The sequence below is a fragment of the Geotrypetes seraphini genome, chromosome 2, assembly GCF_902459505.1.
Source record: "Geotrypetes seraphini chromosome 2, aGeoSer1.1, whole genome shotgun sequence".
NCBI classification, from domain to species: domain Eukaryota; kingdom Metazoa; phylum Chordata; class Amphibia; order Gymnophiona; family Dermophiidae; genus Geotrypetes; species Geotrypetes seraphini.
This window is the reverse complement of record NC_047085.1, coordinates 502755237-502818490: the sequence shown is the minus strand read 5'-3', so window position 1 is coordinate 502818490 and position 63254 is coordinate 502755237. Positions and strand designations below refer to the sequence as shown.

Genomic DNA, 63254 nt, shown 5'->3' with positions numbered 1-63254 from the left:
CGTTCTTCGGAAACGCACCCACCCACAGGCCCTCTCGCTCTTCAGAAACGCACCCACCCACAGGCTCACTCGTTCTTCGGAAACACACCCACTCAGAGGCACTCTCGCTCTTCGGAAACACACCCACTCAGAGGCACTCTCGCTCTTCGGAAACACACCCACCCACAGGCACTCTCGCTCTTCAGAAATACAACCACCCATAGGCACTCTCACTCTTCAGGTGTGCATACACGCACATATAGGCAGTCTCACTCTTATTCCTAGACATATACACATGCATTTATGTGCTCATTCTTCAGACATACACTCACATGCATGCACTCTTACTTGTGACATAAGAATAGCTATACTGGGTCAGACCAATGGCCATGTAGCCCAGTATAGCTAGAGAGGGGAGACATGATCGAGACGTTCAAATATGTCACAGGCCGTATCGAGGTGGAAGAGGATCTCTTTTTCCTTAAAGGACCTACGGCAACAAGAGGGCATCCATTGAAAATCGGGTGGGAAATTTCATGGCGACACCAGAAAATATTTCTTCACCGAAAGGGTGGTTGACCGCTGGAATAATCTTCCACAACAGGTAATTGAGGCCAGCAGCGTGCCAGATTTTAAGAAAAGATGGGATTGGCATGTGGGGTCTCTTCATGGAGGTAGTTAGGGGGTGGGCCATTAGTGTGGGTAGACTAGATGGGCCGTGGCCCTTTTCTGCCGTCATTTTCTATGTTTCTATCCTGTTTCCACAGTGGCCAGTTCAGGTCACAAGTACCTCTGACAGGAACCCACATCGTAGTAACATTCCATGCTGCTGATCCTAAAGCAAGCCGTGGCTTCCCACACTGTCTGTCTCAATAGCAGATCATTGACACGTGCATGCCTCCTCTCATTCCTGTTGAATTCTCTCATTCTTCAAAACACATGTGTGCACTTTCTCATTTTTCATATGCACTTACGTATACATGCATTCTCGTCAGGAGGCATTGGGGGCACTAAAGACATAGGAAGGGGCACTAAGGACGTGAAGGAGGTACTGGGCACTAAGGACAAAGGAAGGAGGCACTGGGGGTACTAAGGACATGGGAAGGAGGCACTGGGGGCACTAAAGACAGGAAGGGGCACTAAGGACACAGAATGGGGCACTAAGGACATGGGAAGGAGGCACTGGGGGCACTAAAGACATAGGAAGGGGCACTAAGGACATGGGAAGGGGGCACTAAGGACATAGGAAGGAAGGAGGGAGGGAATAGAAAGGGACAATTGTTGAGCCTGGGTGCAGAAAGAAAGGATGCACAGTCAGAAGGAAACGCAACCAGAGACTCATGAAATCACCAGACAGCAAAGGTAGGATAAATGATTTTATTTTCAATTTAGTGATCAAAATGTGTCAGTTTTGAGAATTTATATCTGCTGTCTATATTTTGCACTATATTTGTCTATTTTTCTATAGTTACTGAGGTGACATTGCATATTTTAAAGTCATCTGCCTTGACATCTTTGATCCCCCCCCCCCAAAATATAAATGATAATTAACATTTTCTCTGCATATAGTGAGCTTTGTAGTTTTTTAAAAAAAAATTTCTGGTTACCATTATGAATTGATAAGATATTATGTGTACATGAAAAATGAATGGAAGAAATTGGGGGCGGGATTGGGGTGGGGCTAGGGCGGGACTGACAATTAATAGATGTTCTCTTTTGATGAAAAAAAAAAATGGTCACGTTAACTATACAAGACACATTTTCATCAGAGGGACAGTATGCACCATGCAGGTGATGTGAGCAAAAGGTTCTCACAGAGAGACAACATACATTCTATATTGTCAGACTTACCAAGGGAGAGGGAAGAGAATTCATGTCTATTATGCAGTCCAACACTGCAGTTTCTAATTCCTTCTATTCCAGACAGGGGGGGAGGAAACAGAGCTCACAAGGGTGTTGCCCTTCTCCTCCACTTTGGAGTGGGGGGAAAAGGGCAACGCTGGCCTATCAGTATTAGAGAGAGGGTCCTTCTCATGTTTTGATATATTGTTCTGCATTTTAAAGTAAGATAATTTTTAATGTACTGTACCTTTAAATAAATGTATTTAGGGCAAATCTGGGATTGTTATTTATTCATTTTTTTGAAAAAACTGAAATAGGACGTGGATCATGAAGGTAAACAAGAAAACGAGGCACTGGAGAGAGTTCCAAGATTCTGGCCAGTTTGTTGCTGGGTCTCCGAAGGAGGAAGAAGAGATCCGGACTTTGTCCCTCACAACCCCTCCCCCCAGGTTACAAAAATGGGAAGATGGCAACTGTTGGCTCGTTAGCCTCACATAAGTAGAGGAGGGTGATTTAACTGTGGCTGTACTAAAGAAAAGGATAGTGGGTATCTTGAATCCAGCAGGTCACAGCATGAGAGTTAACATGGTTTTTACCAGGGCTTGAACAGATCAGTTGTTTTGACTGAGTAGCCAAAGGCTTAGACTAGGGGCAAACATAAGAACATAAGAAGTTGCCTCCGCTTAGGCAGACCAGAGGTCCATCTCGCCCAGCGGTCTGCTCCCGCAGCGGCCCATCAGGCCCATTGCCTAAGCAGTGGTCCTTGACTATTTCTATAACCTATCTCTACTCCTATCCCTACATCCTATGTCAACTCTTATCTGTACCCCTCAATCCCTTTGTCCTCTAGGAACCTATCCAAACCTTCTTTGAAGCCCTGTAACGTGCTCCTGCCAATCACAGCCTCCGGAAGCGCGTTCCATGTATCCACCACCCTCTGGGTGAAAAAGTACTTCCTAGCATTTGTTCTAAATTTGTCCCCTTTCAATTTCTCCGAGTGCCCCCTTGTACTTGTGGTTCCCCATAGCATATGATGTTCTTGGATTTGAGTTAAATTTTTGCCACTGGTCCATAAATGAGGTTCATAAAAGCGGTGGCCGTTTGGAGATGAAGTGTTAATCAGAGTAAATATTGTGTTCTTTTCTCCCTTCCTCTCATTCTCCCACCTGTTTGGTTTTATTAAGACATGGAATAATCACCTTTCAATAATGGTATAACAAAACAGTTTATATACATTTAAAAGGAAAAATGGGGGAATAAAGTACATTTTATGGATGAAAAGGAGAAAAAAAGTGGTGCAGGCTGTAAGCCGAAGATCTGAATCCCCTGGGAGTGGATTTACTCCTCTACAAAGGTTTGGAAGAAGGGATGCATTTTCAGACTGGCCTTAAAGAAGGATCTTGAGGTCTTACTTTTTAGGTCACAAAGTAAGGCTTTCCAAAACAGAAGGGTCAGAAACAAAAGAATAGTGCCCCACGAGTCCACAAGCAAAAACAAAACCAGAGAAAGTGGGATGCGTAAAACCACAGGAGTCTCACTCAGTCTTTATTCTCAAGGATCTGTAATAACATCAAAAAGTATTCTTGACGTGGCCGTGTTTCGGCTAGTCAGCCTTCATCAGGAGTTGAGAGAACCCTTAATATTCTGTACAACGTGGGGAACAGATGGTAAGACACGTATACAAATTTCTAAGTAGAATCAAATGGTCACGTAACCAATCTCAGTTCTGAGCCAAGTACATCCCAACCACATTGCCAAAAGCAAAGCCTATCAAAAACTGCAACATTTCAATTTTTGCTTTAATGTGAGACACAAAAAGCCACCTCCTGCCTTGCATAAATAAATATCACTTTCGTTTCTGGACGTCAAGAACGGCACACACTGAAGGCAGACTTGAAAAGACCAGGCTTTTCCTATCTGTGCCTCCTCATTCAGTTTGAAATGTGAACTAGAGAATGACACGGAGACAGAGCCTGTGGGGAGGGGGAAAAGAACAGGAATAAACTTCATCCCTGTGCCATTCTCTAAAAATCTTGTGAGTAGTATCAATATGTAAAATCCTAACACATCTTAGACAACTGGCAACTGAATTCAATGATTAAAAACAAAAGTACAGAAGCTGCTTTTGTATTTCAATGAACTACTGGTAAATGACATCATTTGTGTCTTGTCTACCATCTGTAACGTCCTTCCATTGTATGCCCAGCTGCTCAAGCATTTTACTGTTACTGCAAGAGATTCATCTATTGTTGCTGGCATTAGGGAACATTTCTAACATTTAACGGACACTTATTTTCCTGCTTATCCACTACACAGTTTAGGTTTTGTTCTACACCCATGTCCGAAAGACAATCCAATTACTTTCCCAGGTGATGTAAAACCATAGGCAACTGAATTTTTGGGATGGTTGTACCAAAACCAGATAGAAATGGAAGGCTCTGTTTGTGATCTATATCAGTTGTACATAATATTGTCCCTTTTTAATACTTTAATAAAAAGATTTAAATATAAAATCATAAGTTTTTGAGGCTTGGGTAAATGAGGATAGAGTCCACGGGGACGTGGTGGGGACGGGAGCTTTCAGGGGCAGGGACAGAGATGGAGCTTGCGTGGACAAGTTGGGGATTGGGTGGGGACGTGGACAAACTTTGTCCCAAGTCATTCTCAAGTGTGAACCACGTGGGCCCCTGTAGTCTTAGGCCCAGTGGGCTCAGATATCAGATTGAAGAGGGACTGACCTGAATGAGATGATTTCCCTAATCATTAGTTAGTCTAGGATGAAAGAGAATGCGTCGTGGGGTCAGCTGGTAACTGGCATTGCAGAGAGGGAAGAAAGAATGGGTTTTCTACACATCAGTCACACTTGAGTTTTGCCACTGGATTGACAATGTAAGGGATTGGGTAAAAAGATAGATATGACAAAGTGGGGATATTTCTAAAAAAAAATCTCTTATTGGAATCCTTTTCCACTGGGCTGTTATGTCCTAATACCTGCAAATCAAGGACAGTCAAAATCTGTCCCCAATTCTTCTGCTATTCGGTTTTAGGCCCACAGGTTGAACTCTCATGGTGGAAGTGGGAGACACCTGCAGTATCTGTGAGATTGTAATCAGGCATCGCATGCCATTCTACCCTTCATGGTAGGAGGGAGAGTGGTTTTGGATCAAACTGGTAGGGTGGAGTGAGGAGAGAGGCAGATATGGGACTGGATAAAAGAATGGAGAGCTGGAAGTTGGGCCACAGAGGGGCATGGTAGGGGAAGAGAGGGGATAGCTACGACAGGAACAGGAGAGAAAAACCAAGTGCACAATATAGCTGAGGAACACTTCTCCAGAGCTGGTACTTCCTTCCAGTATGAGCTGTCCTGGGCATAAATAAATACTAAAACCAAATATTATACTAATCACAGCTATAGAATAAAATAAAATATATTTAATATGAAGTGCTCAGACCAATACCCTATGATTCAGTGATCTCACCAAACTGGGGTATGTTAGGGACCATCATATCACTTCATTGTCCCTATGCCACCCTCCACCATTCTTCTGATACAACAAAAGTAGTTGAACAAGTAAGTAAAAGTCACTTATCTTTAGGGTGGATTAAGTGGGATGGTTGGCAGGATCTTAAACCTCCAGCTGCGTTGAAGTTAAAGTGCTATGTGCTTAAAAGTGCACACCCTTTGCCAACGTGAAAACTAAAATGTGCTGTTACTGTGCCTGGCCCCCCTTTTTTTTCTTTTTTGAAGTGCTCAGACCAATACCCTATGATTCAGTGATCTCACCAAACTGGGGTATGTTAGGAACTATCATATCACTTCATTGTCCCTATGCCACACTCCACCATTCTTATGATTCTGTGTAATCATAAATAAATACTGCAATTTTTAGTATCATCTTGTCTCCAGAAAAGAGAGAGTGCCACCTGATTAATATAACATAAGTCACAGTGGGGACATCCGTTGAGATAAGAATCCAGGAGCACACTGAGTAGGGATAGCAACCTCCACTCCTCAAGGGCCATGACACGGGTTGATCTTTCAGGACTGCGAAGACTTGCAAATTATCAGGTGCTTAGACCAAATCTTCACAGACCTGCCACATAAATAATTGGCTGGGATTTTGAAAAACAAAACTAGTTGCAGAATTGCAGGGCTATAGTTTGCCACACACAGCCCAGGGATACTGATGCCTAAAGTTTAAGTTTAATTTATTTAATATGCAGCCTTTATGAATAGTCTAAGCAGTTTACAGCCTTAAGCAAAATATGGGGGGGGACAAAGAAATAACATAACAGTAGATGAGAGGACAAAAATACAGGAAGCAAATCTACAAGAGGGGAAAAGCTACAATGAATTACAACTGCAACAAATGGGGGGGGGGGGGGGGATGACCCTTTATAAGGGGAAAGAAAGGAAGAAGTAATATGCCTTGAGGTGAGACTTAACATTTATTAAAAGAGCAAATAAGGAAAATATGTTTCAGATATGTGAGCAAAAATATAAAGAGATTATGTTCTTACCTTGATAATATCTTTTCCAGTAGATAGGTGTGTCATGGACAAGCGGATTATCTCGCTATGGCGTTAAACCACTAGCGCAGCTTGATAAAAGGAGCCCTTAATTATTTCAGATCTTAAACCATTATTTCAGAAACAATTTGCTGATTTGGATGTCAATGCTAGGGAAATTAGATTGTTTCAAAATCTGTTTGACTGTGATGTTGCTGATGTCCCAAGTCAAATTCAAATGGAAATTATTGAACTTCAGGCAAATTAACATATTAAAGTTAAATACAAGGAAGGGAACCTGATGAATTTTTATAGATTTTTGAACTCTAAGCAGTTTCCAAATTTGAAGAAATTTGCTTGCAAATTTATCTCTATTTTTTGTATCTTTGCAAACAAACATTTTCCCGAATGAAATATATCAAATCAAAATATAGGGCAAATTTATCTGATGAATGTAGGGATGGAGATCAGATAAGTTCTGATCCAGGGCATCAGAACACAGGCAAGGTCAGCACACAGGCAGTTCTGAACCAGGCCAGGTCGGCACACTGACCTAGGCCCTGTGTACGGATCTAGGCCTTGTGTTTGGATCTCTGAATCTGAAGCCTTGTGTTTGGATCTGAGGCCCTGTTTCTCATTCCCTCTCCCTCCTGCCATGTACACATTGTAAGCAAGGACAAGGTTTGCACCTCCTGACAGAATGCTGAGGCATTCCTCCTCCCTTCCTGTCACATATTAACCCGACACACATTTACCCTTATTCCTTATCTTGTTTAAGCATCCCTTATATGGGCAACAATCAGACTTTGCCGGAGCAGGCCTTGACTTAAGGCTAATCAAGAAAGCTTAAGGAGTATGCATTTTAACCTTTGGACTGTCACATGCTATAGTAAGATTTGAGATATATCAGAAATGTACACATTGGGAATCACTTTATTGTAACTGTTATTATGTATTCATATGTCACGTGAGATAGTAACTTTGAGAATCACATTAAATATGTAAACAATGAATTGCCTTGGTCTAATCCTCACTGTAAATGCATTATGACATTATAACCTTGTAGAGCATTAGCTAAGTAATTAATGGAGCTATGATTCTCAATAAAAGGGGAAGAGACCATCCATTTAGGTCGCCTCATCCCACTCTGAACCTTGTGTGTGCAGCATCATTCCTACATTTGAAGTTGCTACTTGTAATTAGCATTCAAAATTTGAACCTCAGTTTAATAAGATTTTAAAAACACAAAAACAGTTTTATCATTCACATTAATGGTTTTATTATAATTTGTGATGAAAATTTGCTGGTAGTGTTCGTCATTAATATACGATAATTTAATCTTATACTCTGTAATTGGTTTATAAAATTTTCTGCTTTCAATAAAACTCATATCTAGAGTTATTTATCTTTTTTTTTTTTTACTACGGCCCGCTGAAAAGTGCTGAACTACTCAATGTGGCCCTCGTGGTGAAAAGTTTGGAGACCCCTGATCTAAACAGACAAACAGAATGCCAGGGTGGGGGACACAGGGGGGATGGTTAATCTGTTGGCTAGGGTGGTGAGCAGTGGGGAATAATGTTATGGATTGAAGAATATATAAAAAAGGTGGGTTTTCAGTCTGCTTTCAAACAAGAGAAGGGGCATAACTGATAAACTCAGTTAGTTTATTCCAATCATATGGGGCAACTAGATAGATGAAATGAACAAAATCTTAAATTGGCAGTGGAGGAGGAGAGTACAGATAAAAGCAACTTATCTGAGGAATGGAGTTCTCAGGGAGGCACATAAGGAGAAATAAGAGAGGAGAGATACTGAGGGGTTGCAGAATGAACACACTTGTAGGTTAGTAATAGGAGTCTGAACTATATGCAAAGGTGGATAGGGAACCAGTGAAGTGATTTGAGAGGGGTAACGTGAGTGTATCGAGGTTGGCAGAAGATAAGTCATGCAGCAGAGTTTTGCACAGATTGCATGGGGCAGCGGGAGACCTGTTAGAAGTAAATTGCAATAGTGTAAGCGTGAGATTAAAAGGGTCTGTAGAGGCTCGGAGAGGAAGGGGTGAATTTTGAAGGTGTAAAAATAGAAGTGACAGGTTTTTGCAGTCTGTTGGATGTGCGTAGAAAATGAGAGGGCTATGAGCAGAGGAGATGGGAACGATATTGTACCACACAAAACTCTTGATAGGATCACATGGGATATATTGTTTTATATTAGCTACAAATAGCCTGCTTAACTGAAGGATAAAGCAGCATTTGAAGGGAAGAAATCATGGGAGGAAATCATGTTCTGCCTTTTCTTACAATTCAAAAGTGTTATAATTAGCAAAAGTTCATAGAAGTCATATTTTAAAATACTACAAAAGTGAACTCTATTCTTTTGTCTAACCAGAGAATTACAGTGGCATAACACTATGTACTCTATTTTTTCTTTCCTATGCTGGTGTTGTAATGAATAAAAAGGCACTTTCACTGGTAACAGTTTGTGCATATTTGATTTAATATCTATAGCATTGATTACAGAAATTGGCTCATAAGCCTTACTTTCTGAAGCCTTCCTCTCTCTTTTTTTGGTAATATAAAGAAATAAAATAAAACATGAAGGAGATAACGTGATACATTTTTTTTAATGCATTATGTTTTATTTCTTTATATTACCTTTATGTTCAAATGTTTTTTATTATTCCAATGAAAACAGACAAATATCAGTTGTATACATGTCCAAATAACAACAGTGCAAACTCACACCCTACCCACCCTCCCCTCCCATCCCTCCCCCCCCCAACAGAGTCCAATGCTGCTAGCAAAACAAAGAGGTAAAGAGAGTCTTAACAATTCAAGAGTCTACTGCGAGCATATGGTGTAAGGTCCTGCCAAAAACACTCCCAGGTCTGACAAAATTTGCGGCCTGGACCACTATCCAAATCTCCAACCAGTCTGCGTTCCAGCGTCGCATGACCGAGCATCAACGCTCTCCATTGTGCATAGGAAGGTGGATCTTGGGACAGCCAGTTAATAAGAATTACTTTCTTCCCCATCAAAAGCACTCGAGTAACAAAATCTGACATTCCCTTAGGTGTGGGCGCGGCTATATTGTAATGTCCAAATAAAGCTCTCGGTTGTGGAAGCCAACGCCTCTTCCAAAGCTGCGTAATATAGTGCCCTAAATGTTGCCAGAACTGTTGAATTTTGGGGCAAGTCCAGAGCATATGCCCCAATGAGGCGTGAGCTTGGGCACATTTCGGGCAAGAGTGAGTTGTAGTTATCCCCATCCGGGCTGCCCGTTCCGGCGGGATATAAAGTCGCAGAACAATTTTCAACTGCATTTCCCAGTGGGTAATATTAGGAGACACCCTCTGAATGTGCTTCAGTGTCCTCTGTAGCTGTTGAGCCGTTAGCGTGCAGTGCAAGTCCTCAGCCCAGGTGTCTGCTAAAATGTTCAAATTGGGGCCAGAATGACCATCCCGGATCCCCACTATATGAAATCGAAGCGGAATCCGTTGTTGTGCAGATAGGCTAAAGAGTTCGGAGAGTGCCTCCCTGCTGTCTTCCTCAAGATGGTGTGCCGGAAGAGACTGAACATAATGTCGGATTTGGTAATATGCAAAGAAGTCCGTAGGTTGTAAAGAAAAGGTCCGACGTAAGTCAGCAAAAGTTGCCAGTCTCCCCTCCTCCGAGAATAAGTGCAGTAGATATTGAAGGCCTTGCACTCCCCACCTCTGAAAGGTGGTATGTTGTAGTCCAGGTTGAAAGGCTCCATTGCCCTGGATAGGTAAGTATAAGGAGACCTCAGAAGACAATTTAGCAACCTTGCAAACCCACTTCCATGCTCGGCGAGCCGGGGCAAATATCGGATACTTGGACACCAAAGGACGAAGCCGCGGATCCACCACATGCAAGAAATAACTCACATGGAACGGGTCCAGCAAAGACAACTCCAGTGATGTCGCAGTAAAGTCAGACGTCCCCCTAAACCAGGGGTGTCCAATGTCGGTCCTCGGCCGCAATCCAGTTGGGTTTTCAGGATTTCCCCAATGAATATGCATTGAAAGCAGTGCATGCAAATAGATCTCATGCATATTCATTGGGGGAAATCCTGAAAACCCGACTGGAATACGGCTCTCGAGGACCGGAGTTCCCTACCCCTGTCTTAGGCAAATGAGTCTAGTGCAGGGGTCTCAAAGTCCCTCCTTGAGGGCCGCAATCCAGTCAGGTTTTCAGGATTTCCCCAATGAATATGCATGAGATCTATGTGCGTGCACTGCTTTCAAAGCATATTCATTGGGGAAATCCTGAAAACTCGACTGGATTGCGGCCCTCAAGGAGGGACTTTGAGACCCCTGGTCTAGTGAGTTGCATTTTTCTCATGCTGCTCTCTCTTCTTTTTCCACTGTTGCTTCCTTCCCTCTCCAGGTTTTACTTCTCCCCACTGCCACCCTCCCTTGCTCTCCCTCCCTTTTGATCCCTTGGCTTTCTCCTCTCCCACAGTGCAGTGTCAAAAAGGACAAGGCCCCTGAGCATGCTGCTGCTTTCTCTTCCCAGACTGGCCCGTTCTTCCTAAACCACATTTCTCCCAGTTCCTTCGCTCTATTCTTGGATCAATTCTAGAACGAAATCAACCAGAATTCTCTCCACCAGGCCCTGCGCGATGTCAGCATTCCGCGCCCCCTCTTCCGTGACGTCATCAGCCTGCGCTCAGGAAGAGGCGGAGCTACGGCGTCCATCTGCCCTGATCCCTAGAAGAGATTCGTCTCGCTCCCGATGCGTTTCCGCCTCCTTTTGCCCCCCTCCGTGAGAGCCCCGAGCTCCTCTCCTTTCCCTGGCAGCCAGAGAAAGAGTCCCCGGCTCGTTATTCATCCCGCAAGGCAGCAAAAGCAGAGAGGCCGATGTCTGCAGAAGCTTCTGCTCAGGTAGGAGACTGGCCCCAGGTTGGGATAGTGGGTGAGCGGTGGCTCCTCATAGCTTGACTGGGAAGGGGTAAAAGGCATCTAAACCCGCCCCTCCTTCAAAATCTGAGGTCCCTGACACTTGGAGTTAGTTTCTGGCTCTGACAGACCTCGATGACATTTTAGTGCTGACGGATCCGTCTCAGTCTCAGCATAGGGAGGAAAAAGGATTAGGATCCGTCAGAGCCAGAGACTAATGCTGGAGCGGCTCTAAAACGAATCCTTTAAACCGGTTTCCTGCAGCCCCAGTAAATTTAAAAATCTGACTAAAACGAATCCTTTAAACCGGTTTCCTGCAGCCCCAGTAAATTTAAAAATCTGACTAAAACGAATCCTTTAAACCGGTTTCCTGCAGCCCCAGTAAATTTAAAAATCTGACTAAAACGAATCCTTTAAACCGGTTTCCTGCAGCCCCAGTAAATTTAAAAATCTGACTAAAACGAATCCTTTAAACCGGTTTCCTGCAGCCCCAGTAAATTTAAAAATCTGAGGTCCGCAGCTCTGACAGACTTCGATGACAATTTAGTGCTGACGGATCCGTCTCAGTCTCAGCATAGGGAGGAAAAAGGATTAGGATCCGTCAGAGCCAGAGACTAATGCTGGAGCGGCTCTAAAACGAATCCTTTAAACCGGTTTCCTGCAGCCCCAGTAAATTTAAAAATCTGAGGTCCGCAGCTCTGACAGACTTCGATGACAATTTAGTGCTGACGGATCCGTCTCAGTCTCAGCATAGGGAGGAAAAAGGATTAGGATCCGTCAGAGCCAGAGACTAATGCTGGAGCGGCTCTAAAACGAATCCTTTAAACCGGTTTCCTGCAGCCCCAGTAAATTTAAAAATCTGACTAAAACGAATCCTTTAAACCGGTTTCCTGCAGCCCCAGTAAATTTAAAAATCTGACTAAAACGAATCCTTTAAACCGGTTTCCTGCAGCCCCAGTAAATTTAAAAATCTGACTAAAACGAATCCTTTAAACCGGTTTCCTGCAGCCCCAGTAAATTTAAAAATCTGACTAAAACGAATCCTTTAAACCGGTTTCCTGCAGCCCCAGTAAATTTAAAAATCTGAGGTCCGCAGCTCTGACAGACTTCGATGACAATTTAGTGCTGACGGATCCGTCTCAGTCTCAGCATAGGGAGGAAAAAGGATTAGGATCCGTCAGAGCCAGAGACTAATGCTGGAGCGGCTCTAAAACGAATCCTTTAAACCGGTTTCCTGCAGCCCCAGTAAATTTAAAAATCTGAGGTCCGCAGCTCTGACAGACTTCGATGACAATTTAGTGCTGACGGATCCGTCTCAGTCTCAGCATAGGGAGGAAAAAGGATTAGGATCCGTCAGAGCCAGAGACTAATGCTGGAGCGGCTCTAAAACGAATCCTTTAAACCGGTTTCCTGCAGCCCCAGTAAATTTAAAAATCTGACTAAAACGAATCCTTTAAACCGGTTTCCTGCAGCCCCAGTAAATTTAAAAATCTGACTAAAACGAATCCTTTAAACCGGTTTCCTGCAGCCCCAGTAAATTTAAAAATCTGACTAAAACGAATCCTTTAAACCGGTTTCCTGCAGCCCCAGTAAATTTAAAAATCTGACTAAAACGAATCCTTTAAACCGGTTTCCTGCAGCCCCAGTAAATTTAAAAATCTGAGGTCCGCAGCTCTGACAGACTTCGATGACAATTTAGTGCTGACGGATCCGTCTCAGTCTCAGCATAGGGAGGAAAAAGGATTAGGATCCGTCAGAGCCAGAGACTAATGCTGGAGCGGCTCTAAAACGAATCCTTTAAACCGGTTTCCTGCAGCCCCAGTAAATTTAAAAATCTGAGGTCCGCAGCTCTGACAGACTTCGATGACAATTTAGTGCTGACGGATCCGTCTCAGCATAGGGAGGGAAAAGGATTAGGATCTGGCTAAAATGTCATAGAGGTCTGTCAGAGCCAGAGACTAATGCTGGAGTGGCTCTAAAATGAATCCTTTAAACCGGTTTCCTGCAGCCCCGGTAAATTTAAAAATCTGAGGTCCGTGGCTCTGACAGACCTCGATGACATTTTAGCGCTGACGGATCCGTCTCAGTCTCAGCATAGGGAGGAAAAAGGATTAGGATCCGTCAGAGCCAGAGACTAATGCTGGAGCGGCTCTAAAACGAATCCTTTAAACCAGTTTCCTGCAGCCCCAGTAAATTTAAAAATCTGAGGTCCATGGCTCTGACAGACCTCGATGACATTTTAGCGCTGACGGATCCGTCTCAGTCTCAGCATAGGGAGGAAAAAGGATTAGGATCCGTCAGAGCCAGAGACTAATGCTGGAGTGGCTCTAAAACGAATCCTTTAAACCAGTTTCCTGCAGCCCCAGTAAATTAAAAAATCTGAGGTCCGTGGCTCTAACAGACCTCGATGACATTTTAGCGCTGACGGATCCGTCTCAGTCTCAGCATAGGGAGGAAAAAGGATTAGGATCTGGCTAAAATGTCATAGAGGTCTGTCAGAGCCAGAGACTAATGCTGGAGCGGCTCTAAAACGAATCCTTTAAACCGGTTTCCTGCAGCCCCAGTAAATTTAAAAATCTGAGGTCCGTGGCTCTGACAGACCTCGATGACATTTTAGCGCTGACGGATCCGTCTCAGCATAGGGAGGGAAAAGGATTAGGATCTGGCTAAAATGTCATAGAGGTCTGTCAGAGCCGCGGACCTCAGATTTTTAAATTTACTGGGGCTGCAGGAAACCGGTTTAAAGGATTCGTTTTAGAGCCGCTCCAGCACTAGTCTCTGGCTCTGACGGATCCTAATCCTTTTCCCTCCCTATGCTGAGACGGATCCGTCGGCGCTAAATTGTCATCGAAGTCTGTCAGAGCCAGAAACTAATTACAAGTGGCACAGACCTCAGATTTTTAAGGACGTACGGTTTTAGATCCGCGAGGTCCGCGGTTTACCCCTTCCCGGCTTGACTTGCTGGAGCAACCTGCCTGACTCGGTAGGTCGGGCTTCGTCTCTTGTCAGTATTCAAATCCAGACTGAAGCTGCCTTTAAGTCTTAACCCACGCTACTCGTCGAGACCCCAGGCAAGTCGCTTAATTCACCAAAATCATATACAGGAATGAGAAAGAAACAATCAAATTCCAACTCTTATCTTTTATGAGTTCGCTTGTATTGAACGTACTTGTTTTTAACCCCACCCTTTTGTTTATAACTTTATATCTTACTTTTCTTTAATCATTGTACGTCTCCCCTTTTTTCCACTCGTACCCGTTTGTCCAGTCGTGTATGTCATTGTTTTGTCTAATCGTGTATGTTTATTTTGTTAAAGTTATGTTAAATTGTATTATCTGTTTTTACCCTATTTTAAAATGTATAACCACCTTGAAATAAATGATAAGGTGGTATATCCAATTTTTAAGAAAGTTGAAACTCCACTACCTATCTCAAATTTGTTTAAGAACAGTTAGGGCTCCTTTTATCAAGCCGCCTCCTCTTGAACAAGCGGTAGTTTTTGGCCAGCGCAAGGGTTAACGTGTGATGAAAAGTCTCGCGCGTTAACCTCGCTAGCGCGGCTTGATAAAAGGAGCCCTTAAAGTTACCACAGACTCATTGAAAAACATCCTTCTGCATTGGATACTTGAAATCACATTCATTATCGCCTAAGAGGAGAGCCTCAGATCCCCGAGCCTCAGATTTTAACAACCGCACTAGAAAGGGAATAAATCCTCGCCAGCTCGTAATCCCCCCTCCTGTCCTGCTGAATAAAGATTTTTCTTCAAGTCACAATTTGTAAAAGTCAAAAACGAAGAAATCAAAAAAACTTAGCTTTAGCTGCAGGGCAGGGTGAATCGTTAATAATTATTGAATGTCACTGCATCCCCCACCAGTCTTTTCACCAGTCACTTAGGGCTCCTTTTACGAAGGTGCGCTAGTGTTTTTAACGCACGCGCTGGATTAGCGTGCGCTAGTCGAAAAACTACCGCCTGCATTTTAGCACTAGTCGAAAAACTACCGCCTGCATTTTAGCACTAGTCGAAAAACTACCGCCTGCATTTTAGCACTAGTCGAAAAACTACCGCCTGCATTTTAGCACTAGTCGAAAAACTACCACCTGCATTTTAGCACTAGTCGAAAAACTACCGCCTGCATTTTAGCACTAGTCGAAAAACTACCGCCTGCATTTTAGCACTAGTCGAAAAACTACCGCCTGCATTTTAGCACTAGTCGAAAAACTACCGCCTGCATTTTAGCACTAGTCGAAAAACTACCGCCTGCATTTTAGCACTAGTCGAAAAACTACCGCCTGCATTTTAGCACTAGTCGAAAAACTACCGCCTGCATTTTAGCACTAGTCGAAAAACTACCGCCTGCATTTTAGCACTAGTCGAAAAACTACCGCCTGCATTTTAGCACTAGTCGAAAAACTACCGCCTGCATTTTAGCACTAGTCGAAAAACTACCGCCTGCATTTTAGCACTAGTCGAAAAACTACCGCCTGCATTTTAGCACTAGTCGAAAAACTACCGCCTGCATTTTAGCACTAGTCGAAAAACTACCGCCTGCATTTTAGCACTAGTCGAAAAACTACCGCCTGCATTTTAGCACTAGTCGAAAAACTACCGCCTGCATTTTAGCACTAGTCGAAAAACTACCGCCTGCATTTTAGCACTAGTCGAAAAACTACCGCCTGCATTTTAGCACTAGTCGAAAAACTACCGCCTGCATTTTAGCACTAGTCGAAAAACTACCGCCTGCATTTTAGCACTAGTCGAAAAACTACCGCCTGCATTTTAGCACTAGTCGAAAAACTACCGCCTGCATTTTAGCACTAGTCGAAAAACTACCGCCTGCATTTTAGCACTAGTCGAAAAACTACCGCCTGCATTTTAGCACTAGTCGAAAAACTACCGCCTGCATTTTAGCACTAGTCGAAAAACTACCGCCTGCATTTTAGCACTAGTCGAAAAACTACCGCCTGCATTTTAGCACTAGTCGAAAAACTACCGCCTGCATTTTAGCACTAGTCGAAAAACTACCGCCTGCATTTTAGCACTAGTCGAAAAACTACCGCCTGCATTTTAGCACTAGTCGAAAAACTACCGCCTGCATTTTAGCACTAGTCGAAAAACTACCGCCTGCATTTTAGCACTAGTCGAAAAACTACCGCCTGCATTTTAGCACTAGTCGAAAAACTACCGCCTGCATTTTAGCACTAGTCGAAAAACTACCGCCTGCATTTTAGCACTAGTCGAAAAACTACCGCCTGCATTTTAGCACTAGTCGAAAAACTACCGCCTGCATTTTAGCACGTGCTATTCGGCGCGTCAAGGCCCTAACGCGCCTTCGTAAAAGGACCCTTTAATTCCCCATTGCCTCAACCATACTATTCAAGAAATTCATCCAAATGTCTTAACCCCCATTCTTTTCCCCTCTCTCTCCCTCTTAGTATCCTCCCTTCCAAATTGTATTAGACCTAACGCCTTTAATTGTATTCCTCTTCCTGAAAACGTCCAGCTTTCGTTTTGAAGTATTGGGCCCAATGTCTTTAATTGTATTCCTCTTCCTGGAAATGTCCAGTTATCTTTTTGATGTAATCCGCTTAGAACTGCAAGGTACAGGCGGAATAGAAGTCATTAATGTAATATAATGATAGAGTGTGAGCCCGCCAGGATAGATAGGGAAAAATTCTTGCGTACCTGAATTCAAACCACTTAGGTAATAAGTGGCATATAAATAAAATTAAAAACCCTACCGACTTGCGAACCACCATTTTGCTTGTCGTTAGCTCTGTAGTCCTCTTCCCTCTCCACCTTTGCATCCCTTTGTATTTTCCTACATGAGCATATACTGATTTACCATTTTTGTCCAGTGTGTCTGTCATCATTAGATTGTAAGCTCTTATCGAGTAGGGACCATCTCGTGCATGCTTAATGTTCTGTGCTGCATGTGTCTGGTAATGCTATAGAAATAATAAATAGTAGTACTAAAAAGCATTGTTTGGGCCTCACAGAAAGAAGCATGACATCAGTCGGAGATTAGTGGTGGATCGTCTGTTGGCTATAGAGAAAGTGATCCTGAGCGGAGTGGAACGGGTCCAAGTGGATCGATTTTTCACTCCGTCAAAAGTTACAAAGACTAGAGGACACTCAGCAAAGTTACAAGGAAATACTTTTAAAACCAATAGGAGGAAATATTTTTTTCACTCAGAGAATAGTTAAGCTCTGGAACGTGTTGCCAGAGGTTGTGGTAAGAACGGATAGCGTAGCTGGTTGTAAGAAAGGTTTGGACGATTTCCCGGAGGAAAAGTCCATAGTCTGTTATTGAGAAGGATATGGAGGAAGCCACTGCTTGCCCTGGATCGGTAGCATGGAAGTTGCTACTCTTTGGAATTCCGGAATCTTGCTATTCTTTGAGATGCTGGAATGTTGCTACTCCTTGGGTTTTGGCCAGGTACTAGGGATCTGGATTGGCCACCGTGAGAATGGGCTACTGGGCTTGATGGACCACTGGTCTGACCCAGTATGGCTGTTCTTATGCTCTTATGTGTGCCATGTATAGGACAATCAAGCCATTGTAACATCACTGCTGAGGTTGTCTCTGAGGTACTATGGAATGAGGCACTATAACATCACAATCTCAGATCTAGAATGTTGCTCTCATTGGGATTCCGGAATCTTGCTTTTCTTTAAGATGCCGGAATTTTGCTATTATTTGGAATTCCAGAATCTTGCTTTTCTTTGAGATGCTGGAATGTTGCTAGTGCTACTCTTTGGAATTCCGGAATCTTGCTATTCTTTGAGATGCTGGAATGTTGCTACTCTTTGGAATTCCGGAATCTTGCTATTCTTTGAGATGCTGGAATGTTGCTACTCCTTGGGTTTTGGCCAGGTACTAGGGACCTGGATTGGCCACTGTGAGAACGGGCTACTGGGCTTGATGGACTTTTGGTCTGACCCAGTAAGGCTGTTCTTATGTTCATTTATAGACTCTTTTTACCTTTCCTGTCACGTGGTCTTTGTAGGATGCAGCACCTGATTTTTTTTTCCATGGCACAGTACCATTTCTGTAAAATTGTATTATTGCTGTTCATGCATAGATTAAATGATGGTTGTTAAATCAGATTTTTGTCTCCTCCCCCCTAATATTCAGAATGTTTCTGGTAAAAAATGTATGAAAGGGAAAGAAAAGAAGATGGGGTTTGATATGCTTTATTGGTGTCAGGTCAAAAGCGCGCCGGGACAAAGGTGCGCGCAGACAATTGAGTGCAGTGTGGAGGTGCGCGCCGCAGAAAATTACAGTTTTTACTGCTCCGACGGGGGTGGGGTGGGGGGAACCCCCCCAGTTTACTTAATAGAGATCGCGCCGCATTGTGGGGGCGTTGTGGGGGGTTGTAACCCCCTACATTTTACTGAAAACTTAACTTTTTCCTGTTTTTAGGGAAAAAGTTAAGTTTACAGTAAAATGTGGAGGGTTACAACCCCCCAAACCCCTCACAACGCCGGCGCGATCTCTATTAAGTAAACTGGGGGGCTCCCCAACAAAACCCCCCGTCGGAGCCCCTAAAAACTGTAATTTTTTTCGGCGCGCGCCTCCGTCTTGCGCTCAGTTGTCGGCACGCGCCTTTGTCTTTCGTGGGGTTGTCTATGAACCGCTTTATTGCCTTTCTGTGGTTACAATCAAATGTTTTGCACATTACGTACAGGTACTTATTTTGTACCTGGAGCAATGGAAGACGACTTGCCCAGAGTCATAAGGAGCTGCAGTGGGAATTGAACTCAGGCCACTGCTTTAACCATTAGGCTTCTCCTCCACTAGCATACAATTAAAAAAAAATATATATATTTGTTTCAAACAGCTATTCAACAGTGAATAAAAATGCAATAGTCGTGGTACATGGCCTTGTGCCACTGGGGCTTGCACGCTTCTGTAAAGCTGAAAGCTATGCCGTCGGTTGTTTCACTACCCGCGTGGCCTCCCAAGGTGGACAGGTTTCAGCAGCGATGTCGGACTAACGATGTACCACCCATCTGAGCAGCAGCAGGTGGGCAGTGTTGGAGGCGGAGGATCGCATTTGATGTGACAGTGGCGACAACATTGAATTCATACTGCACAGAAGGAAGGCCTGGCAGTCTATTTCTGTATTTTCCTACGGAAACTTTGATGATATGACCAAGTCACTGGGACTGGAACAGGAGTCTGACACCTAATAAAAATGCAATAAATAAATAAAATAACTATATCCCGCATATTCATTAGGATTGTTCTGAAAACCAAACTTGCAGGGGGAAGATGGGTCTGAGGGATTTTTGAGCACTGGCATTACGTGATCTGAACTCGGAGTTCTGTGGCTACAGAGGCAAGAAGTTATTAGATATGCTAGATTGTCTCCCATCTATTTTAGGATGTTATGGTCTGCTTGCCTTTCCATTGCAAATGCAAGCAGTGTCTCACCACACAATTGTTTCCCACGTACTCACCTTTATAGGACCCCCAGGGACCCCTGAAGAAGACTTTTTGTCGAAACGCGGACCGTGTTGGGTCCTGTATCCCTAGTGGACTAGGTCCTTTAAGGCTCTTATGTGGATGATTTACTTTTATGTGGATGATTTCAGTGTACCTTTGGAACTTTGACACTTTCAAATAAAGTCCATTTAGGAACATCGTCACTCCACAGAGTTTTTTGGGTTTTCTCTGGATTTTCTTCTTTGTGGATATTTCGGGTTCAGTTCCTTTTGTTTTTTGCTACTTAGGATTTTATGTTAAATCATTTTTATTAACCAGTAAAATACAGAAAACGTACAAAAAAATCTAAACTGTTGTTTTTATACAGACTCTAATCCCAAACCCCCCCATCCCCCCCACCCACCCCACCCGGGCAGCAGCGGCGATAACAGGTTCCTAAAGAAAGACATAAATAATAGATAACAAATAGGTTCTTAAGCATCCCAGAGTTGTCGTTGAACAAAAGACGTAAAAGTCAAACTAAAAGAATACCAACATTGACGAAATAGTCTGCCGGACTTAGCAGACATGTCCACTATATCTCTACGTTCTAGCAACATTTGCTGTAACATTAGCGCTCTCCACTGTTGAATAGTTGGGGGCTGCGGCGAAAGCCACTGTAACAGTACACATTTCCTCCCCAGATGTATAGTTCTCTTAAGAAAAGCCGCACAGCCCGGTCTGGGAGGATGAAATCGAATCTGTAATGTAATGAGGAAGCTCGGATGAAGTCTCCAGGTGCAGCCCCAAATCTGAGCCACTGCAGTTATCAATTGTAACCAAAAAGAAGACACCAATGGGCAAGTCCAGAACATATGGCCAAAAGATGCCTGAGGTTGTTTACATTTGCCACATCCATGATCCGCGTTAAGTCCCATTATATGAGCTCTCTTGGGCGTGTAGAAGGCTCTCAAAAGAAACTTATAATTGCGTTCCTGCTCCACTGATGAGAAGCGCAAAGCTTTTCCCAAGCAAAGTCCTCTACGTATCATATCCGCAGCAATGGGCACCTGCAAATCTGCCAACCATTTCCTGGCCAATGCCGAAAAGTCTATGTCACCCAAAAGGTCCAGTAACAACCCATGGTAGATTTTCAGTGGTATGGGTTCTTGTGCTGTAAGACCCAGAACTTCTTGCAATTTGATGTTAACCTCCTCACGTAACACTGCCGGAGTCAATGTCCGCAAATAATGCTGTAATTGTCCATAAGCAAACCAATCAGCTGCAGGAAGATGAAACTGTATTTGTAGGTCATCAAAGGAAATAGGAAGCCCCGTGGGGAGCACGGCCTGCGAAATATAGTGAAGCCCCACTGAGGTCCAACGATGAAAGATCCCAGTGTTCATGCCCGGAAGAAATGCTCCATTGCCAGCAATAGGTAGACAGGACGTCGCTCTAGAGGAGATCTTCAGCAATCTACACAAAGAGTTCCATGCCTTGCGCATTGCAGGCAATAGTGGATGTGAGTGGATCAGAGGTGAGTCAGGCAGAAGGAGAGCATGCAATAAATAACTAAAATGATATGGTTTAAAGGAAAAGCATTCAATCTCAGGAAAAGAAAAGTAAGTGGTATCACAAAACCAATCATGAATATGTCGTAATTGACATGCAAGATTAAATCTAGAAACACTCAAAAGACCCAGTCCCCCTTTCATACAAGGTAACATCAGCTTGGATAGGGAGATCCTAGCCCGCTTCCCCTGCCATAGATATTTAGAAAGGTGTGAGTTATGTTGAGCTAAATGAGTGGGAGATAACATGACCGGGAGCATCTGTAATATATAAAGCCATTGCGGTAGTATCATCATGTTATAGAGGGCTATGCGTCCAGAAATAGATAAGGGAAATCTCTTCCAATTAGACAGAGTAGTCGCCGTATGGTGAAGTAAAGGCAATACATTTACAGTGTATAATCTGTCCAGGCTCTGAGGGATAACCACCCCTAAATAACGCAAGCGGGAGGGTGCCCATTGTAAAGGAAAATCCCCCTGCCAATCCTGACGCACTGCTTCTGAAGTGGGTAGAACCAAGAATTTCTGTTTGTTAAGAACTAAACCAGAGTAGAGATGAAACTCATCTAGGAGGTCTAACGCTCGCAATAGTGATCGTTGTGGGTCTCCCAAAGTCAGTAAAAGGTCATCCGCAAATGCTAGGACCCTCAACTGAGTGGAGCCCTTGGGTAGGCCCACAATCTCGTCATCTCTCTGAAGGGTACGTAACAGGGGATCCAAGTACAACAAGAAAAGTAGGGGAGACAGTGGACATCCCTGTCGAGTACCCCTACCCACTGGAAAACCAAGAGAGCGCACCCCATTAACCAGCACCGAGGCAGTGGGATCCGAATAGAGTACACGAATCAAGGCCAAATAGTTATCCGGAAGCCCAATATGCTGTAATACCTGAAATAAATAATGCCAATGAACCTTGTCAAAGGCCTTCGCCGCATCCAACCCAACCAGTAGGCCAGGGCATTGCAGCTGCTGTGCCCGAGAGAACGCCATCAACACTCTACGAACGTTCAGTACCGAGTGCCGCTCCCTAACAAAACCTACCTGCTCGGGCACTATAATAGTAGGCAACAAAGGCGCCAGCCTATCTGCCAGCACACGAGCCAAGATTTTAATATCAACATTCAATAAAGATATCGGCCGGTAGGATTCAATGTCAGTAGACGATTTAGACGGCTTCGGAATCAAGGTAATGAGGGCATCATTCGCATAGTTAGGAAATGCACCGCGAGTTTGAACTGTCTTATAGTAATTTAGTAAAGGCCCTCCTAGGACGGACGACAAGATCTTATAAAACTCCGGAGAGTAGCCGTCCGGTCCCGGGGCCGTGCAAGACTTAAAATTTTTTATCGCCCGCAACACTTCTTGTACTTGCAAAGGTCTATCCAAACGAGATGCCTGGGCTGATGATAATCTGGGCATTCCCGCGTCCTCTAAGTAATCACACACATCAGGGCCCATGTAAGGACCTGGGGAGGCATAAAAGGCCTCAAAATAGTTTTTAAAGCAATCTGCAATCTCCACCGCCGAGGTCAATATCTTCCCCGAATTCTCTCGGATCATAGGAATGTATCTAGATCCCCTCCAGCTTTTGGTGACGGATGCTAACAACTTCCCTGCTTTATTACCATGTTTATAAAACTGAAACTTCCTAAAAAACAACAATTTTTTCGTACGTTCGTGTATAAGGGAGTTTAACTCAGCCAGAACCGTTTTATACATTTCGGTAGCTGCCACCGACGGAGAACTCAGCAAATCACGTTTTAGCTGGCGGGACTGACTCTCCAAGTATACTATGCGATGTGCTATGCATCTGGTCCTGGAGGCAACGTATGCAATAATGTCCCCGCGTAGCACTGCCTTTGCAGCGTCCCAAAAAAGGATAGGTTGATCTATATGTTGTGCATTATTAGTACAGTAAGCATCCCATTTAGTCAATAAAAATTCCCGAAATTGAATGTCCTCGTGTAAATATGCGGGAAATCTCCACCCCGACCCCGTGCCAACAGGGCCTCCCATCGCTACATCAAGCCAAATCATATGATGATCTGATACCTCAAGAGGGCCTATAGTTGCCTCCGAGACCCGAGCAAACAACGTCTCAGATATTAACGTGTAATCAATTCGGGAATAAAAACCATGAGCTCTAGATTGGTGTGTATAATCTCTCTCCGTAGGATGGAGTAATCTCCAAACATCCACCAATCCCAGGGTTTGACAAAGATAAGGAATACCTTTAGTGCGTTTCACCGACGTCATCCCCACTCCCCCAGAACGATCCAAGCCCGGATCCGCTACCTGGTTCAAATTGCCTACTACAATCAGAGGGCTATCTGTGTCCCGTAGGCAAATATTGACCAAATTTTGAAAAAAGGAGTGATGATATCCATTAGGGCCGTATCCCACCAAGAGCCTAAAAGGCCCCCCAGGACCAACCACCCTCACAAGGAGATATCGGCCCTGGGTGTCACGCCTCAGAACCTGGACCGAACACTGCAAGCCCTTCCTGATCAAAATGGCTACCCCCGCCCGCTTTCCTGCGGAAGAGGCAAAATATAGGTCCCCAACCCAACCTCGATGTAGTTTCTGATGTTCTTGATCCGTTAGTCTAGTCTCTTGTAAGCAAGCTATATCTGCCTTATGATGTTTTAATTGAGACAATATTTTGGTGCGTTTAGTGGGGGAAGTAATCCCAGATACATTCCAGGAGAGTATACGCAGTGTGCGATCACCCACCAGGGTCCTCCACCAAACTCATCATAGATAATAAGATCCCCAAGAAATAACATCCCGGGGCGCCCAGCGTCACCCCAAGACTCACGCATACGCTCCATTCAAACATCCTCACCAACCTTAAAAGAAAGATCCCCCAACAACCCTGGGAAAGAAACATACTGCACCAAGAAAATCACCGCTGCCACCCAGGAACTCCCTTCCCCCCAAGTCCCCCCAACATCCCCAAATTTCTCCCACATGTGGGAGCAAACAGGTCACTTAAGACGCCTCGTCCAGGGCCACCCTAACCCATAAAAAATGTATGCCCCTAAGGGCCCTGAAAGCAACATTCCCCTGTAAACAAACTAGCACAGACAGAATTGTACAGCAAACCACATATCATACTCAGAGTCCACCAAGTCAGTCCACCCCCGCATTAGGTGGTCCAAGGAGCTTGATAAAAGCAGCCGCCTCCTCCGAGGATTGAAAAGATTTCCAAATCCCATTTCGCTGGATCCGCAGTGTGGCTGGATAGATGAATTGGAATCTCTGCTTAAGCTCCGATAGGTGAGCACATAGAGGGTAGAAAGGCTTCCTCCTCTCCTGCAAGGCCATAGAAAAGTCCTGACTGATGCGAATAGGTGAGCCATCATATTTCAAAGCATCCTTCTTGAGTCAATATTGTTGTAGTATTTCTACTTTGTGTCTGAAGTTTAAGAGCTTTAAAATAACCACCCTTGGTCTGGTTTCCAGGCCAGGACGAGGGCCCAAACGATGCGCCCTCTCTATACGCAAAGGCCCCGCAGCAGCGGGAAGCGGCAGCTCCTCACTCAGCCATCTCTCCAGCAATTCTGGCAGTGAGCGATCTCGGAGTGTTTCCGGGACACCCATCAGGCGCAGGTTCGAGCAACGGGAGCGGTTTTCCAGGTCATCCAACTTGTCCGCCTGAGCTCGAACCTGCGCCTGTAGCGCTTTAAAATCGGCACTCTGAGTTGTACCTGCATCTTCCAGGGTGGAAACCCGCTGCTCGAGTTAAGTCGTTCGGGTCGTCGCAGCCGCCAGCAGCGTCTCGATATTAGAGATTTGCGCCGTTAGTGCTTCTAACTTCGGCCCTAAAACCTGGGCCAGAGCGTCCTTGATATCGCTCAGCGCTGTGTCAGCAAGATGCGAGACCGCCGCCGCGGGGCTCGCCGCCATGTTAGAATCACCAGGCCGAACCCGCTCTCGTTCCTTTCGCGCCGATCGCGCCTGCATGGGATCTCTGGATCGAGTGAGATATCTGTCCATGCACTGAAGGGAGCACAATCTATTGCGATTTCGCAAAAAAAAAGCGATTTAAATGCTCGTGTTTGACTAAAACTCGGCAGGGCAGCCCCGGAGCGAGCAAGGAGACGTCCTCACACGCTCATGGCATCACGTGACCTCCGCTACTTAGGATTTTAAAGTGTTTGAGGCTTGTGCAGATGAGGACGGAGCTTAGGCATTGGTGGAATGAGGCATTATGACATCACAGTCTGAGCTCTAGAATGTTGCAAACACAAGCAGTGTCTCACTTCCGGCTCACCACACAATTGTTTCACCTTTATAGGACCCCTGAAGAAGACTTTTTGTCGAAACGCGGACCGTGTTGGGTCCGGTATCCCTTGCGGACTAGGTCCTTTAAGGCTCTTATGTGGATGATTTACTTTTATGTGGATGGAATTATTTTATGTGGATGATTTCAGTGTACCTTTGGAACTTTGATACTTTCAAATAAAGTCCATTTAGGAACATCGTCACTCCACAGAGTTTTTTGGGTTTTCTCTGGATTTTCTTCTTTGTGGATATTTTGGGGTCAGTTCCTTTTGTTTTTTGCTACTTAGGATTTTAAAGTGTTTGAGGCTTGCGCAGATGAGGACGGAGCTTAGGCATTGGTGGAATGAGGCATTATGACATCACAGTCTGAGCTCTAGAATGTTGCAAACACAAGCAGTGTCTCACTTCCGGCTCACCACACAATTGTTTCACCTTTATAGGACCCCTGAAGAAGACTTTTTGTCGAAACGCGGACCGTGTTGGGTCCGGTATCCCTAGCGGACTAGGTCCTTTAAGGCTCTTATGTGGATGATTTACTTTTATGTGGATGGAATTATTTTATGTGGATGATTTCAGTGGACCTTTGGAACTTTGACACTTTCAAATAAAGTCCATTTAGGAACATCGTCACTCCACAGAGTTTTTTGGGTTTTTTCTGGATTTTCTTCTTTGTGGATATTTGGGGGTCAGTTCCTTTTGTTTTTTGCTACTTAGGATTTTAAAGTGTTTGAGGCTTGCGCAGATGAGGACGGAGCTTAGGCATTGGTGGAATGAGGCATTATGACATCACAGTCTGAGCTCTAGAATGTTGCAAACACAAGCAGTGTCTCACTTCCGGCTCACCACACAATTGTTTCACCTTTATAGGACCCCTGAAGAAGACTTTTTGTCGAAACGCGGACCGTGTTGGGTCCGGTATCCCTTGCGGACTAGGTCCTTTAAGGCTCTTATGTGGATGATTTACTTTTATGTGGATGGAATTATTTTATGTGGATGATTTCAGTGTACCTTTGGAACTTTGATACTTTCAAATAAAGTCCATTTAGGAACATCGTCACTCCACAGAGTTTTTTGGGTTTTCTCTGGATTTTCTTCTTTGTGGATATTTTGGGGTCAGTTCCTTTTGTTTTTTGCTACTTAGGATTTTAAAGTGTTTGAGGCTTGCGCAGATGAGGACGGAGCTTAGGCATTGGTGGAATGAGGCATTATGACATCACAGTCTGAGCTCTAGAATGTTGCAAACACAAGCAGTGTCTCACTTCCGGCTCACCACACAATTGTTTCACCTTTATAGGACCCCTGAAGAAGACTTTTTGTCGAAACGCGGACCGTGTTGGGTCCGGTATCCCTAGCGGACTAGGTCCTTTAAGGCTCTTATGTGGATGATTTACTTTTATGTGGATGGAATTATTTTATGTGGATGATTTCAGTGGACCTTTGGAACTTTGACACTTTCAAATAAAGTCCATTTAGGAACATCGTCACTCCACAGAGTTTTTTTGGTTTTCTCTGGATTTTCTTCTTTGTGGATATTTCGGGGTCAATTCCTTTTGTTTTTTGATGGTCTGCTTGCCACCATCACCTTTCACATTGTATCTCTAGGGATGGATAATTCTGCTTCTTATGACTTCCATTGAAAAGGAATGTAAGAACATTGTCCCTGAGAGGTTGAGGGTATGTAGACACACTTTTTGGGAAGTTCTAGGAGCTATCACAACAGCAGAATTCAAAATGGGACTGCTGCAGAGTGATTTAAGTGGTAGGAAGAGAGAGGGTGAAAATCACTGATTTAAACATTTTATAATTGAGGCTGGCATAAATGTGGAAATTGGGTGGATTCAGTGCTGATGACGTCTGTGTTGATATATCTCTTGAGAAATTAGAAAATCTCTTTTATATGCCTCTCTCCCTTCCATGGTATTCATATATAGGCTTTTTATCCCCATCGTGTAAGGGCCATTTCACTCCTACCTCAATCAGATGGTGGTGGTGGGGGGGACACATTGAAAGCAACCATGGGGATGACACTGGAGGACCTTATGGACTAGCACCAAACAGATTTCTTTTTAGATCTGCAATTCTTCGTTGCTAGGACTTGAACACTAGTCCAGGGGTGTTCAACCTTTTGGCTTCCCTGGGCCGCTTTTGGCCGAAAAAAATGTTTCTGGGGCCGCACAAATGCCCAAACGCTGCAGCAAGACAGAGGAGGGAGCTGGCAAGACAGTAAACACCCGGGGACAGCAGAGGAAAACACTGCATCGCCCTCGACAGGGACCGCATAAAATACTTCACGGGGCCGCAGGTTGGACACCCCTGCACTAGTCAATGGCGCCTTAACATTTTGACAGACTGGAGGGGCAGTATTTCAGGCTATATTTAAGGTTCGCCTGTTGAAAATGTATGATGCATGGATCAAAGAAATATTCAGAGGACAAACAAAACCACACCATTTCTCTCTCGACAAAACTACAGAGCGTACTTGAGTGACCATTACTATCTGCTGTGCAGGGGAAGGTATCAGACCAGCATGGTACCATAGTAAATGTCCTCGGACAAAAAGACCTGCCCAGCTGCATTTCCTGCTGTTTCTACCCTTCCCTTTTTTTGCTCAGCAAGCAGATGTGGAGAAGGTTTGAACAATTTTTCCTTAAAAGGGGGAAAATGGTCTTTTCTTTCTGGGATGACGGTGTTAGAGACTGACCCAAATTTTGGCTATGGTGCTGAAACCGGCCTGAAATTGGTATTCAGCCTTATTTTGGTTTCAGCTGAAAATGCTAATCGGTAAGGAATAAGGTAGAGACTGATTGGATAAGGCCCGACTTCGTGCAGGAAGAGGCGGTCGAAGCGAACCGCGAGCGATTTCCTGCACTCGCGGCGCTCCGGCTGCTCTCTCCTGCCTCTCCCGTTGCCCTCTCCGTGTCGGCGGTTCGCGGTCCAAAAATACCGTGAATGACCGGGACCGCGAACAACCGGGGGAACACTGTAAATAACTAAATTAAAGACTCCTTTTAATTACTGCGTTGCATTCTTGCCCGAAATGCAATCAGGCTCACGCAGCTTTGAGTCACATGTTTTGGGCCTGCCCCGCAATCCAGCAGTTTTGGAGACATCTTGGCCTATATACCACATCGCTTTGGGGAAGGCGATGGCTTCCGCAACCGAGGGCGTTATTTGGATTTTATAATATAGCCTCGCCCAAACCCAGGGGAATGTCAGCATTTCTCTCCAGAGCCCTTTTGATGGGAAAAAAAGCCATCCTCACCAACTGGCTCTCCCGTGATCCCCCGTCATACGCACAATGGAGATCCCTAATGATAGTGCACGCAACACTGGAGAGACGCATGGTGGGAGACTTGACTCTTGGCCCGGGTCGCAAATTTTGTCAGGTGTGGGAGCACTTCTGGCAGGACCTCACACCGCGTGCTCGCAGTAGACTTTTGAATCTTTAAGATTTTACTCCCACTCTCAGCTGTTGGACTGGCCATGGATTCTTGGGGAGGGGAGGGGAACTGATTATATTGTTGAAAATGTTATTTCCTGGATGGTACTACTGTTTGTATTTGCTTCTTACTGCTGGAATAATAAAAATCATTTAAACCTAAATACCTACGTAATGTAAATGGCGCATGAGTCGAGTCTCTTTAATTTGGAAAGGAAACTCTGCAATGAGAGGGCATAGGATGAAGTTAAGAGGTGATAGGCTCCGGAGTAATCTAAGGAAATACTTTTTTTACAGAGAAGGTGATAGATGCATGGAACATTCTCCCGGAAGCGATGGTGGAGACAGAGACTGTGTCTGAATTCAAGAGGGCCTGGGATAGGCACATGGGATCTCTCGGAGAGAGAAAGAGATAATGGTTACTGCGGACGGGCAAACTAGATGGGCCATTTGGCCTTTATCTGCCGTCATGTTTCTATAACCATAAAGCTCTATGACCTCACAATGCAGGTGTAAAGAGCCTTAGCCTATAGGAAGAGGAGATGCAAATGTTAAGAGCCTTAGCCAATAGGGAGAGGAGGAGATAGTGGATGCTGCGGATGGGCCGACTGGATGGGTCATTTGTCTTTTATCTGCCATCATGTTTCTATAACCATAAAGCTGTAAGACCTCACAATGCAGGTGTAAAGAGCCTTAGTCTATAGGCAGGGGTGTCAAAGTCCTTCCTCGAGGGCCGCAATCCAGTCAGGTTTTCAGGATTTCCCCAATGAATATGCATGAGATCTATTTGCATGCACTGCTTTCATTGTATGCTAATAGATCTCATGCATATTCATTGGGGAAATCCTGAAAACCCGACTGGGAGGATCTTCGGGCACCGGCATGTCCTGTGCGTTGGTGCCGGTGCCAAATCGGGGTAAGGGATGCTGTTTGGGTGCTTGACGGGGGATGCCGGATCGCCAGGGGATGTCGGATCGTGGGGGGGGGCGTGATGCCGGTTCTCGGGTGGGTATGGAGCAGCGCCGGTGGCCTCGGCGGGGGGGGGGGAACGAATCGAGCAAGTTTCCATTCATTCCTATGGGGAAATTCACTTTGATATACGAGCAATTTGGTTTACGAGCATACTTCTGGAACAAATTATGCTCATAAACCAAGGTTCCACTGTAGTTGGGTCTTCAATAATTTTCTAAAATCAAGATAAGAAGATCCTGACGTAATTTTACCGAACCAAGCATTCGATTTAGAGACAGTTCTCTCCAGAAACCTTTTGTAATGACATAATTAACAGAAGGAAATATAAATAAAAAAAACTCTGCGTGTGACCTGATTTGGGTGGTTCAGAGAAAAATGGGAGACGAGGTATCCAGGTGACAAGCCCAAAATAGATTTGTAACAGATACAAGCAAACTGAAACAAAACTCTGGCCTCAATCGGCAGCCAGTGGAGTTTCAAGAAATATGGTGTAATATGCTCCCATTTTCTCAGTCCAAAGATCAGTCGAACTGCGGTGTTTTGAACCACTCTCAATTTTCTTAAAAGCACCCAAATAGATGACATTATAATAATCGGATGACTGCACTAACAAACGGAATGAAGCTTCATCAAAGTATTTCTCAATAGTGCAAATTTCCAGAGCACAGCAAAGCAATAAATCCCATGCTGCTCCCCAGGTACATTAGATAGAGTGTGAGCCCACTGGGACAGATAGGGACAAATGATTGAGTACCTGAAAGGAAACCACTTAGGTTATAAGTGGTGTATAAATACTTAAATGAAATGAATAATTGAAGCAGTCACCTAATGCAGCTGAACCATTTTGCTAATGATGTGATTGGCTGTAAACTTTTCCACACGTTGAATGTGTTTTTGGTTTGTGTCTCAGGTGCCAGTAACCTTTGAGGACATCGCCGTTTATTTCTCCCAGGAGGAATGGGAGGATTTAGAAGAACAACAGAGGGAACTTTACAAGGATGTGATGAAGGAGAATTACGAGACTCTCAGCTCACTGGGTAAGGGGGCATTTTTCCTGCTCTGATAGGAGGGTAATAAAGTAAGTGAGGAGCTCAGTGATCACAAGATCAGGCTGATAGTTTTGATGTAAACTTACTGGGTGTTTGCCATCTTCCGTGATTTTTTTTTTTTTTAATCTTTATTGATTTTTCAAACTTTGACAGTGCAATACAATTAATTGAACATAAAATACTGCATAAAACGCACTATTAACTACACAAGTAATACATAAAACAATCATTTTCTCCCATCCTCCTCCCAATTATTAATACAATAAGACATATGATGTGATTACAATATTATAATTAAGTAATTTAAATCCTCAAAATACATTTCTCTCCCCCCACCACCCTGGATGTGTAAGGAAATCTTTTTTTTTTTTTTTTTATAAATCTTTATTCATTTTCAATCTTACATCAAGTGTACAAACATCAAAACAATCTTAAATAATAAAATGCTAGCCGCGCATGCGCACTTGCCTCGCATGTTCCCTGATCCCTTTTCTATCGGGATGTGGCAAGACAAGTGCGCATGCGCGCTTATTACGTCACTGATGGAGAGCAGCGAATGCAGGAAGCGGAGGGCCAGGTAAACAAAAAAAAACAACAATCGAGCGAGCCGAGCCGCTGAGAAAGCGCGGGAGACCTGGCCTGGGCTGCGGACGGGTAAGGAGCTGGGGCAGTGAGCCTTCCCTGCGGCTGAAATGGAGCCTGGCCACCCTCCGCGACAGACCACAGGAGTCCGAGTCCTTTTCCGCTCACCCCCCTTCCTGCGGACCCGACTACCTTGGCGAATCAAGCAGCGTGTGCACCAGTCTTCAAACGCTGCTTTGGGCCCTTCTACTTCCCTGATTTGCTCTGCAGCGTCTCTGATGATGTCATCAGGGACGTGCCAGAGTAAATCAGGGCAGTAGAAGGACCCGAAGCAGCGTGTGAAGACTGCTGCACACGCTGCTTGAATCGCCGGGTAGGTAGTCAGGTCCGTGGGAAGGGAAGAGAGGGGGGAGTGCCCAAGGACTCTGGGGAGAATGGCAGACACCGGCCCTGTACTAACTCCTGTGGACAGGGGGAGCAGGAAGGGGTGCTGATGGACAGGGGGGGGGGAATGAAGGGAGGCCTATTGCTGGACAGAGGGAGCAGGAAGAGGTGATGATGGACAGGAGGGGGAAAAGGAAGGGAGGCTTATTGCTTGACAGGGGGAACAGGAAGAGGTGCTGATGGACAGGGGGGGGAAAATGAAGGGAGGCCTACTGCTGTGCAGGGGGAGCAGGAAGAGGTGCTGATGGACAGGGGGAGAAATGAAGGGAGGCCTACTGCTGGACAGGGGGAGCAGGAAGAGGTGCTGATGGACAGAGGGAGCAGGAAGAGGTGATGATAGACGTGGGGAAAGGAATGGAGGCCTATTGTTGGACAGGGGGAGCAGGAAGAGGTGCTGATGGACACGGGGGGGGGGAAATGAAGGGAGTCCTACTGCTGGACATGGGGAGCAGGAAGAGGTGCTGATGGACAGGGGGGGAAATGAAGGGAGGCTTACTGCTGGACAGGGGGAGCAGGAAGAGGTGCTGATGGACAGGGGGGGAAGTAAAACAAAGGGAGAAGGGCTGCTGCTGGATAAGGGGAGCAGTGAAGGGGTGGTGGTGGACACAGGGGAGGTAAAAATAAGGGAGAATGGACAGGAAAAAGCGGCTAAGGAGACAGAGAGAGAAAGAAATAAAGACAGACACACACACATATATTCTAGCACCCGTTAATGTAACGGGCTATAAAGCTAGTAAAATTAAATATATCACTTGACAATCATTCTAATTTATCTTATAATACATAAAATTACCACCCTCCCCTCCCATCATTTCCTCTATTATTTTCCCAATATGAATACTAATATATAAAACCTCCCCCCTCCTAACATTAGATGGTGTATATTTCAATAGAAAATGGTGTCTACTCATTACAATAAGAAGTTAATGGCTCCCAAATTTTATTAAAATTATTATAATTCCCTTGTTGTATAGCTAAATCTAAGAAAAGGAAAGATACATGACCCTTATTGTGAGGTAACAAATGTATTCAGTGGGCTCCACACTTTATTAAATGAACTACTAAACCCCATACATTCCGCATTAATTCTCTCATATTTATATGTGGTATTTATACATGATTTTTTTTTCTGTGTGAGAGAGGATGAATTGTAGGAATAGTTTTCTTTCCATGTCTATAAATTCAGGAAGTGTTGGGATGCAGGGTGGAAGGTGGAATGAGGAACAGTGAAGGAGTAGCCTAGAGTATTGTGAGCTGAGAACAAAGAAAGCCAGGTTCAAATCCCACTGACACCCCTTGTGACCTTGGGAAAGTCACTTAAACCTCCATTACCACAGGCACAAACTTAGGCCCTGATTCTACATAGTGCGTCCCGATTTTAGGCAGCTGTAGGCGTCCTACAGCTGTCTAATCAGCCAATCGGGATGCACGTTTTTTAAAAAAAAATGCTCCCCAGGCAGGCTTTCTATATTGAAGACGAGGCCCGCAAGACACCTAAGCTCGCCTAAGGGCCTTAGGCGAACCTAGGGTGCCCAATCCCTCCTACTATAAGTATACCGACCGCCCCCCCCCCGACACTACCGATCGCTGGCAGGAGGGTGCCCAATCCCTCCTGCCAGAAGACGCACCCCCTCCGCACCCCCCCCTGCGCTAACAGCCCTCAAACCTCCCCCCAACCAAACTAACCTTTCCTTGTTGGCCAGACTGGACTTGCCCGTCTAGACGGCAGGCCCGTCTCGTCTGGCCAACTAGGAAAGGTTAGTTTGGTTGGGGGGAGGTTTGAGGGCTGTTAGCGCGGTGGGGGGGTACGGAAGAGGTGTGTCTTCTGGCAGGAGGGATTGGGCACCCTCCTGCCAGCGATCGGTGGGGGGGGGCAGTCGGTAGTGTCGGGGGGGGGCATCTTCTGGCAGGAGGGATTGGGCACCCTCCTGCCAGCGATCGGTAGTGTCGGGGGGGGGGGGGGCGGTCGGTATACTTATAGCAGCAGAGAGATCCCTTGCTGCAATAAGTATAGCGGCTGCGTCTACTTACAATGTAGACCAGCATTTTGTTGGCCTACATTGTAAGCGTCTCTTCCTCTACTAGGGAGATGCGTAGGGCCGCCTAGGTTCGCCTAAGGCCCTTAGGCGAGCTTAGGTGTCTTGCGAGCCTCGCCTTCAATATAGAAAGCCTGCCTGGGGAGCATTTTTTTTTAAAAACATGCATCCCGATTGGCTGATTAGACAGCTGTAGGACGCCTAAAATCGGGACGCACTATGTAGAATCAGGGCCTTAGTGTACTGTAACGTACCTTGAGCCACACCTGAAAAAAAGGTGTGAGCAAAATCCAGATATGAAGGCTCGGGGATTAAGAGGAAGTGGGAAGAGGTAAAGGGGTATAGGGAGGGAGACAAATGTGTGGTATTGGACAGGAGAAACAGGTTGGACGGGATATGTAGGGAGAGAAAATGGGATATTAGAGAATGGAATGGGATGAGAGGAAAGTGGAAGAGAGTGCAGAAGAGATGGAACGGGGACCACTTAGAAGTGTGCTGAGTGAGGGGGTGAAGAGATATGGGAGTGGGATAGAGAGACTGCCAGAGATAAAAGGAGGAAATAAGGAAAGATACAGCTGGGACAGGAAGATGGTTATTTGTCTGCAGGATTGGGGGCAGGACTTGGTCCCTCACATGCACTAAAGATTAAGGAGAGCTGCATTTTATAAACACCAAATAGAAAATATTCCTGGGCTTATACAGAGCCATCAATGTTTACAGTTTAGTCTCGGGGTAATTTTATAAGGCCTTTTTGCATCTAAAATAATGTTTTATGTTGCTTACTTGTAATGGATATTTGCTGAAGACAGCAGGATGGATGCAATATACAAGGGAATTACATTACATTACATTAGTGATTTCTATTCCGCCATCACCTTGCGGTTCAAGGCGGATTACATAAGATTTACCAGGAGGTTACAAGAATCGTAACTTTACATAAGAGTTGTCATAGGTTACAAGAATTGTAGCTTTACATGAGAATTGTCATAGGGATTACATATGAATTGCCTAAGAAATTGTCGGGAACTTGAGGTGATACATGTTGGGTAGTTAAAAACTTTTTAGATTTGAAAGGGGCTAGAGAGAGAGGTGGTGGAGTTTGGAAGGAACTGGTCTTATTATATAGGTTTTATGTATTTTTTGAAGAGTAGGGTTTTAGTTTCTTTCTTGAAGGTTTTGTAGTCTATGGTCGAAGATAGCAGATTGGTGATTTATCTGTCTAGTTTTGCTGCTTTTGGTGGCTATTAGATTGTCATATAGTTTTCTTCGTTTGACATTTTTGGTTGGTGGGTGTGTGAATAGTGAGTGGGTTCTCCTGTGTCTGGTTGAGGTGGATTGAGTTAGTCATTTGTTCCAGTAGGATGGGCTTTCTCCATTAATCGCTTTGAATAGTAGGCAGTAGAATTTGAAGTGTACTCTTGCTTGAATTGGTAGCCAGTGTGCGTCGTGGTATGCTTCTGTTTTCTGGTCTAACAAATATCAACTAAGTACCCCTGCCCATGCTACATCCCAGACCCCACCCCCATAAAACACAGTTACTTACCATAACGGGTGTTATCCAGGGACAGCAGGCAGATATTCTCACATGTGGGGGTGACGTCATCCACGGAGCCCGGTATGGACAGTTTAAATCCTACAGCAAAAGGATTGAACTGTTCTCCCAGAACTCCCCAAATTTCCCACAGCTCCTGTAACATTCTCCCTCTTGTTAAAATACACGGCAATGTACATCTTCACAATATACATCTCCTTCAGAAAATAACCATTTATGTTTAAATATTTTTATTAGTCAAATTCACACACAAATGGATAAGAACACATAAACACAGCTACGAGGGGGTGCTGAAACCTACTCACCCAACCAACTTCCTAAAATATGAGTGTTATTTTGCCACTGTAGCGGAAAAGAGTGTTGTTTTATTCTGCAAGGTGCCAATTTACAGAATTGCAATGTTATTTTTTTTTACTTTGTTTCAGATCATTGATTGAACCATGTCAACGAAAAGTGTGGAACTCTGTGAGCTGTCATAAAGTTCCTATTCATGCATAAGAAAACTCTAAAGGAAATCCATGTAAATATGATACAAACATTGAGTGACAAATGCCCGTCGTACTCCACAGTGAAGAAGTGGTGTGCAAACTTTCAGCATGGAGATTTCGAGACTGAAGATGGAGCAAGGTCTGGGAGGCCTCGAACGGTGTTAAACTCCTGAAATTGTTGACCATGTCCATGATCGGCGAATCTTGGCTAAAACAATTGCTGAGACGCTACAGCTATCCAGGGAACGTCTTGGGTATATAATCCACAAGTAGCTGGGTATGCAGAAGCTGTCAGCCAAGTGGATAACCAAATGTTTGAATGCTGATGAGAATGACATTGGGTGGACACTTCCAAGTTGATTTTGCAGCATTTTCAGCGAGCTGATGCCAGCTTTGTGGAACGATTTGTTATTGTTGATGAAACATGGTCACACCACTATGATCCCGAGGCAAAGCAACAGTCCACGCACGCAATGGCAGCATTCACGTTCTCCAAGGCCAAAGTCGGCAGGAAAGATCATGGCCACGGTGTTTTGGGATCAGGAAGGTGTTGTAATGACTAACTGTCTTCCAAGAGGCCATACAGGCCCGGATTCTCTAAATGGCACTATTTAAGTTCCCAAACTCGGTAAATGCTGATGAAATATTTTAAACTGAATTGAGTGTTTAACTATGAATCATGCCTCCGTAGACGCTTTAGGCCGCCTAACACCACTGTAGGTGTAACTCAGTGGTCTCAAACTCACGGCCCGCCAGGTACTATTTTGAGGCCTTCAGTATGTTTATCATAATCACAAAAGTAAACTAAAACAGTTTCTTGGTCATATGTCTCTTTAGCTACAAATTACAATATTGTTATTAAGACTTAGCCCAAAGGAAAGATTTATAAACTATAAAGGAAATGATAATAGTTTCAAAAAGATTTGGGGGCCATTGATTGCATATTCTAATGATTAGATACCTTGGACACCTTTTTATTACGTAGAACTATATTTAATGTGGGGATGGGGAGGTATGTTATGTAATTTAATGGGTTTATTCCTGATGAATGGGATGGGTGGGGGAGGGGTCTTTTTTATATGCATTTGACAATAATTGTTAGAATGTCAAGTGATTTGTACGAATTATCTGATTGAATATTGTACACTTGTTGCAAGAGTTAAAACTGAATAAAGAATTTAAAAAAAAAAAAAAAAAGTTTTACCTCATGCAAAATTGTCATTTTTTTAATAAGACATTAACTACTTTTTCTGTGGCCCTCCAAGTACCTACAAATCCAAAATGTGGCCCTGCAGAGAGTTTGAGTTTGAGACCACTGGTGTAGCTGATGTTGGAAGTGCCCACAAAGGTGCGATTCACATCCATAGGTAGGCACCAGAAATGTAGGCCAAGGTTTTCCTGATGCCAGAAATGTAGGCCGTTCTCGTCAGCATTCAAACATTTGCCTACCTTTTCTGGAGGCGGGATTCTGTACCCAGCGCTGTCATGTGATTGGCACATGATCAGCAGCTGCTTTTAAAGCACCAGTTACAGAATCCAGGCCTTAATGTAGAATACTACTGCAGCTTGCTGTGCCGATTAAAGGAGGCACTGAAGGAAAAAAAGGAGAGGGAAGCTGCAGAAAGGAGTTCTCTTTTTGCAAGACAATGAACCTGCTCACAAGGCTGGCAAAGCGATAGATGTTTTGACGCAGTTGGGGTTTCGGTGCATAGATCATCCACGCTACTCACCAGATCTTGCTCCATCTGACTATTTTCTGTTTCCAAACCTTAAAAAAAGAGTTTGAAAGGGTGACAATTTTCAGGTTATTCAGAGGTGATTGCAGCAGCGGAGCATTAGTTCAGTGATCAGACATCAGAGTACAGTGGTACCTCGGTTTACGAGTGCACCGGTTTGCGAGTGTTTTGCAAGACGAGCAAAACATTTGCAAAATTGGCGCCTCGGAAAGCGAGCTTGCCTCGATTTGTGAGCGGCGCCCCCTTCCTGCAATCCAGCATCCCCCCGCTTGCATCGCCCCCCCCCCCCCCCCCCGCAATCTGAAATCCCCCAGCACCCACCCGAATATGCTGCTTACCCCCATCTGGCCACCGGCACCAACGCACAGGATATGCCGGTGCCCGAAGATCTGCATCCTCTTTCTTGCTTAGCCTTGAGCATCTGCGCATGCCCAAGGCCTTTGAGTTCACGCTCTCTCTGAGATTCTCAGAGATCTCCAAGAATCTCGGAGAGAGCGTGAACTCGAAGGCCTTGAGCATGCACAGATGCTCAAGGCCCAGCAAAGAAGAGGACGCAGATCTTCGGGCATCGGCATGGCCTGTGCGTTGGTGCCGGTGGCCAGATGGGGGTAAGCAGTGTGTTCGGGTGGGTGCTGGGGGATTTCAGATCGCGGGGGGGGGGGCGATGCGAGGGGGGGATGCTGGATCACGGGAGGTGGCGGATCACGCGGGGGGGGCCTGCGAGGGGAGCAATGCTGGTTCTCGGGGTGGGGGTGGGGGGTGGAAATGTATCAAGCGAGTTTCCCTTAGTTCCTATGGGGAAACTCGCTTTGATATACAAGTATTTTGGTTTACGAGTATGCTTCTGGAACAAATTATACTCGTAAACCAAGGTACCACTGTATTTTGTGGAAGGGTTACAGAAACTTCAGACACAATGTACTAAGTGTGTTGAACTTAGGGTGAATATGTGGAATAACTTGTGAGTTTCATGGCTACCCTTCTTGGTAGGGCTGAGAACATTTCAGCACCCCTTCGTACACACTTACAGCACACGCTGGACCAGTATTTTCAATCGATAAATCCCCATCCCCCAGACTCCCAACAACAAACGAAGGATTCAAAATGTATATTGATCTATTGCCATGTCTTAACTCTAAATTCAGCAATCAACTTCTTGCCACCTGTGGCAAGGATGCCCAAAAAGGTTTCCAAATCGAACAGAAGTTGCAACCTTTTCTTAAGAGTCCAGATTTGTCGTTGGACAATAACCATTTAATAATAATAACTTTATTCTTTTATACCGCCATAACCAAAAGTTCTAGGCGGTTTACACTAAAAAGAGCTGGACAATCAGCGAAATACAATAATACAGTAAAAAAATACAAATATTTATAAAATTGAATTTCAATAATAAAACTCAGTAAGTAATAAACTTATCGAACAAAGTGGTCTTAATTCATTTCTGAAAACTGCAATAGGATAGCATAGCTTGCTGAATATATTTCCCTAACCAAGATTGTTGCCTACCGGCTTGAAATGCCAGGGTCCTATCGAAGAAGGTCTTATATCTACGGTTCATAGACAACGGCGCGAAAGACAAAAGCGTGCGCTGCACAAAATTACAGTTTTTAGGGGCTCCGACGGGGGGTTTTGTTGGGGAACCCCCCCAGTTTACTTAATAGACATCGCGCCGGCGTTATGGGGGTTGTAACCCTCCACATTTTACAGTAAACTGAACTTTTCCCCTAAAAACAGGGAAAAAGTTAAGTTTTCAGTAAAATGTGGGGGGTACTTACAACCCCCCACAACGCCCCCCCCCCCGTCGGAGCCCTAAAAACAGTAATTTAGAGTGGCGCGCGCCTCCGCGCTGCACTCAATTGTCTGGGCGCGTCTTTGTCCTGGCGCGCTTTTGACCTGACACCTATATCTATACCCGTTAATTTTTGGATAAACAAATAAGTAGAAGTTTCTAGTTTCTTTTGATGGTCTATGCAACACAAAATGAGGAAAAAAGTAAGCTGGAGACAATCCCGATATCAGCTTAAAGCAGATTTGGAATGGCTATGAGAAAGAAAAGTCAAATATCGTCGTATAATAACAAACTTTTATTAGTCATGACAGGGATTGCCATTCAACATATTACCAATAATTGGAAAAATTACAAGAATCTTAATCACACATTTTGGTGGTATTCATTATGCCATATTTATAAGATGGAAAGAGCAATAGCGATACAAAAAGGGACATATAATATCTTTGTAAAGATATGGGGGCCATTGGCAAAGTATTGTGATGAATAGTCAGTTCTTTTCTTTTCTTTCTTAACTGTATTTAGCACACTCAAGGGGGAGGGTGGAGTTGGGGGGTAATTGTACAAGATATGTTATAATATATAATATATAAGATATGTTATAATATATAATATATAGTATATAACGTGTATATTCTATTTTAGTTGAAAATGTGATGAAGGGTGGATGGGTGGGTGGGGATATTACACTATTAGATTTTATGTGTTAGATATTATAGTGCTATATTGGAATTACTTGTATGATGTATTTTTGTGCACTTGTTTTTTGATTTGAAAATGAATAAAGAATTTTAAAAAAAGCAGAATTTGAATACTCTTGCCTCCAAAGGCAGCCAATGAAGTAAACGATAATATGGACTAATATGATCATTCTTTTTTAAACCAAAAATCAATCAAACAGCTGTGTTCTGAATTATATTATGTCTTGAGCAATGAGAGTGATTGTGGTAAACTTAATGCAGTATTCTTATGCCAGGAACAGGCCCTCCAGCTGTCACCCCTGATATTATATCTCACATTGAAAGAGGGGAAGAGCCATACATCAGGTTTGAGTCTGGACCAGAGGAAAGAGAAATTGGGAAAAGCAGCTGCTCAGGTGAGTCCAGTAATAAGAGGAACTGGAATAAAATTGCAGAGATGAAGATGGTCATGAGCATCTGGGAACGGCAGAGACCCCTTCACAAGGTCCTCTGACAAGCTCTTTTACTCACTCTTGGGGTTCTTGCCATGTAGGTAGGCTACAGGGTGATTGGGATTGGAAAAGGCCAGAGATCGGCAGAGGGTCATGTTGTATGCTGCATGATTTAAGCTGATCCTCTTGGTCTGGCACTGATACCGCTTCAAGGCCAAGAGGCTCCTTGAGCTTGGGGGCATTGTGTACTTTTGTGTTGACTTAACTCTTCCCTCTCCTTATCCCAGTATTGGATCTCTACCCTTCTTCCATCCCCTATCCTCTCATCCCCTGTTCTTTTCTCTTCCCTTACTAGATCCTTCCTCCCTTTGACTCCTATCGGATCCCTTTTTTCTCCTGTACAGAGACATAATTACCTCCTTTTTTTCTGTTGGTTGTGCCTCTCTCTGTGCAAGTTAGAATTTTGCCATTGTGTGCTTGGTTTGACAGGTATGCTTCTCACATCATGTACACCTCTTGGCTATCTTCTTATAAGAACATAAGTAGTCGCCTCCGCCGGGGCAGACCAGAGGTCCATCCCGCCCACCGGTCCGCTCACGCGGCGGCCCATCAGGCATATTGCCTGAGCAGCGGTCCCTGACTAATTTTATACCTACCTCTACACTTATCTCTAAACCTTCCACTACTCTTATCTGTACCCCTCAATCCTTTTGTCCTCCAGGAACCTATCCAGGTCTTCCTTGAAACCCTGTACTGTGCTATTTCCTATCACGGCCTCCGGAAGGGTGTTCCATGTGTCCACCACCCTCTGTGTGAAAAAGAATTTCCTTGCGTTTGTTCTAAATCTGTCCCCCTTCAATTTCATCGAGTGACCCCTTGTTCTTGTGGTTTCTTTCAAATTGAAAAATCTGTCCTTGTCAACCTTTTCGATGCCCCTCAGGATCTTGAAGGTCTCTATCATATCTCCTCTGAGTCTCCGCTTTTCCAGGGAGAACAGCCCCAGCTTCTTCAGTCTGTCAGTGTATGTAAGGTTTTCCATACCCTTAATCAGTTTAGTTGCTCTTCTCTGGACTCTCTCAAGCATTGCCATGTCCTTTTTGAGGTACGGTGACCAGTACTGTACACAGTATTCCAGATGCGGGCGCACCATAGCCCGGTACAGTGGCAGGATGACTTCCTTCGTTCTGGTCGAGATACCCTTCTTAATGATACCTAACATTTGGTTTGCTTTCCTCGAGGCTGTGGCGCACTGTGCGGTCTCAAACTCAAACCCTTAGCAGGGCCACATTTTGGATTTGTAGGTACTTGAAGGGCCGCAGAAAAAAATCGTTAATGTCTTATTAAAGAAATTAGTTTTTTAGCCCATTACATTAATGGGTGCTAGAATAGATGTGTAGACTTAGGCATTTCTTTCTTTCTGTATGTATGTCTGTCTTTCTCTCTCCCTGCCCCCTTTCTTTCTGTCTGTCTTTCTTTCTGTCTCTCACCCCCTGTCCAGCAATAGCCCTTCCTTTTACCTCCCCCCTATCCAGCAGCACCTCTTCCCTGCACCCCTGTCCAGCAGCAGCCCTTCTTCCTTTGTTTTACCTCCCCCTTGTGTAGCAGCACCTCTTCCCTGCTCCCCCTGTCCAGCAGACCTTCTCCCTTCCTTTTACCTCCCCTCTGTCCAGCAGTACCCCTTTCCTTCCCCATGTCCAGCAGCACTCCTTCTCCCTTCTTTTTACCTACCCATATTCCCATTTCCCCTTTTACCTTTCCTATTTCCACCTTTTCCACCCCATCCAGCATCATTAGAGTACCTGTTGCATTGTTGGCGTTCCAGTGTCTCCTCTGCCTTGGGTCCGGGCTGGCTATTGTGGGCCGGGATTGCCAGGGGTGCCCTTTGGGACAGGTGGAGTAGTGGGTGGCAGTGCGAGTTCACTCTGTGCGGGGCCTCTGCTGGGCCGCGGGAAGCTGGTGTCTGTGGAGCTCAGTGTCCGGCGTTGTCAGGTAGGTGCTCCGGGCCACGGGCGGTGTGGGTTGGTCAGCGGGCCTTTTTGGGGGTGGGGCAGGGTCCATATGTTTGGCAGCATGACGCTTGCAGCATGTTGCTGAGGGAGGGCGATGGGGAAACAGCCGCAGGCAGAGTTCTACTCTACTGCACATGCGAGGCCACGGAAGCACAGATCACGGATGCAGGGATCACACCATTTGAAGTGCGCATGCGCGCTAAGGGTTTTATTGTAGCGGATGACAACTTTGCATGAGGTAAAACTTGTCATAGTACAACGAGTTTTACCTCATGCAAAGTTGTCATTTCTTTAAGAAGACATTAATTATTTTTTTCTGCAGCCCTCCAAGTACCTACAAATCCAAAATGTGGATCATCTGAAATTACCTTAATTGCTTCTGATAATTTCAGCTATATACAGCTGAAAGCAGTGCAACATGCAGAAAGTGAAAAACTATCAAAGTATCAACTGCAAGAGACAAAATTTTGGACCAACTATTTTGAGGCCTTCAGTATTATAAAGACTTATTCTTTATGGAAAACTTGTGCCTTAAGTGTCTGGCGGGCAACGAGACTGCCGGACACTTAAAGCACAAGTTTTCCATAAAGAATTATTCTTTATAATACCGAGGGCCTCAAAATAGTACCTGGCGGGCTGCATGCAGCCCGCAGGCCTTGAGTTTGAGACCACTGTCTTTTATTCACCAGCCCATTGGGTAGACAGGGTTGTTCTTTTGGGACAGATTCTATAAATAGCACTTAAAAGTTAGGTGGCCTGGGGCACTAAATAATCTGACGCTCTGGGCCGCTGTATAAACTTCTACCACAGCTTAGTAAAAAGGAGAGGTTAATTGGCAAAATACCTTTTAATAGCCTCAGTAATTGGGGAAAAAATTAATTGGTAGATAGGCGCCTATCTTAAAACCCTCGTCTACATTTCCGGTGACCTAAGTTTTTGCGCCACTAGGCATGATTCTGTAAATGGCACCTAAGCGTGATTGACACGTGGCTGGCGCCATTTTTCTAGGTGCCGGTCAATCTAGGCGCCGTTTTCAGAATCTGGGGGTTGGGCCTTTACCTACCGTCAGGTTTCTCTGTTTCATGTGTGCGTGGTCAGAAGAAACCTTCATTTTCACTTGCCAGTTTTGCAGTGGCAACGAAATGTAGGGTCTGGTACGTTTTTCTCGATACTATAATTTTACCATCATTAGCAAACTTAGGAAACTAGCTCCGTACTTGGAGGGTAGAGACGGAGATCTACAAAAGTCCAGTCAGTCAGTGTGGTAGGTCAGCAGCTCCCACAATCTAGACCAGTGTCCAACAAACGTTTATGTGGCACCCAGATGTGGCTGGAGGGCACCCAGAAATGCGCAGATGTCAATGTGATGACGTCAAGCGCACGCAGATGTCAGCCCGTCACTTTGGGGCCCATCCCAAGAGTACTGGGTTTATTTAGCGGAATCAACAGAACTTCCCTGAGTTCCTTCAGCACCCTTGGATGTACGCCATCTGGCCCCCATTGCTGTGTCTACCTTTTTTGGGGGTTTTTTTGCATACATTTTTTTTATTAAATACATATACATAGCACCCATATGGCCTTGACAGTTAATTTCCCTCTTTTAAAGGTATATCGCCAAGCTTGCTGCCCTTCACCAGCTATGTTGTAACCCCAGTGCCCTGCGCTCTCGCTGGCTGTACTGAGAGTTCACATGCATTGAACATCTCCACTTTCCAAGAAGGTGAAGTAATTTCAAAGGTCTTGGCTTCCACATTTCAGTCATGAATAATAAAATAGGAGAAGAGCTTAATGCTGCAAAGGCGTTTTCTGGAAAACCCCCATCCTAATTTGATGACTGAGTGCATTGCCAGACCATAATTGCTCCATTTTTTTGGGGGGTGCGAAAATGAATCAAACTCCATACCCTTTAATGACATGCGTCTTTAATAGCTGTAATGCAGATTAATGGGCTTTTTAATTGCTGTTACATTGTTCATGCAAGAGTTTGTCATTAATATGAAGCATTTGAAAGATTAATGAAAGCTTCCACAATTTAATATGGCTCTGAAGTAAATCTAGAGACAGTCTGCCTAAAAAGAATTGATTGTATGGCACAGTACGAAATTGAGAACCAAATAATTAATAGAAGAAGAAGTACATATTTAATTTCAATAATATAGATAATTAAGTATAGCAAACAATAATACATTACCCTCCCCCACCCACCCACCTTGGATGTGTAAAGAAGTCAAATAAAAGGAAAGGTACATGATGGTTATTGTGACTCAATAAATGCAGTCAATGGGCTCCACACCATTTTGAAAGTGTTACTATATCCCAAACATTCCACGTTCATTCTTTCATACTTGTAACTGGAACATAGGTTTGCCCACCAGAAAGTGTAATTCAGTCGATCATAACTCTTCCAGTTACGTGTAACCATCTGGATGGCTATTCCCATCATTATCAAGAAAAGCCAGCTTTTATGTCGATTCAAAGAAGGTTTAATATGTAATAGAGTACCACAAATTATGGCTTCATAATTCATTGGTATTGATGACCCAAGTACAGCATTGATTTGTCCCCAAATTGACTTCCAAAAATTAAGTATCAATGGACAATAGACCAACAGATGATCCAACGTCCCTATATTAACATGACAATGCCAGCATCTATTAAACTTAGAACTGTCTATCGTTTGTAAATGAATCGGGGTCCAAAAAATCCTATGCAACAAGAAAAACCAAGTTTGTCTCATAGATGCTGACACTGTACATTTTAACCTCCAAGTCCAAATTCGTGGCCATCGAGATGCAGAAATATACTGTTTTTATCTCGATGCTCCAAATGTCTACCTTTAATTTAGCTAGCTCCTCACGAACGCAACCCTCTGAAAATTGATCAGGGTCTATCACTCCTCCATCCCTATTCATGTTTGTCTTCTGCAGTCTCGCTCCTGGCGCTTCAGCCGTGAACACGGAACAGAAATATTAAGATGGCATTTAAGCAATTCAGCCTTTTCTTTATCAGCTTCTACATATTCCTCCTCTTCACTTTTGAGCCTCACAATGACACTTTTGCACTTCTTCCTATCACTAATATATCTTGTCTCCCCGTTTTAACATCAACCATATATTCTTCCATTTGCATCTTTGCTTTCCTGACTACATGACCAGCTTCTCTTAACTTTTCCAGATATTTTTGCCTGTCTTCCTCTTTCTGCGATCTTTTATAGTTTATGAAAGCTAACCTCTTATTCCTTGCCTTCTCAGCTACTATTTTTGACAACCAAAGCAGCCTAGATTGTCACCCTTACAATAACTCCTTTCAGTTTTGCCCACTGCATTTCTACTTCTTCCAGATGTTCCCATCTCAACAATTCCTTGACATAATCCCTCTTAAGTTTAGAACCTTTACTTTTGAATGAGCCCTCTGAATACCCATCTTAATATTAAACCGTACCATGCAGTGATCACTGGATGCCAGATGATCACCCTCTGCAACATCAGAAACACTTTCCCCATTTGTAAGCACTAAGTCCAGTATGACCCATCCCGCGTTGGGTTCCATTACCGATTGCTAAAATAGTTCTCCTGTACTTTGCTCTGCATTCCAGTCTAAACTAGCTCCCCCTCTTGTCAGTTCCTGAACCAGTTAAAAAAAAAAAAAAAAAAGACTGGTCTGATCCCTCAGGAATGTCTGCTTTTCGCATCCTTTGCATAAACTTCTAACCCTTTGGCAAATAGATTAATCAGAACTGATCACAAGACCAATCCTTGAGGCACTCCACTACTTGCCTTCTTTTCCTCTGGAGTGAATTTTGTTTACCCGCACCCTCTGTCAGCTGTTCGTCAACCCATTCCTAATCCAGTTCATCAGCTTGGGCCCCACCACCAACAGGAAGAAAGTGTGGCATAGTGGTTAGAGTGGGTTCAAACCCTGCACTGCTCCTCGTGACCCTGGGCAAGTCACTTAATCCTCCACTGCCCCAGGCACATTACCGTATTTTCACGCATATAACGCGTGCGTTATACATGATTTTACAAACCGTGCATAACCATGCGCGTTATAGGCGTGAGCGCGTTTTACAACTTTTTTTTACATAGTTCCCCCCCCCGACGTCCGATTCACCCCCCCCCCGCAGGACCGCTCGCACCCCCACCCCGAAGGACCGCTCGCACTCGCACTCCGAAGGACCGCTCGCACCCCCACAGCCTCCCCCCCCCCCCCCCCCATCATGGAGAAGCTCCTACCGTTGTTCTGCTGCTTCCTCTGCCGGCGGTCCTGGGCCTTCTGTGAGCCCTGCGTCTACTGCTTCCTCTTTCGGCGGTCCCGGCCCTTCTGTGAGCCCTGCGTCTGCTGCTTCCTCTTCCGGCGGTCCCGGCCCTTCTGTGAGCCCTGCGCCTGCGCTGCTTCCTCTTCCGGCGGTCCCGCCCTTTCTCTGACAAAGGGCTTAGATTACCCCTGATAGGCGGTACTATCAAAAACTGAATAATCTTGAAACTTGTAGGGCCTGCTCTCATTCTGTTGAATTAAAGTGTCAATGCCTTGCATATGCCATCTTTCTGAGAGGGGCAGGTTTGAGACATCGATTTTTAATGCCATATTGTGTGGAGTGTGAGCCCAGGCCTGCTTTTCTGTGTGATATCCCAATGCAGTCTAGGCTGTTGCTTTCCTAGAGAATGCATTGAGAGATATGCATCAGTCTAGTAGTTTCTTGATTTATCATGACGAGGCGAAGTGGTAAGTCTGTAAGAGGGGAATGAGAGATTTTCAGTGTGTAAAGTCTTGTGCATGTCTCACTATTTGACACGTCCGGCCTGAGTGCTGTCCCATGGTCATGGGTTTGAAAATTCTTATTTCCCTGCCAAGTCTGACTCTAGTTATGTTAGAGACCCTCAGTGATCTTGTATTTTGGGTCTCTTCCGCACACGTAATAACAGTTGAGTTTTATTTCTGTTTTCGACAGATGGTGAATTCAGGATCAAATATGAAGAGACGCTCCATGGGGCTCTTGCTGAGAATCTGGAATGGAACAAGATGATATTTCCAGAAGGCAAGAGCGAGGTTATTTACCCATGTCCTTACTGGGGTGAAAACTGCTGGATTCCGTGTAGACCAGTGAAGGAAGAGAATGGCTCACCTAGGAGTTCAGGTGGGAATTCTGCTTTGTATGAGCGACACAGCACTAATGTTGCAGATGCCATGAGACAGCGGAGAAACCAGACAGCAAAACAATATATATGTATAGAGTGTGGGAAAACATTTGGCACGAAGATGCATCTCACGGATCATCAAAGAGACCACAAAAGGGAAACTGCCAAGAGAGGGAGACCCTTTATATGTACGGAGTGTGGAACAAGCTTCAGTACAAAGATGCATCTTACACAGCACCAGAGAGACCACAAAAGAGAAGTTGCCAAGCGAGGGAGATTCTTTTTATGTAGTGAGTGTGGGAAGACCTTTGGTACTAAGATGCACCTCACCGAGCATCAGAGAGACCACAAAAAAGAAATGACCAAGAGGGGGAAACCCTTTTTGTGCACAAAATGTGGCCATAGCTTCAGTACTAAGATGCATGTTACAGAGCATCAGAGAGACCACAAAGAAGACCTGACCAAGAGGTGGAGACTCTTTTTGTGTGTGGAATGTGGAAAGACTTTTGCTACGAAGATGCATTTGACACTACACCAGATAAACCAGAAAAAGCAACTGGCTGGACAGATCCTTTTTGCACAGTGAATATGGGGAAAAAAAACCATAACAAAACATTTGTATATCGCATCACCCTTCAGATCTATGTGGTTTGACAAAAGTAAAATACTGCTACAAAACAGAATGGAATACATTTTCAGTCTTTCCAAAATTTCCTAAATAAATAAGTCTTTAATAGTCTCCTAAAATTTTGATACGATGCAGATGTAAAGAATAATTGACGAAAATCAGTATCCCAAGTTGCTGTTTGAAATGACAGTAGTCAATTATGATATCTTTTATAACGGCAACCTTTGGGCGATGGAAAATCAAAAAGGGAAGCTATCCGAGTAGAACGTCTACGATGGGGGGGAAAAAAATCAATTGCATTAACTAAATAGGCTGGAGCCATACCAGATATTACTTTGTAACACAGGCAACCAAACGTAAATTGCACTTATAAACCGCTATAAAAGTTCCTCCGACCTATAAATGTCAGCATTAAATTCACAGAGAACATGCCGTATAATTGACAATTCATCTCTGAATGCACACAGGAAAAGATACTTGGTGGAAAAGGAGACATACACGAGAATGATATTTATAATAGAGGTGTCAGTGCCAAGTGATTCATTTGTATGTCATGTGAAGACGGAGAAGATTTTCAATGATCAAGAAATGCAAATGGAGACCAAGAAACTGTGATTGAAAGATACAAAATATTTCCCATTGAATTTAGAGTCACAGGATGATTAAAAGCCTACCTGAATAGGTTATCTCTACATGTTATGTCCTGTGAACTGGGAAGGAATCTCTGTTTGGCACAATGCAAGACCCGCAGTGAACGTTAGCAGTGCATTTGAAAGACTGAAATCATACTCTACAGATCTTGGCTTAGGCTTGAGGGTCATTAAGGTCACGGTGTGTGCAAAGATAAAACAGAATCGGAAACACTCCTATTAAGCAAAACGTAACCCCACATATTTCTAAATCATATGTGTACAAAAATACATCTACATGAGATAGTCAAAGGTGTGCAATAAAGCCTGAAGCTACCAGAATACATTGAATCTCCAGGCTAATAAACAGCCTTAAAATAAGGGGAGGAAAAAGCCTTGGAACCCCACCATCCCCTTCCAGAGATTGGGTGATGGCAAACCACCAGGGTAAAGGGAACCTCATAGACAGGAAAAAACCCTCCGTAATAGGCCAAATCCATATAGCCTTGTGCAATGCAACAATTCAAAATCTTTCAAAATCATCAATAGTTGTACCAATGCAGGAATCGGGAATGTACTTATCTCAATATGGAAAGTCAGTGTTCACTGACGATGGCCAGCGTTTCGCTATCCAAAGCTGCCTCAGGGTGTGACCACACATCAATCCCTTCCTGTGGAGAAGAAAAACTCTCTCGATGCCTTAAATTGAAAACCACTCTACTTGTGAATGAAATGTTAAGATGCGCACCTTGCATTATATTTCTCTATACCCGCAAAAATAACCCATTAGGAGACATTGCCACTTCTTCCCCCTCCCCGAAAGACACCCTGTCTGGACAGCTGATGTGGAAAAAAACTTCAGGTGTATGGGAATTCTTGCAAAACACCTGAAAAGTGCAGATGGAAGGGAAACTCTGTGCTTGGATAGATTGTAAAAGAAAAAAAGCTTGCAATGATTTTTCACCCCACCACTGTTTCAAAAATCTCTTCTGCAAGGGTGGAAATTGTATAAGTAGCAGCAGGTAGCTAGTGACTTGACTACTCTTTTCTATAGACTGGAGAAAGACTACAGAGAGAAGCTGAAAGCAAAAGAGACGAGCAGAGCAGTGATAACATCTTTTTCATATAGACAGAGGCAGGCTGTGAGCACTGTCTCCTCGTATGATCAGAGAGAGAGAGAGGGGCTAGGTAACACCTTGGCCTTCAGTTGAGATCCCCACGACCCGAGAGAGGCTGTGATAATGCACCGGCCTCCCATGAAACAGAGGCAAACTGTGATAATACTAAGGCCTACTCAAGAGCGTGAAAGAGGCTGTAAAAACACCTTGACACGACAGAAGTCAGAGACGAGGTATAGTTAATAGCCTGACCTCCTCCGAGGGAAAGAGAGAGGCTGTGAAAATAGAGAAAGAAAGGAAGAGGCTGTGATAACATCCTGTCTTCCCATGAGAACCAAAACCAGAGAGGCTTTTAGAGACTTTTCTGGGCTAAGGACAAGGTTGCTTAAGGGGCTCATTTTCAAAACACTTAGACACACAAAGTAGGTTTCTATGGTACTTTATAGGTCAGATTTTATAAATGCCGTAGGCCTCCAACCACTACCTAAATTAATTGTTTTAATTGGCTATAATCGGTGTGATAGTTGACCGTGTCGTTTAAAAACTTATTAAAAACTCTTTAAAACAATAGGTGCCGGGAGGCGTCTACAGCAGGGGTGTCCAACCTGCGGCCCGAGGGCCACATGCGGCCCAGTGAAGTATTTTGTGTGGCCTCGGTCGAGGGCGATGCAGTGTTTTCCTCTGCTGCCCCCGGGTGTTTACCGTCTTGCCGGCTCCCTCCTCTGTCTTGTTGCAGCGTTTGCGCGGCCCCAGAAACATTTTTTTCAGCCAGTGCGGCCCAGGGAAGCCAAAAGATCAGACACCCCTGGCCTACAGTATAGGCGCTGTAATTGCATCTAAAGCTTTTGTTCGTAAGTGAGCGTGGTTGGAGTGAAACGGGACTTAGGGGTGATTCACCAAAGAACTTAGGCGTCTGCAATATAGGCAGGAAACACCCTGGCCTACATTGCAGATGCCCAAGTTTTCTCATAGGTGGCAATAACCGCAGGTCTTTAAATAGTGCCTAAGCAGGTTTGATGGAACAGTTTTCGTAGGCGGCTGCCGATTTATAGAATCTGGCCCCATGGGTCTAAGTGCTTTGAAAATTAATCCCAAAATCTGTGAGCTTGCTCGAAGCCCGTGCCAGAACATTTGAAGCGCCAGCGCAAGAATTAACCCACCGCTCCCCATCTTACAAAGTCTTCAACGTGTATCGGATGGTCTGTCTGTTCCAACATAAGTTTGGTTTGCAGTGTGGGGGGGGGAGGACAGGACTCTAGTGAAATAGTTTCTAAACGTATATTTCTGATGTGATTAGTGGTCTTCTTTGTGCTGCGTCTTCTTCCCTTTAGCTCCTGTTAGAGTAGCTAATGTTTTCCAGCATTTGAATGTAAGTGACTCTGCAACACAGTGATGGACGTGGAGTGATCCAGTGAACTGTCACACTGCCGGTGTGCAGGATCCGCTGGTTGGAGGTCAGAGCAGGCTGGAGATTGTACTGTAAAATGAGGAATCGGCATATACTATAATGTCTCCCATTACTGGTGGCCATTTTCACCCTGTTTATACGAGTGTCACTTATCAAATAAGGCTAAATTCAGCAAATGCTAATACAGTCAAACCTCGTTTTTTGAGTAACGCGGTTTGCGAGTGTTTTGCAAGACGAGCAAAACATTCCCGCAAATTGTGCCTCGCAAACAGAGTTTTGAGTCCACCCCCCCCCACCCCCGCAATCCGGCATCTCCCCCTGCAATCCGGCATCTCCCCCTGCTATCCGGCATCCCCTGCCGAGCGCCCAAACACCATCCCTTACCCCGATTTGGCACAAGTTAAGTTAGTTTAAGTTTATTAGGATTTTATAGACCGCCTATCAAGGTTATCTAAGCAGTTTTACAATCAGGTACTCAAACATTTTCCCTCTCTGTCCCGGTGGGCTCACAATTTATCTAACGTACCTGGGGCTATGGAGGATTAAGTGACTTGCCCAGGGTCACAAGGAGCAGCGGACATGCCGGTGCCCAAAGATCCTCTCTCTTGGCTGGGCAGGGCTGGGCCTTGAGCATCTGCGCATGCTCAAGGCCCAGCCCAGCCAACAGGGAGGAGGATCTTCGGGCACCGGCATGTCCTGTACGTTGCCGCTGGTGCCAAATCGGGGTAAGGGATAGTGTTTGGGTGGGTGTGGGATGCCAGATCGCGGGGGGAGGGGGAGGAAGCAAGCAAGGGGGACAATGCTAGTTCTGGGGGGGCAATGCCAGTTCTCAGAGGGGGGGGGTGGAGCAGCACCGGTGGCCTCGGGTGGGGGGGGAAAGAAGCGAGTTTCCATTCATTCCTATGGGGAAACTCGCTTTGCTATACGAACAATTTGGTTTACGAGCACGCTTCTGGAACGAATTATGCTCGTAAACCAAAGTTCCCCTGTATATTCTTCTAGAGCTTAGTCAAGGATTAAGGGCTCCTTTTACGAAGGTGTGCTAGCATTTTAAGCGCACGCACTGGATTAGTGCACACTAGCCGAAAAACTACCACCTGCTCAAGAGGAGGCGGTAGTGGCTAGCGTGTGGGGCATTTTAGCACGCGCTATTATTCCACGGGTTAAGGCCCTAATGCACCTTCGTAAAAGGAGCCCTAAATGTGATAAGCGAATATATGAGGAGAAATTTTCCAAGGTGTTTTATTTTCACCAGAGCCCTTCTGCAACTCTGTGTCTACAGTCGATGCACACCGTGTAATCTTCACAGGATTTTTACCGAAAAAGCATGCGTTATTTCTAAACCGTTTTATAGTCGCTTGTATGCTGTTTGTATTTACTTCCTGCGTTTCAAAGTTTTCAAAATTAAACACAAACCAGAAGCTCTGACGGTATCGAAAGACATTTGTAGCGGGGAAGGTGTCATGTTGAGCTGCTGTATGTGCTGCGTGAGAACCAAAATGCATTTATTTAGATTTCTATCCCAAGCAGCCTTATGGGGCAAAGACTTAGAAAAACTAATTACTCACACAAACAACTATGGCGAATTTAGGAAACACCTAAAAACGTACCTGTACTCGAAACACCTAGGTAATGAACCAGGACAATAGCCCCTTTGCAATATCATCCCCAAAACTGAATTTGTAAACCGTTAACCCCAATCACAAACTATAAATAGCCCAATCAATTTATGGAATTTCTCTAATTCTTTGTAAGCCGCATGGCACTTCAAGGCCCTGTAGCATACGAACTGTTGTTATTATCATTAAGGTTCCCATTATCAGATGTACACTGCTATACCCTGTAATTCGCTGTATGTACAGTTTCTCTTTATTGTAAACCGCCTAGAAGTCGCAAGATTGTTGGCGGTATATAAGAATAAAGTTATTATTATTATTATTATTATTCTCCCGGGACCTCGGAACGGGTTACAATTGACATTCACAGTAAAGTTAAAGGACAAAAAAATTATAGGCATTTGAAGAAGAGGCATTTGAAAGGATGTAAAGAGAGAAGGGGAGGGGGAGCGAGGGCAGAGAGGGAGAGCAAGGTGTCAGAGGAAGGGGAACAGGAGGGGGAGGAGAGAGGAGAAAAGGGGAGCTAGGAGGAGGTAGTCCATGAACACTGTTCAGTTGAAGAGATGGGTCGTCAGTGTTTTCCGAAAGGTCATCAGCAAGTCTTGTGATCTTATCCGGGCAGGCAATTGGTTCCAAAGACGGGGGATGAAGTGGGCGGCATGAGCGATATGAGCTGTTTTCATTTGGAGGGATCTTCCTGGAGGGATATATACGGTAGTCATTTCTCTGCTTGAGAGCGGAGTGGGCGGGCGGGAGGGAGTGTAACTTTCCCTTGATTTCTGCTTAGCTTATTTTGTTGACACGACATCATTTCTCTTTTCTTCGGAAGGAACTGGAACTGTCTTGTGGATGGCCTGACTCTAATAGCTGTCAGTGATCCCACAATGCATAGTGCTGAATAACTCAATGATTAGAGCAGTAGGACTGAGAAGCCAGGGTTCACATCCCACTGCTATGACTTGGCGGGCAAATCCCTGAACTCTCCTTTGCCTAGCAAATTGGTGGATTTCCCCACTGTGAACCTTGGAGACGTCTCTGTAAGCCTACCAGAAGCTCATGGTCGATCTCCGATTTTATCAAATCTGTACATCATGTGAAGAAGTGAGCAACCTAGAATGTTAGAATATGAAGAACTGGATTTATTTATGGGAAGAGAGAGAATATTCTCGCCTATCGAGAACTACAGAGGCCAAGAAAATGTGTCTGAAAGGTGCAAAAATACGTCCCATTGTAGTGGAAGCTACAGGTTGGATTAAAAAAAATTTTTGAGCATGCCTGCAGAGGCTTCCTAGACACGTTACATCTTATGAACCCCAGAAGGAAGCTGTTTTTGGCACAATGCAAGTACCTGGAGTGAATTAGCAGTAAATGGGAGAGATGGGAGATCACATTCCACTGATGGCTCTTTACTGTAATGATGTCTGCAAAATTAACTCATTTGGAGGCTTTGTGCCTTCCTTGGTCTTTAATAGGCCTACTCTTTAAGTTTACTGTCCACACCTAATCATTCAATGTTTTTATTGATTATGGCAGACGGTTCAGACAAAGAAACATAATGGCAATACATGAAGAACAGGAACAACAAAAGATGACAGAACAAAGAGGATGTCTCCCCGAAGGAGAAGAGAATCCTCACGGAAACAGAGCTAGGTCCATCAGAAAGCAAAACAGCAGACCCCCCTCCACTGCCCGAGGGTAATGCCAAGCTAGGCCATCTGCCATAACTTTTTCTAATCATTCAAATTCATACTTTATCTGATGTTTTTGTTAGCTAGGATACCGTTGGGCTCTGTTCCCAAACTTCAGCTGTCTCAGCCGCCTGTACAGGTTCCATCTTATTTATTTATATTATTTTAAAAAACATATTCTTCAGTGCCTCAGAGTTAGAGAGTGACACGGGGACAGGTACTTGCACTTAACCATAGGGTGGCCACAGGGACAAACTGTGTCCTTGTGTCATTATCGAAACTTGAGAATAGCCTTAAGTAGACTGTTCAACTAGATGGAATAGGATCTGTAAAATGCTAGTACAGTCAAACCTCGGTTTGCAAGTGTTTTGCAAGACGAGCAAAACATTCTCGCAAATCGTGACTCGCAAACTGAGCGTTGACTCTATTTGCGAGCACCCCCCTCCCCCACTCGAACCGGCATCGCTCCATCCTGCCCGCGAACGCCCCCCCCCTGAGAACCGGCATCGCACCCCCTCCCCCCTGCTGGCCCAAACAAACCCCTTACACCATCTGGCACCGGCATGCAGCACCAACCCACAGAACGTGCCGGTGCCAGTGAACGAAGATCTTGCCTGGGCTGGGCCTTGAGTATCTGCGCGTTCTCAAGGCCTTCTGGATTTCATTCTCTCCGAGATGCTCAAGGCCCAGCCCAGGCAAGAGGCGGGATCTTCATTCACTGGCACCAGCACGTCCTGTGGGTTGGTGCTGCGTGCCGGTGCCAGATGGGGTAAGGGGCTTGTTTGGGTGGGCGGGGGATGCTGCTTCCAGCACGGGGGTGCGATGCCGGTTCTCGGGGGGGGGGGGGCATTTGCAGGGGGTGCAGTGATGCCGGTTTGAGCAGGGGTGGGGTGGAACAGCGCCAGTGGCCTCGTTGAGGGGGGGAGGTGGAACCAATCAAGCGAGTTTCCCTTACTTCCTATGGGGAAACTCGCTTTACGAGCAATTTGGTTTACGAGCATGCTTCTGGAACGAATTATGCTCATAAACCAAGGTTCCACTGTATTAATATGTAAAAATTTAACACATTTATTTAATTGTATTTAATTATTTATATACCATGTCTCACTGCTCCTATCCAAGCTTCACTGGCTTCAAGTAATCAAGATCCTATACGGCATCCTTCCTCCCTTTATTCCACTATCTTGGAATTCCTCAAATCCTAATACCACCAGATCCACCCAAAAATTAAAACTATCCTTCCCCTCATTAAAAAGCATATCCCATGCATGAAAACTAGGGACCTCCCTCCCCTTCAGAATCACTGAGCTCTGGAATAACCTTACCTCCCCACTTCGGAATCTGAGCTCCCTCCAACTTTTCCGTAAACATCTGAAAACTTGGCTATTCTCAAAAATGTAATACTCTGGTATACTAAGCCCCTCTAAACATTCTTTATTCCAAGTCCTATAACCCTCCATTGGAGTTCCTTTTCCATCCCAGCTCCTGTAAACCGTGCTGAGCTCTACGATTGTGGAGAGGATGCAGTATACAAATCTAAGGTTTAGTTTAGTTTAGTTTATATCGTAAGTGGTTTTACATTCAGGTACTTAGTAAAAAAACTTACGGACACAAACCCATTCCTTGCCACCCAAGGCAATAAACCACCAACAGCTTCTCAACTAGCAGACCACTTCAAACACAAGATCACTACAATCAGAAATACCTTCAACAACTCAACCACCAAACTCTATGAGATAACAACCCCCACAACGGAAGAAGCCATATCTGCAGACAGAACATGGACCACATTCCCAACCCTACAATGGTCTGATTTGAACCGACTATACAAAAAATACAGCCACACCTCATGCGACATGAACTACTGCCCATCGTATCTGCTTACAAATGCCTCCCTTAAATTCAAAACCAACCTCATGCAATGGATTCAAAGCACTCTCACAGAAGGTCAATTCCCACAAGATCTTGGAGAGATCATAATCACACCCCTACTGAAAGATCAAAAAGGTCCTATAGACGCTCCTACCAACTACAGACCTATCGCTTCGATCCCATTATATGTCAAACTGATTGAAGGACTAGTGACTCAATACCTCACCAACTACCTATTTGACCATAATATACTTCACTCCTCTCAATCAGGATTCAGATCTCACCACAGCACGGAAACACTACTAGCAACACTACTAGACATAGCCCGACAACACCTCAGTAAAGGACACAGGATTCTAATTATCCAACTAGATCTTTCCGCTGCCTTCGATCTAGTCGATCACACCATATTACTCCAGATACTTGATGCAATCGGGATCTCAGGGGTGGTTTACAATTGGTTCCAAGGATTCCTTAAAACAAGAACGTACAGAGTTAAGACAAACAACACGAAATCTAACCCATGGTCAAATCCATGCGGAGTCCCGCAGGGGTCACCACTGTCGCCCATTCTATTCAATCTCTTCATCTCCTCCCTCGGCACCACTTTAGACGACCTAGGTGTAACATCATTCAGCTACGCAGATGACATAACTATACTCCTCCCCTTTGAAACCAAAGACCACACCTCAACAGGACACCTGGAAATAATTCTGGATGAAGTAGAAAAATGGATGACAAACCACAAACTGAAACTAAACTCGGACAAAACCAAATTCCTAATGCTTGAAACGGACAAAAACCCATCCATAACAGACCTAGAAATTAAAGCAACCAAATACCCAATCCAGACCTCACTCAGAATCTTGGGAGTGCTGATAGACAGATGCTGCATCTATGCAGACCCAAATCAACAAAACTACCCAAAAAGCATTCTTCACAATGCGCAACTTAAGAAAAATAAGGAAATTCTTTGACAAAGAACACTACAGGATAATTGTACAATCCCTGGTACTAGGTCTCGTGGACTATTGCAATATCCTTTATCTACCATGCCCCACAAACATGATCAAAAAACTTCAAACTGTTCAGAACACAGCCCTTAGACTAATTTACTCACTCGGAAAATTTGACCACATCACCAATGCCTACCTAGACTCACACTGGCTACCGATTCGAGCCAGAATTCAATTCAAACTATACTGTCTACTCTTCAAAGTAATTAACGGTACTGCACCCACCTACCTAGATGACCGCCTAAACCGTAACCTTCCAACCAGAACAAGAAGAACACAGACATCATTCGCATACCCACCACTCAAGGGTACTCACCGCAAAAAGCTTTACGATAACCTCCTGGCAACACATGCTGCAAAACTCGAACCCGCCATCACCAGATTGTTAACCACAACATCAGACCTCAAGACATTCCGTAAAGAAATCAAAACACTGCTGTTCAAAAAGCATATACAATCTACCTAACCTCCCTCACCCCATCCCCCAAGAAACCAAAACACTGCCGTCCAAAACATCTTCCGATGTTACTAAGTCTTTACTATCATTCTGTTATTAAGTCTCTATCCTCAAACTGTATTCTCTATTGTCATGTACCATCCTGGAAATGTCCAGTTCTCTTCTTATGTAATCCGCTTTGAACCGCAAGGTACAAGCGGAATAAAAAATCACTAATGTAATGTAATGTAATGTAATGTACTTTATCATATTTCCCTATCTGCCCCAGTGGGCTCAAACTCTATCTAGTGTACCTGGGGCAATGAGGGGATCACAAGGAGCAGCGAGGGATTTGAACCCACAGCCTGGGTTGTAGCTCTAACCCCTGCACCACTGGCAACTGAATTCAATTATTAACAAAACTGCAGAAACTGCTCTTGCATTTAAATGAACTACTGGTAAATGACATCATTTGTGTCTTGTCTGCCTATGATGTGCCTATCTTGTCTTGAAAGGCACTCAGGCGCTACTTTTTTATTTAAATTCATCAGGATCCTGAGCTCTTCCTTGCCAGAGCTCCAGCATTTATATGCTGCTTTGTGCAGCTACTCCAGGGCATCCTCCTCACTGATAGGACAGACTATAAGAACATAAGAATTGCTACTGCTGAGTCAGACCAGTGGTCCATCATACCCAGCAGTTCGCTCACGTGGCGGCTCTCTGGTCTAAGACCAGCACCCTAACTGAGACTAGCCCTACCAGCGCACGTTCTTGTTCAGCAGAAACTTGTCAAACTTTGTATTGAATCCTTGGAGGGTGTTTTCCCCTATAACAGCCTCTGGAAGGGCGTTCCAGCTTTCTACCACTCTCTGGGTGAAGAAGAACTTCCTTACATTTGTACGGAATCTATCCCCTTTTAACTTTAGAGAGTGCCCTCTCGTTCTCCCTACCTTGGAGAGGGTGAACAACCTACTAAGTCTATCCCCTTCAGTACCTTGAATGTTTTGATCATGTCCCCTCTCAATCTCCTCTGTTCGAGGGAGAAGAGGCCCCCCTGCTGCCTTGGGCGCGCTCCTGTGCGTGGCGCCAAAAACTCCTTTCCAGGCCCGTGCCCCTGCGGCTCACCTTCCCCTTCTGGGACCTGGCCACCTTCCCACGAGGCCCCTGGCAGATCACAGCCACTTTGCTTCCTCTCTTCAGGCCTTCTCTGGGCTCAATTCTTCTCTTCCCAGCCCTGTTTTGTGGCCGGGCGTGCTCCCACACTGTTCTTCATCTTCGGGCCCTCCAGCTCAGCACGCACATCTTCGGCACCTGTGCAGCCCAGTTCACATGCGCCCGACACGACTGGCTTCTCTCCCTCATGCTCCCGGCATTTAAAAGCACAGGCCATGACCGCTGGGAACGCACAGCTCCGATGTCGGGCCAGCCTCTTCTCTCCAACGGCTGGCATTTAAAATTAAAAATATCCCAACTGTCGAAGACTACAGCAGGCAAGACCCTGAAGAATTTGGGCCATGATAAAGCCCCAATAAAAAAAAACTTAGGCCACAAGACCCCAAAAATAACAACGGGCTTCAAGAGCCCTTCCAGGTGGGTTTAAAATTTATTTATTTTTTTTACACTTTGGTATCATCTGAAAAGAGTCAAATCTTACCTGACAGCTCTTCAGCAATATTGCTTACAGGCCCAAGATCTAAATCTTGAGGCACCAGAGATAACATCCCTTTTTCTCAGAGAAATCTCCATTAACCACTACCCTCTGTCGTCTTCCACTCAACCATTTTCTTTTTTTTAAAATTCAATTTATAATAATAACATATAGAGAAAGAACCAAATATACAAATATTGATTAATACATGATACATTCCAGCTGTACAAACCAAGCAGAGTATATGAAGAAATTAACATAAACAAGGCAATACAATACAAGCACATATCTCAAGTCAAACAGATAAAACAATTCAGTACACATGTTTTGTTGACGTTGCACATTGAAAGAATGGAAGAGATTCTCAGCGAGCATCACCGCATGACATAAATTAAGCTATCCAAAAATACCGTGTGTCAACGGTCTAAAGTACAGTATGTTTGAACAGGGCTCTGTATTTTGAGAAATGAATTAGTAGCATTATGTTGTCCTGCTATGGCGCTTTCAAATTTGATGGTTATGCAAACTGTGTTCCACTTTTGATAGGTCCTTCCAACAGTGCAAGATGTTAAGTAAGCGTGCATTATGTTCAGATAAGGAGTGTTTCAGTCCTTTTAGTCCTAGAATAATGATTTTGAGGTGTAAGGGTGCATGGATGTTCAATGTAGAAGAGATGGTGTTCCAGACTCTGTCCCAATTAAATTTAAGGTTAGGACAATGGAATATATGGAGCAGCGGGCCCACTGAATTCTTACAGGACCAGCATAGATTGAAGACAGTACGAGAGAGTTTAGCGATTTTCTGTGGGGTCCAATGGGATTGATGCAACAGAAAGTACATCGATTGAAGGACTGAAGCTGATCGAATGGACTTAAATGCTCTGGTCCACACACTTCCTGCCATAACTCATCCACAGCAGATCTTTCCAAATCAGTTTGCTAGGCATTCATTAGCTGTGATATATAATAATAATAATAATAATTTTATTTCTTGTATACCGCTATACCGTGAGGTTCAAAGCGGTTTACAGTATAGATACCATAAATATGCAATAAAAATTGAAATAAATGAAAAAAAGTACTTAGAAATTCTCTAACTGTCCCGAAGGCTCACAATCTATCTAAAGTACCCAAGAAAAATAATTATTAGATAAAGCAGATATAATAGATAAAGACATAGATACAATATATCAGAGGTTATTTCTGAATATGTTACATAGGAATTATTTCTGATTACATTCATAAGAAATAATGTTACATAGGACTTACATAACATAATAAATTACATTTCATGGGAAAATTAATTCTGGTTACATTGCATAGAAGCTTATCTGATTATCATAAAATGTTAAGTAGAAGGTTATAGTGGAGATAATATGGATTACGTTGATTATTTGGAAAACCTGTTGCTTATTAGAATATTGAGAGGGTGATACCAGGGAGTGGACTATACATGGGAATGTTAAAAAGAAAGTAGGCGAAGGAGGAATTTAAGTAGGCTGAATATACTTTAAGAAAAGAAAAGTTTTGATTTCTTTACGGAAAACTTTAATGTCAGATGTTTTAGATAACAATTTGGAGATAGAGGATTCCAGTTTTGCTGCATGTGTTGCTAGGAGGTTATCATATTGCTTTTATTGCATACCTTTTAGAAGCAACTCCTTTGAGAGGGGCGATAGGGATAACTTGCGTAAGAATATTAGGTGTGGACTCAACCATTTTCTGACCCAGTCCATCACTTTGGGGCCCATACTGAGGGCACTCAGATTATTTATCAAAGGCTTTGCTAAAATCTAAAATATACCACATCTAGCGCACTCCCGCTATTCAATTCTCTGGTCACTCAGACAAAGAAATTGATTAGATTTGTCTGACAAGGCCTGCCTTTAGTGAATCTATATTGCTCTGGGTCCTGTAATCCACTGGGTTTCCATAGGGTTACCAGACTCTGGATTTCCCCAGATGGCTTTTCAAAACCTTGCACTTTGTCCGGATTTTGAAAAGCTCCTGGCAACGAGCGACATCGACACGGCATTCGCACATCGCGGATACAATTGCACGGATGCACATGACGTCATCCAGGCATGCTCAGAGGCAGCCATGAGGTTGGGGTTGTCCAAAACTCAGACAAACTACTGGGTTTTGCAAAGTCTGTCTGGGCACTGAGATAGTCCTCTAAAAAGAGGACATGTCCGGGTTTTCCCGGACGTCTGGTAATCCTATTTGTGTTTGTCTTCTGTGGTCTGCTCCTTGCGCTTTAGCTGTGAACACATTGGTCCATGTGGACACCATGCACATGAAATACAATGGTAAAAATGATGAATAAAAAGTGTTGGTATTGCATTACAGAAACTGGCGCCCATCCTCGCTCTTTTTGTCCCACCTTACAGAATATTGGAGATGAACAGGGATGTAGCGAGGGTGAGAGGTGCCCGGGGGTGCCCCCCCTTGTCTCCACCCAACCGGTTCACGGAAGTTTCGCCCCCCACATTTCGCCCCCAGCAATTCGCCCCTCACATTTCGCCCCCCACATTTCGCCCCCAGGTATTTTTCGCCCCCACACATTTCGCCCCCCGGATGTTTTGCCCCCGCACATTTCACCCCTGCATTCAACTAATATTTGTCATGAAAGAACAAATGCATTAAAAAAAAGCCCCATGGTGGAGGGGGGGGGGAGGAGGAGAGAGAGGTGGAAGGAGCCGAGACAGTCTGTGGTGGGCGCCCAAGCTCCGAGGCAGCGGCCGGCACCGTGGACAGCTCCTGATCGGCGCCCCGCGCCCTCATAGTCCAACACCGAAGCCCTGCTGCCGGCCCTCAAAACATGCTGCTCTTGACGAGTGCCGTCTTGGGGATGCCGGGGGTCTCTGCAGCGAGGACATGCACGCTGGCAAAGGGGCCTCCCAGCGAGTCCGGGATGGATGTGATGCTGGCCCCGGGGCCCCCCGGCCCAACTCTGGCTGCCACCGCCGCCAGCTCCTACTGCTGCCACAGCCGCTGCCGTCAAGCCGCCTGGTCCCGGAGCTACCTTGACCTGCTCGACTGAGCCTCCGTTGGCCCCCTGTATGCCCACAGGGCTTGGGCCGCCACAGCTGGGCACTGGATTGGGGGTGGGTCCGGGGCCTCCAGCCGCTGCCGTCAAGCCGCCTGGTCCCGGAGCTACCTTGACCTGCTCGACTGAGCCTCCGTTGGCCCCCTGTATGCCCACAGGGCTTGGGCCGCCACAGCTGGGCACTGGATTGGGGGTGGGTCCGGGGCCTCCAGTGCTATCGGGATCAGTGCATTTCGTCTCTT

The 63254-nt window shown here is 44.7% G+C and overlaps 1 protein-coding gene across 2 annotated transcripts; it reads left to right on the top strand.

Moving 5' to 3' along the window:
* Positions 1-10907: 10907 nt before the first annotated feature.
* LOC117354507 (zinc finger protein 432-like) lies at positions 10908-52183 on the top strand. Of its 2 annotated transcripts, none has more exons than XM_033932167.1 (4): positions 10908-11236; positions 30861-30987; positions 40612-40725; positions 47719-52183. In XM_033932167.1, exons 1-4 carry the CDS (start codon positions 11213-11215, stop codon positions 48489-48491), a joined length of 1038 nt encoding a protein of 345 aa, XP_033788058.1. In that variant the 5' UTR covers positions 10908-11212; the 3' UTR covers positions 48492-52183. The 2 variants fall into 2 exon arrangements, with proteins under 2 accessions (XP_033788058.1, XP_033788057.1); XM_033932166.1 differs by having other exon boundaries at positions 10915-11236; positions 40606-40725.
* Positions 52184-63254: the final 11071 nt, after the last annotated feature.

Excerpts from the sequence above, each read along its gene's own strand:
- LOC117354507 (XM_033932166.1), top strand. The coding sequence starts at position 11,213 with ATGTCTGCAGAAGCTTCTGCTCAG. Across the intron at positions 11,237-30,860 it reads CTGCAGAAGCTTCTGCTCAG|GTGCCAGTAACCTTTGAGGA; the intron begins GTAGGAGACTGG and ends TTTGTGTCTCAG. Across the intron at positions 30,988-40,605 it reads CGAGACTCTCAGCTCACTGG|GAACAGGCCCTCCAGCTGTC; the intron begins GTAAGGGGGCAT and ends TTCTTATGCCAG.